Raw genomic sequence first — 72,089 nt, forward strand, 5'->3', positions numbered from 1 at the left:
CTTTTTATATCTCAGACGCTGTCTTCTGCCCATCATCCTGACCTCAGTTCTCTCTTTGAGCACCAAGTTCAGTGTGAGCCCGGTGGTTTAATTAGTATTACTTTGATAGCAGGTTGGGTAGTGATTTCTGTCAGGTTTGTTGGACATAAAGACGCAATCATCTTAGTATGCTAATAATTCTACTATGTTGGATTAGCAGTGATACTGTAACCACTTAGAACGTGCAGCCCAGGCAGCATGCTGTGCATCTGATCCAACTTCAAAAACTGCATATAAAACACAAACCCTAAAACAGCTCATAATGCTCCCTGCTCCCCTTACCTTCTTTGAAGTCAAGATGAAGTAAGTGCAAGAATAGCTTTTTGGGCGGTCACATGATTTATCATTATTGCTACTACAGCTCCCTCCTGAGTACCATGATTAGTTTATCGTGTGTCTTCGCTGTGCCCTGTGGGGGGAAATCCTCAAACACACAAGGGCAGGAGTAATCAAAGACAAACTGGAATAAAACTTTCTAAAGGGGAGCTTCTTTTCGTCTTCCTCTCCTTCTTGTCTAAGAAACAGCCAACTCCACCAAGGGGAGTGTAATGCAGAGTGCTCTCTGTCAAGACATCCTACATGAAGCGCTAAGGTGGGGTTCTGTCATCCAAATCACAGCTGGGGGTCCAGAGAAGTTTGGACGGATAAGAAAGAAAGGGAAGAAATTGTCAATAAAAAAAATACAGACTCAGTCCCAAAAGACATCTCTGAGTATTTCTGTCCTCAGTTATATTATAATTCTTAACACTTGGTATGAAAACACTCCAACTTTAAGTATTTGGGCTGTACGAATTTCTTTAGTATTAATGAATGGATTTTTTAAAATAGTAGTAACTACGTTCATCTGAAATACTTTACAAAAGATTAATAGTTTTCACACAGAATAGACCCTCAGGCAGGTTGACTTATATGGCCTGGAAGATCTGTTCCTCCGCCTGCAGTTTATTGGGCATGAGAGTTAAATCTTGGTCCAGTCAGTTCAGCTCAGTGTATTCCAATATAAACTCCTGCCCAGCACTAAATAACCTCATCCACCAAGTCAGCTTTAGACTGTATGTCAGTGAATAACCGTGCAGCTCAGTGCTGGATCCTCCCCACACTCGTAGCAGAGATGGAATACTTTGGCTCAGCCATTTTATCGCTGTGCATTCTTTCTGTGCAGATATCAAAAGCACATGTGGTGAGCTCAGCGTTAGGCCAGGTGCACTGATGTATTGTATGTGCGCTGATCGGTCTGCCAGAGACTCAGAACTCCCAGAAGCAAATCGGCACGTCTCATCGTCAGCGTAATCTGGTCACACACGGTAAATCTGTGTTTCTTTTTTGATAGTGTGGACTTTAAAAGAAAGCTGCACTGCACTGCACACAGAGAAATGTTATATCAATACAGTACACAAAGCAACACAAAGGAAGACCCAGTCATTAAAAGACTTTATTTTTATCCTTGTAGTTGACGTTGAATGCGACAACAACACACAGTAACAGCACATACATAAAGAGCAATCAACTAAAATCAATGTGAGTTTGTGTCAGTCAGGGTTGAGAAGGAAAAAAAAACACTTAAATTTGCTGGCTCATCTTTACTCCAGACAATATTTGGCTTACATTTCTACACAATCATCATTAGCCTAATTCATTTTATTTGGCTAGAGAGATGCACATACAGTATATGAAAGGTACCTTAAAGCCCATTTTTTGGCTTTTTATTGGTTCGAGAGATCAGCTCTCAACAGCGAAGATTCTAAGGAATAGTAGAAATGTATCTGGATCTTAGTGATGGAGGCTGATATACTGTTTGCTCTTAGGTTAGAATAAGACACAGACTTGCTACATTGTTCTTTACATGCTTTCAATGGTTCTGTGATAAATAATTCTCAAAAAAGAGCTAATCAGTATTTAACAGAAGCCTCATGCCAAGCAAGCAGTAGTGAAGATTCCCAGTCCAGAAAGAAATGATGCAATAGTTCTTCCTCTCCAGGGCATGTGTTTAAAATACGTAGTCCACAAACACAAGAACTTAGTTTTATTTCAACAGGTTAAACAATAAAAAAGAATAATTACATACGCTGCATCTATGGCATCACGCCATGTAGTGACAACCTGTAATCTTCTATTCCTATGACACAGAAGGGCTGACTAATGGAGCTGAATTACCCCATTTGACTAATGGAGACATTGACAGCAGCACTGTAGTAATGCGCGGATGCAAGCCACAGACTGACTCATACACTGGAAGGATGGATTTGCAATTAGAAAAGGCCTCTCCAAGCCAGGGAGACTGAGCAGAGGAAGTGGATGGCATCTCTGACTGGTTAAGTGGAGCACGCGCCTGTGACCATGTGTGCATGGGTGTGTGTGTCAATCAGGATTTAATTGACAGGAAGATTAAAGCTCACATCTGAGAGCCCCCCTCTTTGCAGGCGCAGCCAAGTTGAAGGAGTCTGGTCTCCAGCGCCTGCCTGAGGTTTGGGGTGCTGCGCTCAAGGTTAGCGCAGGCACCCTGCTGAGTGTGCGCTGTCTGAGATGGGTCCTACTTGTTGGACATTCATTATCAAACTCTGTTTGCTCCTTTCATCTGCAGCTCTCTGCAGTACTCAACGTAAACTACAGAGGCACCTTGCAGCTTGACATCTCTCCATTCAGTCTGTACCTTAAACAGCATGCTGCCACATCAAAGAGCTGCGGCTGCCTTTGATGTTGCAAAAAGAAAGAGCTCCAATGATCTGCTAAAAACCAATGCAACTTTCTGGAGCCTTGTTTTATTCATTTGCTATCTCTAGAAGTCTGGAGTCAGTCTCTAGAAGTCCAGACAGCAGATTTGGAATTTGGAAAAGTTGGACGGTGCTACTTCCAAAATGAAGTGAGAAGAGAATGCGCTACTACTTTTTATATCACTGTGATGGGATTTGTGATTTCAGAATGTCCCACGGTGTCATAGACTCATGCATCAATGGAAAATATGACTGACCGGCTCTATTGGGTCTGTTGTTAGCACACACACACAAAAAAAGCAGCTGTAGTCATTGCGAGCGGACATTTGTTGATATTGTTGTCTTTAAGTTAAGAGTTTAGCTGCATCTCAATAAAATGAAATACACATTTAGTACATAATAATTAACAATATACTCAGTCTGTGCATTTTGATCCAGAAATCCGATGTTAAGTGTCTCAGCTTAAAGTTTGTACACTGAATCATCCAACAATGTACAGTAACACAACATCCTTGACAATGAGAGTATTTGACTTTAATTTTGACAATTGAATACAGGTTATTGATACAAATGTCTTTCTCTTACTTGAATTCCTAAAGGATGAAGTCATTCTTCTTCTTTTACTGTCAGTAAGTTTCATAAAGAGATCAATAATGTATTAGTCTGTCTGAATACTGTCTGTAGCACTTTTCAGCATCAAGCTCATTTCTTCTGCCTGAAGTAAATCTTTCAAATTTCAATGTGTAATTTTGTTTAAGTCTTGTTAAATTTTCTGGACACTGTCGTATTCAACTAACTGAGTAAAAGAATATAGAATGAATTTGTTGGGGACTGTTTTTGATACACATTTGCGGCTCCCGTTAGCAGAATTCTGTATGTGGGATTAACTCAAGATAAACTACAATTGAAATAAGTCATCCTCTGCAATGGTTGGCTCTCAGGTGTATTTTTTGTCGTGTTTAGCCATCAGTGAAGCTTGGTGGCACAGAGAATTACAGTGTTAGACAAGAATATTTATTGGATCATTTCAGCCTGGGTTAGATTTGATGACAATGAGAAAAATAAAGATAGGTAGAAAACTGGTGAAAGTGAAGCCTAGTTGTTAAAATTGTGACAGCTGTAATCTACAAGGACTCTCAGGAACTAGCTCACACTCTTATTGACACATGAACACACAAACACACATATAGACATGTCCAGTGTAAGTGTTTGTCTTTTTATATCCGGTGGTGAAGGATTTTTATAGACTATGCTGATGACAAATGTGCTTCTCCTTCAAATTTCTAGCCAGACAGACAGAAAAGGCTGATGAAGACACAGCAAGACTAAAATTTGCTCCTGGTCACGAATGACTTTTGTAGTTTGGCTGTCTGTCATTAATCCGACAGATCATGAAAATTTTGCAAGTCAAAAACTGCTTTTGTTATCAGTTACTCACAGTACATCGTGAGTCACATTAATATTTATTATTACTGATTTTTATTAGATTTGCTTAGGAATGATTGTGCAAGCACTGTGTATAATTGTCAAAATATTCGACCACTGAAAGGAATAACATCCAGCCCCCCAGGCCTGAGCCGCCACCAGCATCCGAGCTGAACAAAGTAGCCTCCCGCTCCAGCACCAGCTTGGTGATTATAGAGTGAATTTAATCCTGCTAATTATAATTTCATCAGATAGAAGAAAGCAAATGACAGTGAAAAGTGACATTTATTTCAAAAGGCTACTGGGTCAGACACACTGAACTTTAGTACTTTGTCAGCTTGTTTCCTAATTGAATGAACTTGACAATAATTGAAGTGTTTTATTTTTGCCCTTCTTTTCACACATAAAAGACTGCCATGGCAATTAGCTTTAATTCTCTCTTTTCCCTCTTTCTTTTCATGCTCTTGAGTAGGCAGGAAACGGCATATTCCGATCATTTGCATTATCCAAAGTGAATCTCCTTTGAAGTTCTGAGATTCTGTAAGAAAAAGGATCCACTTATCCCAAATGAAAAAAAATGTTCAAAGCTCATAAATTCGCTGGAACAGATGTACATTATCATTGGATTTGCCTTTTTTTCCCCCTCTTTGCTCCTGTATTGGTAATAGACTACCTCATGTCCTTCTCATCCTTTAGCGTTTAGCATCTTGCCTTTACAGAAGCTCACTCCCTGCTGTGCCAATCCACACTTCAAAGCTCTCTGCATATCTGCTGGAAACAAAGCACACAGGACATATTATGGCAGCCTCTTATTTCCCCATATTTAAGTCAATATCATTGCGTTTTTTGCCAGTGGCAGCACAGAGGCAAGGTTTATTTCTACCCAGAAAGACCATCCCCTGTAACCCATGTCTCCCAACAACACAAATACAACACAGTACACATGCACAGCAAAGGTTTATCCTATTATAGTCCCGACTAATGCAGAATTTTTCGGTGACAGTCGCTGAGCTCGTCATAGCTCTAAAAATAGAAAGCAAGAAAAAAGAGATGTGCTCATTATTCTTTAAAGAATTACATTCAACAAGATGTGAAAAAAAAAATCAATGTTTAAAATAGCAATTTTGTCCTGATTTACTCAAAGGAAGCAAAATATTGTGTTGAGCTCATCATCTATAATTACACTCGACAGTCTTTACTTTCCATAGCACAAATGAAGATCCTCTTGGGCACTGGCAGCAGCCTTATTAGAGTGTAAATGAATGAAAATGTTTGTGGCCATAAATACCTCTGTGATGTGCAATACAGAGAGAGGGGTATTCCCCTATCGCCACTCTTTATTCTCCTTAGCTGCTTCTCACAATAATTGCTCACTGAAATTCCTGTTGGTAGAAGTCAACTATAAATGACCATTTGCCCTGCACCAAAGTCCTGTGTTGATTTTTGTTCTCGTTTCAAGTGAGAATTAAGAAATGTACCTTTAGATCTTTTATGCTCTTTATATTCAGAGCTTTAGGCTGTGGAGTAATGTTGATATTCTAGCTAAATACTTGGAAAGAACAATCAAACCTTTAGGATGTACAACTTTTGGAAAAGACTAGAAAGGCTTTGAATTTAACATTTACTAAGAGATTAAGTGGATGATAACATTGTAACGGTGTTACAGTTTTATCAAATACACCTAATGGAAAAACACGCCATAATAAAACAGGTTGGGAACACCTCATGATTGTAGTAATATACCCTTTTTTACCAAACAGCCAGAGCATTAAAACACTTGTATGGGTGTGCAGAGCCTTTAAACAGCAAAGAGCCTTTTACCTTCAGCTATCAAATACTGTAGTGTAGCATAGTACACCTACACCTAGTTTGCCCGCAGCTTTGTGTGTGTTCCAATAGCAGAAACTGCTCCTGTGGGACCTCTTTCACGGCTGAAAAAAGCATTTTCTTGAGTAGGTTGGACTGAGCTGTAACGTAAAATGAATTATATATGCTAACAAAACAAACAGTAATGTAGCCACCACTTTGGCTCACCTCGCAAAATCGCAGTCGTGGTCGAGGGTGTTGCACCGGTGAATTCCACATTTTCGTATCACCTCACGTCTGCTCCAAGTTCCTGCATTGGAAAGGAACATTATAAATACCAATATTTAATGGATACAGTTGAATCTGAGGCTGATGTCTGCCTTTCTTACAGCAAAAATTGATGTACACGAATTTCTCTTTTTCAGTTAATGTAAGTGTCTCATGTCGCCAGAATGTGAATTTCAAGTTTCAGCTCAAAATGCCACACAGACAGTTAATTCTACCGTGCCTATAATACCCCTGGTTTTCGCTCTAGTCCCTTTTTAAATAATGACCAACAAATTGAAGCATGAGTGGAGCTGAGGCGGGCCATTGATTGCCCAGTGAATGCGACCTGTTACTCAAAGTGGTCACACCCTTTTTTTATACAAACATTTAAAGCCTAATAAATTTTAAACAGGTGAGTTTTATAACAATTCACGCCATGTACAGTCGTCATGAATGGGGAAAGAGTCTGCAGAGATAAGAAACCGCTTTTTGTACCAGGCTTTAAACATGTTTCTTTCTGTTGTAAAGCTAGACATTTTAACATGGAGTTTTATGGAGACTCACTGTTTTGGAGCTTGCCTCAAGTGGCCATTCAAGTAACTTCCACAGCCTAAGAGACTGCTCTTTACTGCATGGTTTGTTCAGAGACACTTTCTGATAAATAGTGAAAGGACAGAAATTAGGAGATGGTCTTTTCTCATATTTTGTGGGCCTTAGACACGCTGGAGACACGTAATTGTCTTTTAAAAACAATAAAAAACTGAATTTTGCAAACCATGGCCCCTTTAAGAACTCCAAAGCAAACTTTGGTTTGAACTTGTAAAACATGTTTTGCACCCTTAACTCTTTTACCTGACACACTTTCAGAGAGTTCTGAACCACAGAGATTGAGCAGCAGAGACAGGCTTACAGATGAGAGGAAGGACACTGTCTCCACTGCTGTCATTTCAAAAGGCGTGAATGCATTATCCAGCCGTTACTCTGCACTGGAGAAGAAAATCTCCATGAACACCAAGGCTATTACCAACATATGTGAGGAGTTGAAAGGAGCGCAGATCAAAGTCAAAGTATAAAAAAAAAAATAAAATAAAAAATGAAGAGAATGTCAAAAAGAAGAAGAAGAAGAAGAAGTAGTCTCATGCCAGGCTACAGAGAAGAGATGATGCAGGAGGATACAGGAGGAAATGGCCCCTTTGGCTATAAGGCATCTGAGACTGGCAATGAAGATGAATGGAATAAAGTTTTTGAACATTTTTCAGAGCAGACGACTAAAGAAAATCTTGGGTTTCACACTACAGCAAAACAATGTGTCAGCACTTTACTGAAAAGACTGTCAGAAATTCATAAGTTTAAGGGTAATCAATGTTGGCTAGTGGTTTGAGAACTTTGATTTCCCAAAGAGCCTGAAATATTCATCCTACCAAAGGGTCAGTGCTGTGGTTCTAACCTTTGTTTTCTTTTCGCTGCAATACTCCGTCGTCATGGTTTTCATTAGTTATGGCAAATGTAGCAAGGCATCTTCACAGAGAGCAAGTATGGAATTTATATGGCTTGCCAAGATCTTAAGAAACACTGCTTTTTGTACTGACCGATGCTCACTTGTGAAGTCCTTTTTCTTTATCTGTCTGCAAATGCAGCACAATCAAAAGCTGTTTGCTGTTAGATGAAAGAGAGAAAACTTTCTTCAACTCAATGTGGGTTCAGTTTAGGCTTATTTTTCCAATAGACAGCACCCTTCTGCAGGAGTTACAAAACGACAGAATTGCTTTCAAAGAATAATCGCAGTAAGTTGGAGAGTTTCTTTATTGTATGCTAATCTGTATGCAGGCCACCTCAGACCAGGGCTGCACCTGCTCTCCTACCTTTGAAATTTAAAAAATCGCCAGGATAAGCACAAGTAAGCCTGTCTTATCGTAGGAGGTGACTTTAAAAGTGCATCTGATAAAAATGGAAATCTCTCAAAATCATATAGTTTGAATGTTAAAGCAGTTCTGTGTGATCTGTTGCTTCCTACAGACATCCAAGTTTATTCTCTAAAAGATCAAATCATGGTTTATCAATTGATTAAAAAAACAGAGACCATAAAGTTTCCAAATCTTGGTTACTCTTTTCACTTTGATATCTCAAATTCGTATTCCTTTTTTACAGTAAACCTGTAAAACATTACCAGAAAATAAGAGATTAATAAGAGACAATAGTAAATCAATATTCCTATGTGTGCATAACAGTTGTGTGTGTCATTTTTTACATTGTAAAGATAGACATACTTGATATTTTACTTTAACCCTTCAGGAAATCCTGCTTGTATAAATGTAACCACTTACTTTACACCTCTAATATGGATGCCTGATGCTTTTAATAGCTGAGATGTGTAAAGCAGCGATAATAATAACCTGGTAAGCTGTGTTAGGATAGAAACCATTTGTAACGATGATACAAGTTCTGCGGGTTACACTGGCTCTCTCACACAAATAGCCGTGTTCGTGAGAGGAAACCGTATCACGTTGCCGAGAGGCAGACTCTCTGCGGTTGCCACGACCAGAGATAAGCTGCTAAGCTGCAGATGAAAGTGTGTGTTCATGTCGAGAGCGTGGCATGGTGAGCAGCTGGCTGTGGTCAGCCAGATTTGGGAGCTCCGTGTGAAACCACCGGTTCCGAAATAGGGGAGAAGAGATTTACGTCACGGCAGACACACGTTTCCCCTTCACCCTTCTCACCAGTCCAGCTCACTTCTTGGAAAAAAAAATTAAGGAGATGCACCACAAAAAGGTGCAAGCTGTGTGAGGAATTTAATCATCATCAGGGGGAAATTCTTTTCAAAGACAAGAGAAATTAACTGTATATGTCTGTTTTTTCACTTTATTTTGATTCATTTTATTTGATTGAACACAACTTATTTTAAAATTTCTCCTGTCTGTGTTATGTGTATCTGTGGATGTAGGTGGGACGCTGCTGCACACAGCTGCCTTTAAAGGTATGAATAAAAATATACTGAATTGATGATCGACCAGTTGATCTGTTAATTAGGGTCCGAGCACCGAGGGTGCGAAGGACAGGCGGTGCCAGGGCACCGACTGTCCAAGGCACCAGCGGTGCCAAGGACCCTATTGAAACCCTAGGGTTTATTAGGGTCCGAGCACCGAGGGTGCGAAGGACAGGCGGTGCCAGGGCACCGACTGTCCAAGGCACCAGCGGTGCCAAGGACCCTATTGAAACCCTAGGGTTTATTATTATTATTATTATTTTTTTTTTTTTTTTTTTTTTTCTCCCGTAAAGTAAATTGGCTTTTTGGCGGCCTTATCATACTCCAAAACGCGTGAAATTTGGCATGCACATCAGGACTGGCGAAAAATTTGATATTTTATGGGAGTTGCGCATGTGCGTGGCAAAATGGCTCTATAGCGCCACCTGCAAACTTGAAAAAGTAGTCATTAGGCCAACTGCCACAATGTTTCATGTACAGCTACAATATTTGGTGGGCATATGCAGAACATCTGGACACACCAAAAAGTCAATTACAGCCACGCCCTAAACCCAACAGGAAGTCAGCCACCTTCAATTTGCTGTAAATTTTTCAAACTTAATCGCTCCTCGGGAAATGACTTGCCTTTTTGGCGGCCTTATCATGAACCAAAACGCGTGAAATTTGGCGTGCACATCAGGACTGGCGAAAAATTTGATATTTTATGGGAGTTGCGCATATGTGTGAAAAAATGGCTCTATAGCGCCACCTGCAAAATTGAAACAGTGGTCATTAGGCCAACTTCCACAATGTTTTATTTACAGCTACAATATTTGGTGGGCATATGCACCACATCAGGACACACCAAAAAGTCAATCACAGCCACACCCTAAACCCAACAGGAAGTCGGCCATCTTGAATTTGCTGTACATTTGTCAAAATTTATAGCTCCTAGTGGATAAGTCTGAGAGAACTGAAATTTGGCCAGTACATGCACCAGACCTTTCTGATGAAAAGTTATCAAAAACTCAACCAGAAGCCAAAAGGTGTGGCCATGGCGGAGCCTCAAACAACTGATCCTTCGCCATGAAACAGGAAGTGGTGTCTAATTCTTCTCAACATGCTCCAATCTGCCTGAAACTTTACATGTATGATGACAGTCCTGTCCTGATGTCATCCACATAGGGATATTCATTGACAGTCATAGCGCCACCTTGTGGTTTCAGGAAATAGACATCTTTTACACTTTCATGCCCTATTGTTACCCGGTTGATCATATTCACTTCAAATGCAGTGACAACAGCCTAAACACATTGATGATGCATCCCAGTGAAAATGGTGACTTGTCATCAAAGGGCGTGTCTGTGGCGGCCAAACCAATTTCGATGTTTCGCCATGAAAATTTAACGATTCATATCTCAGCTGAACAACATCCTATCTGCCTCAGACTTCACATGCTGGATACCAGGTCCAGTCTGAACACATCCACACTCATAAATTTTGAAAAAGTCATAGCGCCACCTGTTGGTAATAGTAAGTTTAAGGCCTTATATTTTCAGGTACAATGGCCCCAAACTTGGTGATATCATGCTGGAAATTGGTCAGTCGAGTCTTCACCTCTTGACAATCCCACACTGTGAAGGGTGTGACATTTCATGTAACGCTGTTGCCGTAGCAACCAAATATCGCCATGAAAAACAAAGCCCTTTCTGACAGGTTAGGAATACTCCAATGCTCACAAAAATTACCACACACATCACCATTGACCCAAGGAACAACACTGTATGCATCTCGGCACTGCACATGCTATAGCGCCCCCTACAGTATTTTTAACAAACAGCCCCCCCAGCACGTTTCACCTACATCCATGAAATTTGGGAGGCTTATAGAGCACATCAGGACGCACAAAAAAGCCTCTTGGAGCCATGTCCTAAACCCAACAGGAAGTCGGCCATCTTGGATTAATTGTGAGATTTTTGATGATTTTTCTCATTTTTGAGAGTTAATACCTCCTAGGGGATAATTCCAGGAGACCTGAAATTTTGTCAGTCCACACAGCAGGACTTGGTTTGGAAAAGTTATCAAAAGTTTAACCAGAAGCCAAATGGCGTGGCCATGGCGACCATCAGCGTTTTGATGCTTCGCCATGAAACATCAACTGCTGTATAACTCTCCTCTGCATGCTCCAATCTGCCTCAAACTTTCCATGTGTGATCACAATCCAATCCTGATCACATCTACAGGCCAACAGACACTCTCAGTCGCAGCGCCACCTGATGGAGGGACAGTAAATGCTGTATAACTGGCCTCTACATGATCAAATCAGCCTGAAACTTTTCATGAGTGATCAGAGTCCAACCCTCATCACATCCACTGTGTGAAATACACTCTGAGTTACAGCGCCACCTGGTGGATAGACAGGAAATGCTCTATAACTGCTCTGAACATGCTACAGTCTGGCTGAAATTTTAAATGTATGATTGGACTCTGGTCCAGATGCGATTCAGAGGCCGACATACACTCTCAGTCACAGCGCCACCTGGTGGACGTGCGTGGATTCACGACCAGCGTGGATGCGAGGACCCGTCCATCGCTGCTTGCAGCTTTAATCTGGTTTTGTTATTTAGTTTACATTTTGTACTTGTGTTTTTTTAATTTCATTTATTTTTATTTTTTTGGACATTATTCCATGGCATCCACTTCATATACTTCACACAAACACTAAGACAATTTGCGTATTGTACTTCGTATTCTTTTTCATTTCTATTTTACTACCAACCTCTGTGTAATTGTGTATGTTTCACTAACCTTTGTTTATTGTATTGTGTTCTAGTGAAATAATTTCCTCCAGGATGAATAAAGTTAGTCTTACCTTATCTTTATCATTTGCAATCAGTCAATGCCGTGGCTGAGGATTTCCATCTAGAAGATGTGGTGTATTGATTATAGTCTCAAAAACACAGATACACACAGAGCTTTATGTGAAACAAACCTAAACATTCAGTCCTGTCAGATTGCAGGATCTGACTTTCAGTGTCAAATCTGTTTCCGGTTCAAACATGTGGCTGAATTACTCCAAATATTTCAACTTGTCATTGCACAGCTCAGAGCAGTTTTACAATGTCTGAGCAGAATTCTGTGGGAATAATTTATCAGAAGAAAAAACAAGCAGGAAGGAATTATTTTCATGTTAAAAAAACCATCTAATTATGTAACTTTGATACACAGAGATGAGTTTTTAGGGGTTTCATCAGTGTGAGCCAGAGTGGTGCTTTTAAAAGTATGTTAAGCATATAGGTATTAAAACATGGTGTTTAATTTCAACTATGAATATGAAAATGACAGTAAGAAGGATGATTTGGTTGACATGTATTTGCAGCGTGAGATTCATTTCTACTATATTGATGACAATGAAGCTCAAAAAACAGGCATGTAGAGTGAGAGACTAGCCATGGTGGAGCTTTTCAATATGCACACAAGATGAAATGTAATGTGATTTTAGTGAGTGAATGCATTAATATAATAATTTAACATGAATATCTAAAATGCACATTTTAATGAGACATTGTGCAAAACGTGTATGGTAATTTGACTCACGTTTCTTCTCGGCGTCCTGCAAATACCATCATCTGTACTGTGTGTAATGTGTACACTGATATTAACAACGTCTTGTATTGAAGTGAATCCAGAAGCCAGCCAGTTTACAAGGAACAGGTTCATACTTTAATAAAAGGGTACTTTCCCTTGGCACAGATCTGCTATCAAATAAATAAAGCAATTAATCAAATACAATCTAATATAAACTAAACAAAGGCATGAAAAAAACATTAGGAGGGAAGGGGAAGGGGGCAACTAGGGCTAAAGAAGTTTACAACAAACACCAAGTGAAAGTGTGTCTGTGTGTGTGAAGAGAAGACAGATTATTACTCCTCCCTGCTAAGTGGGATTGGCGTGGCGGATACTAGCTGATAGTAGGCAAGTGAGATAGCTTGACAGTTATTTCATTATAAATAAGCCTTATATTCTTTCTACATGACACTGGTTTAACCTTTCTGCAGTCCACTATATACATCAGATTTAAACAAAAATGTTGATACATGATCTTACAGAGCAGATTAGTGGTGCATTAGATACTGTGTTAACATGGAGAAGTGACTCCGACTACTGAGAGTCTTCAAGAACAGGACAGAGGATGGTTCATTTAAAACAGTGACATGATTTTAAAATGTTAGTTCTGGACAGAGGCGTTCATAATTTAAAATAAAAATGTTGCACCCACGCTCAAACAATAGCCTGCCAAACAAAATAATATTAAAAAAATTCATTCTGGTGGATTTAGTGGGGTAGTTGTGGAGTTGAACAACACCTGAAGATGACCTGACTTGCTCATATAGATGTACTGCCATGGTAGGATAAATGACAGAAGAGGGACAGCGACAGTGCTCGGTTAAAGAATGAGGTTTTGAGAACACAGGGTTTGTAAATGAGGTTTTCTCCTTCTAAGAAAGTCTATGCCACAAAACAGAAAAATAACAGCTTTCCCAACCCGTAACAAATGCTGTCCTCGCTCAAGAACCTTCGAGATTTCTGGTGTGAGTTCAGGTAAGTCTATGAATGTGAAGTAGGGCGCTCAAAGAATTAAATAAAATAGGGAGTTCAGCGTGTGTTTAGAAAAACTCTCTCTGGGTAAAAAGAAGTTTAAAAATTGCAACCTGGCTGTGGGTCTGACTCACCCAAATTCCTTCTGAAGCCGTGTCAAATCAGACCACCCTGCAGGACGAACAGTCGCCTGCTTGCTGTCCGTTAGTACAACAAGACGGCCATTTTCACACTGCTTACATTCGGAGACTAGTATTGACGCTGTTTTGGGTGAGGTGAAAGCGCTGACAAAGAAGGTACAGTGTTAGGTGAGGAAGCTGAGGTATGGAGCGCAGCTGTGACCCTCGTCTGGGAATGAGGCCGTTTTCACCAGCGGGTCCTACAAGATCACCATCTGACTGGTGCCTCTGGTTAAGGATGGCCTGCAACTGTGAGAGGAGGACAAGACTGACATACACTGCATTCCTGCTCATCATAAACACACACACACACCCTCATGGGAGACCAACACAATCAAACAAAGTGGATGTAGTTTGAGCAATTGTTGGCCGTGGGGTCTGGGTCTCACAAACCATGTGTTGACAGCTCACTTCCTCTGCATGTACTGCCCTTGAGCAGGACATTTAAACCCTCATAGAACACTGTTTAGTTACACAAGGGCAGGTTGCTTATCAAGGAATTTACCAAGAACAAAGGTTATTAATGCTGTCACACGGCAGCTCTGAGCTCACTGCTCTCATTGGCTCGGGGGTCAATAGGTAAAGGTAAGTGTACTGAAGCCATCGGCATCTGTAGGCAACACCTACAGAACATCATGGGACAGGATGGACACACAGTCCCTGGTGCTGGCAGGACAGCAGAAGTGATCGATGAGTTATGGGTGCAGTGGAGACTGTGGGCCGGGCCCAGTGTTATCCAGCACCAGAGGAATGAGACAGCTGAAAGCCCTCACCCCGCCACACCACAAACAGAGCCTTGTTGGCTGAGCGCTCAGGCCACATGGCGGCACAGTGAAAGACCTGCTGACAGCTGGGGGACAGGAAGATGCCATGGAAACAGAGGGAGCAGACGTGTGACCCCAGGGCAGGACGACAAAGCTGCTACTAGTTAGAAGGGAACACTATTCTGAAAGTTCAAAAACTAAAAACCATAAAGAAAACCATGGCACAGGACAACGACTAGGTGTGAATACAAGTAACTGTTGAAAGCTGAAAAATGTTCGAAGCTCAATAATTACATGCATGGCCAGCATAACATTTCCCTGCATGAACAAAAGCCACCTGAAAGGTCAAACTCCACACTGATGAATGAATGCACCAACCTCTAATTGGCCAAATACGAAAACATTTCTACTGATATGCCAAAAGACTTGAGCCAGAACTGGTGAACTCTACTGCTCTGATGTCAAGATCACACCATCACAGCTTTGTTTTTAATGGTATCATGGGACTGACACCATGTGATTCAACTGCTAAAATTTTGGACATTTAAAAGGGGGAAAAACACAGCTCTTGGTACAAACACTGCCGGGATTCAGGAGCATAACAAGAGCTTTATACGGGAATCCGAAAACAAAATAATTAACTGGTGAACCAATGTTCCATTAATGTTTGCTTGTAAAGTGAAGATGAGCTACTGAACAGCACTGTTGAGAGTTGAGATTTTAGTTATTCAGCCATAATTACTAGGTCACAGTTCAGTGATAAACAGAGGATGAAGGAGTGCGATACGGGGTTACTGATAGAGTCGTACATATTGTGGTAAAAATGAGGCTCCTAGTGGTCTTAATAAAAATGCAGTTGTGAAGGAAAACAAACATAACAGCTTCTTCAGAGAGTGAATACAAAGATATCACATTATCAATAAAGCTTATAAAATTGATAACAATATATACCTTATGTACAGCAAATGTTAGTTCATAAATGTAAGGAGCTTTTCGACATTTCAGTACTGCAGATTGTGACACGATTTCTCATCTTTCAAAAAAGTTTTGAAGTAATTTGAAAATAACCTCTGAATGCTTATTCAAAATCACCATTACAACAATTAGGATAAAATTAGAGGTAGCAGCGGATTTGGGATCTCTCTTCTTCTTTTGTTACTTTACAACATTTCAACATTTTCCTTCCCACTTTTGCTCAGGGGGTATTGCGTGCTTAAATCAGAATCTTCGTTTTCATCTTCAAAAACCCGCTTGACAGCCTGCTTTAAATACTCACGCACCCATGAGCGCACTTCGAGTGGTTTTCTACAGACACCAGTGTCGTGACACTCAGACACACATACTCACTCACACTTTTGCTATACTCACACATTCACACAATGTTTGACACACACATACACACTACGCCCTGCTCTCCTATCACCAAGTTCCTTCATATATGTTTATCTTTACATCACAGTCTTTCTCCCTCTTGTCCTTCCTTCTCCATATAAACCTTTTGGCTTAGTGGTCTGGAAGGGTTGTGGTGCTGGTTTGGAGACATATAGTTCATCAGGTGGAGGATCACTGTGCTGGGGGGAAAGGAACATCTGATTTATTTATTAAAACGGTCCCTCTGTGCCTCCTCTCGAGCCCCAATGTGATCCTCAGTCCTGTACCGCTGTACTGTGGCTCTGAATCACTGTCCTGCTGCATACCCAAGCTTTTGTATGTCTGACCAACCTCTTTATAACACTGTTTAATAACATCTCAGCACTGGGACACCCTTCCCATTATCCTCCTCTCTTTCCCATGTCCTGTATCCACTACAATGCCACTGCAGGGCTAACTGCACAGTTTTTAAGGAGCTGGCTCCCTGCAGTCAGTGTCTGCTGGCCTGACTGGGGTTTGCGGGGCTGCAGGAGTGTTGAGCTGTCCCAGGCAGGGTGGAAATTCAGGACTGGTAAAAGTGGTGGTAGTGGTGATGATGTTCATGGTGATGGTGATGCTCATGCCGTTGCACCACTTGGGCCAGCCCCCCCTCATAGAGCAGCACGCTGGGCAGGTCTCTCACTTGCTCTTTCTCCACCACTGGTCCTGGAGCTGCCAGAGAGCCTAAAGCCCGATAGGCCTGGCTCTCCTTGGACCGCTGCTTGTGTTTGCGGTAGGGGGCTGCGGACTGATGAGGAGGGGTCTGGCTAACTAGGACAGGAGGAGGGGGGACCCCTCGGCTCCTCATCACCCTGCCACTGATCTGTGCAGGAGGTGTGCGGCTGTGGGTCTTAGGAGAACGGAGGGCATGCTTCCCTGAGTCTTGGCCTCTCGGCCGGGCGGGGTGGAGGCTGTCTGGAGCAACAGTGTCCACAACAGTCTGCAGGCGGCGATGGTGGGAATGGGAGTGTCCATTTTCTGGTTCATGGGAGCGAGAACGAGTCTGGTTGGACGACCGGGTCTGAGGCTCTGCTTTTGTTGGCTCTGCAGTGGGAGCTGTGAGAGAGGGAGACATTTGTTTACTTTAAACAACTGCAAACAAACAAGGCTGTCACAGAGCTGGTGTCCACTGTCAAGATCTATTACATAGGTACTCAAAATCCAAACCAAGAAAAAACTGGGGCAACCTGATGACAGAGTGGATACACCACACACCACATGGATTAAAATGCTCTTAGCAGCTGAGCCTCAGGCTTGCTGTAAGGAACTCCACTGCTCACTTTCCTCAGATTTCCTGTCTATCTTTACGGTGCTATCTAAATAAAGGCAAAATGCCAAGAAAATCATTTAAAGAGCAGAGAAAAATAGACCATGATGTGCAAATTACTGTGTGAACAGCTCTCTAATAAAGTTCTACTCAAAAGCTACATGATCCGATTCTGGCAGCCTCATTTCAGGATCTTTCTCTGAGCAGATAACCCTGACAGAGCAGATCTCTGTTAGCACTTCCCTGACAAAACCAACATTAAAATAATAGCATGTCATCACTGACCATCAGATCAAGGCGGCTGCTCATTAGACCTAATATTTCACTTCACAGTAGCCCGTTCTGTTGATGGGCTTTAGCCTTGAACACTTGATGTATTGTGCTTGCCTGAGCCCAGATGTTTGTACTGGCGAGGAGCGCAGTGGGCTGGTAGTTCCACCTAATGGCTCCAAGCAGGTGCCGCAGTAATGAGGGCCCCTGGATACAGCTTCAAAGGGCCACGGTCTGTATTTCTCCCTCCCCTCTCCCCCTCTCTGGCCTCGGTCCACTCACCGGCTCCGAAGCGGGATGTGTAGTTTTCAATGCCTGCCAGGTCCAAGTAGTGGTTCCTGCGTTCCAGGTTCTCATCCACACAGTGGCGCTGGCAGCCAGGCTGGGTGTGGTGGTCACTGTGGTGGCGCCTGCGGACACAAGCGGCACTTCTCATTAGGTAGCAGTTTGGGCCAGTGAGGTTCACTATGGTAGTGTTTGGAGAAAGTAAAACAAGTGTTCCTTATGATCAGGCAGTGGCAGAGTAATTGTTAGAGGAGTGAGATTGTGATTGGAAAATCACAGGCTTGAAGCACAACTTGGGAGTACTTCAAGAGCACAGTGAGAGAGCTGAATCTCTGCTGACTCTCTCCCCTGTTTGCTCCTCGTTAGTGCAGTGGAGGTAAATTTGAGCAAAATTAATTAAAGGGTAAAAGACTATTGCACAACCCAAGTGTGAATTCATCCTTTAACAACCACTGCCACCGACACATTTTATGGGAAAGTTAGCTTTTCTGTTTCAAGAAGTGGATGGAAGCAATAGAGACTGAAATGTGCAGGGGAGGTGGGCTTACCTTAGGAGTGCTCGAGACTTCTTGTCTGCACTCTTGGGGTCTTCGATGCACTTGTCATTTTTCTCTCTGGGGTGGGGCATGTCTGTGTATGTGTGAAAGACAGGAGGCTATTATCAAAGAGAGCAACACAGAGCAACCACACACACACACACACACACACACACACACACACACACACACACACACACACACACACACACACACACAAAGACACACGACAACAGTCACACAAGCCTCAGAAGAAAGCAACCTTTGTTTTGGCGTTTTACTTTGAAGATCTATAGAAAAGGAAAAACAACAATGCTTCATTTATTCTATTTTCAACTCTCAGCCTCTTATAAGTCGTGGAATGAAATAAAAAACATGCAGACTTCAGAAATAGTTTATTAAGGACGTGAGATCTGATGCAGTTTGAAATTAGCATGAAGGCAACCGGCAATATTTTCAAAGCTTGCTCTGTCTGAATCTCTTGACAGATATTTATAGCCGAAACAATAGGACGCAAGCACACAGGAATATATACTTTTTGAGATATTTTTTCCTGACTACTTGTTTACCAAGTCGTCAGTGAGAAAAGTTAAGTTGAACGCAGCTATATTTTCCCGGCAGCTCTGAGAAGGGGGGACGAAGAGAGTAGAGGGGAAAAAAGGGAACTTTGGAGAAAAGAAAAATGGCTCTGGTTATCAAAAGGACTCGGCACATCTCTTAAGGTTTCTTTCAGAGTATTTGAAGGCACTGAGGGAGGGGGCCCTCTCTTGGCTCTGTCACTCCCCCCATCATTAAAAATGAACCCCATTGAGTGGGAGAGATGGAGCGACGCCGAGACTGCGAGGAACAAAGCTCTGACAGGCCTGAAGGAGCCGCCTTTCTGCATGACAACAAACACATCTCTGGGTGAGCTGACAGCAGGCAACACAAGGGGGACCTCAAAATGCCCTTTCTTCTCCTTCACTCCCACCCACCGTGTTAACGCAAGCTTTACCTGCCGCACCCTGTGTACAGCTCCTCCACCGCTGGCTGGAGTCAGGAGCCACAGAGAGTTTGACCCGCAATGTCTTGCTGCTGCCAGGAGAATGGTTGACAGAAGCGTCTACAACCTCATAGATGGTGTGGAGCAGGCTGGTGATGTCCTGCAAGAAAGAGTAGGAGAGGATGTGTTACATCTGATCTGTAAGAACTGATTGCATATATATATATATATATATATATATATATATTTTAAATCTTGCGGATTCTTATTGAAACTGATGCAGAGAGATTTTCAGTGCACATATCTGACAGGAAAAAAATCAAGAGAAAAGTAGCATGGGAGACTATTGAGACTACGACTGCGCTACGAATCCAAGAATCTGTGGCTTTATGCATTAAAACCATGCATGATAAATCTCATGCTAGCTAGGAATTTTCGAGAAGTGACTTAGACAACAGCGAACAGAGAAAAACTCTGACATCAGTTGTTTCAGCTTTCCAAGTGTAGCGATCAGGCAGGGTGTAAAGACAAGTTATAAATTCATAAAAACAAACGTCTTGGCAGTAGCAGAGGAGGCTGACTTAGCTGTCAGGCTTGATATGTGTCATGATACAGCTAGGAGCGCCACACTTTCCCCATCTAATTCCCAAAAGTCTTTTAAATGGCTGAAATTACATCTGCATAGGGACCAACATCTGCACACACTTTCAAATAAATGGGACATGAGCATGTGTACATGACCTCAAACTCAAAGTGTGTATTGTACAGTACATTGTGTCATTCAGCTTAAGGTTATTATAAGACCTCGACCTGATATAACAATTGATTACCAACAAACAGCAATAAACACAGAGAAATATAAAACAATTGTACCAACAGCTCCAAATTAAAAATTTTCACTTTAGAAATGAGGTAAGTGACCACATTTGAACTCCCAAAATTTCCATAAAAAAGCACAGTCTCTTGTGGCTGTTAAGAAGCTATATTTTGCACTGATGAGTGTTTTTATGCAGCGTAATGAGCTAATGACTCCCTCTTGGGTGTTAGCAACTGTGTCGGATCTTTTCACAGCAATCCAAATTTTAATTGTCCATAAAAAGTTCATCTGGTATGGATGTGAAATGAACTGACTCATGACGTACAATGCATCTCAAATGTCTTCAGTGTTTTAATTTAGGAAGTAAAACAGCTTTACCATAAGAGCTGCTTTGACAGAACTGCTCAGAATTAAGTTTGTGCTGCATAAAGAATGCAACAGCATGATTTTTGCTCAGTATGACTCATAAAAAGGACTATTATGAATTCTTAAGGGACCGGCTCCACATACTAGTTTCAAACATAGACGAACAGTCACAAAAATAAAATAAAAATAAAGTAAAATAAAAGCTTCCTGTGTCATTTTTGGTTTCCTTCTCTTTTTTATTTGTGTGAAGGGATTAAAAAAAAGAGCTGGAGAAGAAAGCTTTTCTTTCCCCCTCCAAGCCGCTGCCTGCCGTCTCATGAGCCATGGAGCCACAGGCAATGCCAAAAAAACTGCACAGCCAACCACACAGAGGACAGCTCCAGTCTCTTTGCGCTGTTTCAAGTTGTTCTCAAAAAACACGGGCCTTTCTGGATGTTCTCTCAGATCTGTACCAGGCAGACGCAAGCCACAAGGTGCCTCACAGGAGCGGAAACACACAGATTTGGTTCTTAGGAGTAAGACTGGATGTGGAGGCTTCTTCTTTCCTCACTTTCCTTTTGGGTGTGGTGACACCAGAAGAAGTGAACAGGGAAGTTACTGATTCTACTCCAGGCTAAGGTGGGATGCAGTTTTGGATGAGTAAATCTCCTGGCCAGTCATTTTCTGTGGTAATCACTTAAAATCCAAGTTTCTTTCATATTGCATCATTTGTGTTCATGCAATGAAAATGTAAAGAAAAATGCCAAAATGAGTAAGTGAGCTACACTTTTTTTGGCATGTTCATCATATACATTTATTCAGTAATTACACACATTTCTGCTCAGAACAGAATATCTTTACCTCTCTGGTAACTTTGCCGTTGTTGTCAAAGTCGTAGAGGGTGAAGGTCCACTCCTGCCTGTTATCCTCCTCCACAGACACAGCACACTCCAACTCCTGAAACGGCACAGCATTGAACTGAATACAGTGTGTATGTGAGTGTGCATTTGTGTGTGTCCTGCCACTGCCCTAGTTTCATCCAGAGGGGGAAGTAATAAACGTCCCGTTCTGTGTTGACACTCACTTCAAACTGGAGCTGTTTCTGTGGCCCTGCGGGAGATTGGCTGCCCCTCTCCTGCATCTTCTCCTCTACACAGCAGCTGTCTGTCTTCTCCGGGGGTAAAGCCACTGCAATGACACACACACACGAGCACAAAGATAAAAGAGAGAGCCTGAGGATGAGACGTTGGGTGCAGTCATAACCTGAGGATATGTCGTCGCCTTAAAGTGTTCCTTGTAAGCTCCTACTTCCTTGTTTGGCAGCCGCAATTAAGATGTGTCACACATTCAAGTGCTCCTGGTTGCAAATAAAGTTACACTGCCAAAGTCCTCACAGTTTTGGTCTCACTGCTTGTATTCTGAAATTGTATTCTTATATTTATGCTATCCTGTTTAATAGCAGTGGTATATTACACAGGCAGCTTTGATGGGCTTAGCATGAGTAATACATACACAGTATCTCCAACTCACAAATCAGAGGTCGTTATCTAGATTTTGTTAGGCTGCTCGCTTGCACTGAATTTGTAGGCTGCATCTACTGTATTTGTGATCACTCTCAAAGGCAAAAATCAAAGCACAGTTTGGTTCTCACAGTTCAAAAATGTTCTTTGGAACATTTCATGTTAGCAATCAGAGAAAACCGATCCATGACAGTGTGAGGTCAAGTCACAAGAGAGTTAAAAAACCAAGAAACTGATTCTTTTCTTCTTTGTAGACATTTTGAGGAGCTTCCACCAGTACTGAAATACACATGCGGTACCAGAATTGAGAAATGGTTCTCTAATTACACTTTCGAATCTGCATCTTGGTTTTGCAATGTTTCATGTTAGGTAACAAGTTCATTGTTTCATCATTTCGGAAACCAGAAATCCTGTAGAATCAGAACAGTAATATCAAGGCTGCAGCTGGAATCCATAATGTCAACCCAACACAAAAAGAAGAGATGTGGAAACTGACAGCCCTAAATCTCCAGTGGCAAAAGCTCTTCCATCACCCACACACATGGTAATGGTGTTTCAGTTCTTAGTTGGAGTATATATATCCCAATGGGCTTACACTGAAAGGGAATGTCAAACATGAAACCGAATGGCATAACATGCCTAAAACATGATAGAATATGGCAATTGGCATTCAAATATAAATGGTGGAACTAAAACAGCGTGTGAACATCAAAAGGTCTATAGGAGGCCCTTGAGTCCCTGGCTCACTGCCGCAGAGCTCATCATTTTATTGGAATGACATTCACCGTATATTACTATCCAGATTTACAGTACAGCCAGGCAGTCCGCAGGGAATACTTAACTGTCACATGCACTTTACCAGTTAAACTGACAGCCAGACCCACCTGTGTAGGTTTCCCTTATCACAGAAGTCAGTGATGGTTTCACTGTACTACGCCGTACGAAACACAGATTTTTGTAAGCAGGATTTAAAGGGAGAACATCTTGGTGATATAAGCTGTCAGACCTTAATAATTCTCCAACCCCAAATCAGCGAGCCGAGGAAAGACCTCTGTGTGCTGATGTGAATGTATCAGACTCCACGACATAAGCATAGTTACTCTATTGAGCGATGCAAAAGGGTCACAAAGGCTAGACAAAATAACCAAACTTCACTAATACAATCACAGTAATGCAAGTAAGAAATTTGTGTGTCACCTGTATTTTAATGTCTAAAGCAGCTGTTGATTCAAGATGTCTGAGATCACAGTCAAAGGTGGTGGATTTTTTGGACTACACTACAAGGGTGCCCACCCTGGTAGCGCAAAAATAGTGCGACTGTCGCTGTCTTGTTCAATGTTTTAGTTTCACTGTTGGATGTTTGCCCAGATGTAATGCTACCGGATATCCTTCTCTGCTTTGAAATCCAGCATTTGTTTGACACATGAGACCACAGAGACACACAACATGTAACTGAGATTTGGGAGGCGTACGTGTCGGCTCCTTTACAAGTCTCTATGAGTTACAGTTACCCAGACACATCCTTGCTTCATCCTCATAGATGTCTGTGTGTATTTTTGGCGGCAGCTTGTTGTGGCCTTTAGTTAGAAACAGACACTGTGTGGCTTCACCTCTGGTCATTTAGTCCCCCTCCTCGACCAATCACAGTTCGCTCATAAAGCAGCACAGACCACACCCTTCTCTCCACCCCCCACCCCATCTCCGTTTCTCTCTCCTCCCGCCACACTTTGAAGTTCCATTCTCAAACCTTTTGGAAGAGGATCAGACCGGCTGTAAAACAGAATCACTAATTAATTAAGCCAAGTCAAATCTGAAACACTGTTTGTTTGCTCGCCAACGGAGCAGACACAACAGCCCAATTTCTTTCCTCCTGATCCAAAGCAGATCAAAGCAGACCTGTCTCATCCCTGGGTAGGGGAAAATGCCAGAAATGAAAGGCATCATCCCAGGGAGCTTTTACCAACTTTTTGGAGAGGAGCAGCATTTGGGGTCCTGCTGTTTGATCATCTGAGGTGCTCAAAGGGAACATTGTGTGCGAGGGCAAATCTGTTCCGTAGCAGGCTCAATATGGTGGTGAGATGCTTATCTTGGAGCTAATGAAATGCCGGGAGGAGTAACAGTAATCTGCTATCACCCTCCTCCCCCCTCTGACCCCCTCCCCATCACAGACATAAGCCGGCTCTTTATGAGTGAAGCTGCCGCCAGGGGATTGGCTGCACATCAGATCTGAGGGGCAAGACGAGGGCAGCCGAGGCTGGCACTCTCCATGCCAAGCCTGTTCCAGCAGCTCTGCTAAGCACGTGCATGCATACACTTTATATACACACACACACAAAAATACAGGCAGGTTGGGAAAGCTGCCACACACCGCGAGCAATCACACCCGGCTTAGCTAGGATACTGTATTACACATAACTGGGCCTGTCCCCCCTCGTATAGGCAGGCAACAGAGTGCTGAGTCCTGGGGCGATTCTGGGTTGACTAGGATGAGATGGTCATTTTGAGAAAGATAGTTTGTTCACAATTAAAAAGCATGCGCTAATCCAGCAGTTTAGTTTAGTTACTTATGACCAACATTACCTGCCGGGCAGCCCACATATGAATAAGCAATACACTTGTAGTCTGAAAGAAGGTGCTATTAAACGGGACCCTCATCCCTAGTGAACAAAAGGTTTAAAGAGTCTAATAAAAAGCCTGTGTAGGCTACTCTTCTTGCATGCCAGCTGTACTGATGGAAAGCATCCTTAAGATACTTTCATCATTGAACCCTTCTTCCCTCCTTTGCAAATTTTGCAAAAGTTCTTTTTTAATCCCCTCAAAACTTTCTTTGGACGTGCTTACTTATCCTCAGACGAAAGAAGTCTTTCATGTGCATTGGTTGTCATATTGTGTCTGCTCTTTCTGTTTTCTCTCTGATTTTTACTTTACTCTGGTTTGTGAGATCTATGGACAACAGATTTGATCCTTGAACTAAATGTAGTCCATGCTGCTGACGTCATAAATCCTCCACAGCTGTCTTTGTTTGGGATTTAATGTGGCTGAGGAGGTAAAAAACATGTCTTGCTATGTGAACATGAAGACAGTTTATTCCAAACTGAAACAAAGAACAGCTTAAATATCAAATTATATTCATTGGAGGATGCAAAAATATTAAACACGTTAAACAATTTCAGCAATCCATGCTACAATCAACTTAATCGAACTGAGACTTAAATTTACCTTTTAAAAATTCTGACACTGATATTCTCAAGCAAAACACCTCCCTTTCCTCGATGAAATATGAACATGAAAAGTAATATTTTTTGATGTCACTATTATGGAAATATTCACACATAAACTGGAGTCTTCTATTACAGCAAGTTATTTAGCTCTTTGCCTGTTAATCATAGTGAATGAACGGAGCAGCTTACTCTAATTAGCAACATCTGTCTTGAAGGGAGGACAAGTCTGGCCCAGACTCAGGTCCAGCCCAAGGACTAAAAATCATTTTAAACTCTGTTAATCAGTCACATTATCTTTTGTCTCTCTGTTGTCGTCCAGCGAGGTTGAACTGAAATAAAAGTGAATTTTCTGCTTCCGAATTCTGGGCTGGTCTTGCTCAACTCCGTATTTTTGCCTGCACCTCACGTTCAATCCTGTCTTTAAATGGGAGGGAGAGACTTTCTCCTCCCAGAGCTCTTAATCCAGGATCACATCACATCAGGGAAAAAACATGGAGGAATGGAGGCACTTTGCAAAGCACCACTGGGGAGGGGCGGGCAAGAGATGAAGGAGGTGGAGAGGCTGGAGGGAACGTAAAGGGGACCTCATCAGCACATTGCTGGGGCTTAGACAATGGGTGTGGAGCACAGGGGAAAGGATGAACCACTGATTCAGAGAGCCACAAAAGTACTTGAAGGGCAATTCCAACTCGTGTTTTGGCAGATTTTGATTCAAATCAAACACTAGACCAGCCAATTCCACCAGACAAAAGGGAACAAAATCTGAGAAATGAGCTGGAGTAGGATATGACAATGAAGAGTACACGACCTACCTTCTAAACGATAGTGTTCGTCACCAATCCCCTCGGCACATGCTTCATCAATGGAGTTCTGAAAAGGGAAAAAGAGAGAGAAGACGTAAATCACTGTCACATAAAGGAGAAGTCATCATATTTTTGTCACATAAAAACAAACATCTTTAACGGTGCAAATCCACACCACAGCTTTCCAGCATAGAGTGACATGCCCGAATCGAAATTACAGCGTTTATATATCTATATATGAACAAAGTTTGACAACTGTGTGCTGAGCTTAAACAGTAGCGGAAAGTTTAAGAGGATGGTAATTGCAGGACTGAAACAAACTCAGCACAAGACTGGCAGTCAGATTTGAGACTATGAAAGAAGTATCTAAATCACTGCTGTCGGCCCTGCAGTGGATTCTGAGAAAGAGCGGTGGCACTAGGGCTATTTCAGTGGCGGACTATCGTTGGCTTGTTTTTATCCAAAGCCGTTTTCACTCAGGACCCCTCTCCTGGCAGCTCTGTCTGTTAGTGCATACCACAGAGACTGGAGGGACATGTGATCCCCAGGCATCGCTATGGAAAAAGCCTGGCTCAGGTGTCTAATTGGCATTACATTCATCTGGCTAAAAAAACCTTTGCTCACAAGTTGACAAATACATGCACATGCACAAATCTGTGTTTAAAAATGCTAACAAACACGCTTACATTCAAAGACCCACAAATTTTGCACAAAATGTTGTATTGAAATGACGCCAACAGACTTATCACTGGTGAACCCTGATAAATGTCTTCTCGGCTGTCCGTGTAAAAAATGCATGCATGTTTATAGTATATATGCTGTTGTGTTCATAAATGTGTACGCGTCAGAAGCAAGACTGTGACAGCGTGAGAAGGGATTTCTGTGTAATCCAGAGAGGTAGAAGGTCAGATAGTGTGATCCTGCCCCCTTCAGTCTAGTGCTGGTCAGCCTGCAGCGCTGTGGGTGGCCTTAGGAAGAGAATACAGCAAACCACAGGACTCAGACTGATACACTGATACCCGAAGCAGGAACCCGAGATAAACCTATGTTTGTTGTTGGTATGAGTAAGTCAACACACATTTCAATATGGCTTTATGTATTAAACACCCTTTTCCTGCTCAGCTCTGGTGGTGAAATAGGTCATCTTTTTTTAAGGTTAGATAGAAAGATGTTTAGAAAAAAATACATAAAAAAGCTAACAAAACTGTAAAATTGCAAACAAAAGTACATTTTCCAGGCATGAACTTACATGCTTCAAACAACCTTTGAAGATAGTTGTTGAAATTGAACCTTATGTATAATTTATAAGATTGCATCAATTTTCCAAGAAGAACCTCTTTAGCACATTTGCCAGCTAAACTGACCATTCAATTTGTCAATGAATTCACATTAAACTGAGGCCAGCTGCTCCCACAAGTCTGGCATTTGTAGCATTTGTTGTCACGTTTCTGTGTAGCAGCGATATCCTGATCTGAGTTCTGCCTTTCACCTTATATTTTTCAACGTAAACAAACATACACTGATTGGAATATAGGCTAAAGACAATATTGTTTTATTGGGATTTTGCTGTAAAGGTTTTGGCAAGCGACATCTAGAATTAATAAACCATTATGGGTTTGCTTATATTTAATTGTACAGTAATAGTTTCCTATTTGTTATTGGATGTTTTAGTTTCTTTAGTCACGCTACGACTTTAGAAAGCTTTAAACCTTTCACAGGTTAAGAAGTGGCTGTCATTGTTAGCAGAAACTCCAGTTTGTAGTGCAGTTACACATACTTCACTGCTAAACCATAACATTCAACAGAATAACAATACATAATTACTGGGTATAGTTACTCTGAAAGTAATTTTGATGTCTCTTTTGCCAACACACACACACACACACACACACACACACACACACACACACACACACACACACACAACTTTTCCAGCTCATGTTCAACAAAGATCAGAAGGATGGTCATGTAGGAGAGTTGGCTGATTTGTGTTGACCCATTCAGAGAGATAGCGGACGTCACTCAGTCACTGTAAATCAGTGGTAACACTGACCTCTGTCTCCACTGATCCCCACAAAAATAAAATCACTCCACAATAAACATTCCTTTGATTCCTTGCACACTAAAAACATGCACACACACACGCACACACACACATACGGCATCTTGAATGTGTTTCAGTTTTTTGATGAATGATCCAAAATTATTCAGGGGTTAGCCAAGAACATGAGCAAAAGGAGGGAGAGGAATGTACTAATTGGTTGTTGTCTGTTGTGATGGATGAGATTCGTATTATTAGTATGGCGGGTTTTAACTAGGATTTGTTCTGGCCAGTGTGAAGAAAAAAATCTTTTTTTTTAACCTTACACTCATGTACAAACAAACACACATGCAGTTCTTCCTCTTCTGAAGGAAAGTCTCCTACCACCAAAAAGAAATGGATATACAAGAGAGAAGAAACAATAATTTTCCAAAGGGAACACAAAACCCTTTACATTATTTATCATTCTTCATTATAACATTTCTGCCTTTCTTTGCCATGTGACGGGTCAATCATTATTTCTGACAGTTCTCTTCACAGACAGATTAAAAAAACAAAAACTTAAACTTCTGTAATGACGACGTTTAAATTCTAAACCTTTTGTCGAAAACCGCTTCCCTTTCAAGCACAGCCCCCTTGTTCCTGGCTTTGGCAGTGATTGATCAAACCATCAAACACCATGCAAATGTTCTAAAAATAAACTGTGTTTGCTTCTAGGTTTCCTGCTTTCACACCAACCAGTTGGTCACGAGAACAATGAAATGAATTTTTGTCAACTTCAGAAAATGGGAGGTTTTAAAAACAGAAGTAACAGTATTGTTAGACTGACTGGTCACACCTAAGAGAAAAAGATTAATGTCCTTAAGCTCGCCTACAAACAAGCTTTATGTCAGTCCTAAGGAACAACTAGCAGAACTCCCACTCCCCTTTCTGAGAGGGCCTGGCTCTTCTCATCAGCTAAACCCAAGAACCTCTATTCCTTCTTGTTTAGTTAGTAACTGCACTACCTTTTTTGTTACTCTATGGTCCAGTTCTATATTTGTGTAGGACATGAGTCACAAACTCCAGCAAAGTAAATTTCAGCTCTTAACACAGAATCTTTTACATATATGTATTTTACACAATAAATAATGTGTTAAAAAGCTGTCATATTATTTTCATTATACCAAACTAAAGGTGGCATAAAAAGTCAAATTGGACAGACTAAACAGACATCAAAAAACTGAATATCTTTTGGACAGGACAGAAATATAAATAAATTATAAATTATATTATTATATACATTGCAAGATGTAACAAGAATAACAGAGCAAGAAAGTAAGTCTGTTAAACCATGGACAAAAAACACTTTAAAAATTCCCTTTAGTTTCACAAGAAATGAAAAAGCTCAACATGGATCTGGCCAAACTGTGATCCCCCTCTAAAGTTATGTCTCAACTAATGAGATAAAGCTCAACTGATGCAATATTTACAAACACTTTGCGAGTCTGAATGGTCAGAGCTATCAATACAAAAATTATGTCTCATTAAATTCTCATACACATGGCACACATCAGCAATAATTCCAATAACAACATGTATGTATAAATGGTAACCAGAAAGAGTCACCGATCTTTTCTGGTCAAGCACGAGCCAGGGATGGACTTCTAAGGGACACTTTCTGATTCAAAGGTCACAGGTGAGTGCAGAGTGCGCTTCAATCAGGAGACGCCTTCACACACTGCCACCTTAAACAGTCAAAATGTCTTTAGTAAACATCCACAAAGCCAATACTGGCAGCGGTACTATGAATTCAACACTTGTAACTCTGCTGCACTCTGGGCGTTGCAGTGTTTGGTCATTTTGTTCCTGCTTGTTCTGACAACTTGGACCCAAACTGTTTGATGAAACCTGCAGCAGGAAATCATTTCCTTGTGCCTATGCAAGATTCAGTCAGAGGTGCAAGCTTCAGGGGACAAACAAGCATCTTTCTACTCCATTTGGGACTAGCTAAAACAATTTTCCAGACATGATGTTAAATGTTCTGTGGAATACAAAGCATTAAGCATATTGCTTTCAATAGCAGCCAGGTCCTTTGGAGCTTCTTCGGGGCCTTTAGGATAAGGAATTGTGTGGCCCCTGTGTGTTTTAAAGTTGTTCAGTCCCCTTCAGAGAAAGTGATTTATTACTGGACTGTAACACAGAACACAGTGTGCCGGCCCTATTACAACATTTCATGTACGTTGCTCGCTGGCCTCAAGGCTTGTTTGGTTTGGCCACTGGAAGTATTTGGCAAATCTCATCAATAGCACACTTTATAAATATGGATATGGATGGGCCAAAGACAGATGAGCATATTAAAAATAATAATATTTACTGAGCTAACATCATACACAGTGTTGTTTCTTTGGGACCACTCAACTCCCCTTACCATGGTGTACAAGGGATGTAGTAAATATTATAGTTAGGGATGTGAATTCAACATCAATCCTTTGATTTAAGGATGCTAACTAGTTCACTAATAATCACTACTGCTCCATTATAGTGTACCAGTTGTCTTCAAGTAGTTCAAAAGGAGGCACTGGAATTGCTGTACACTAGGCTTTAAAACAGGTTTTCACCTGTATGATTGGTAATTAAGATCAATTTTATTCCAAAAACAAAAAAATACAGATGAGCTATAAAGAGCTGACTTTATGTCCGGACAAGCACAGTATGAGGCCACAGTCTTGAGGAAATCAAATTAAAATGCCACAGTTCTATTAACATATTTTTCATTTTCATTTTGGCTCACTCTGAAAGGGTAGATTATACAAAGTCAAGATCCTCATTCTCGTCCACTGTGAAAATGGTATTTTCCCTTCATAACAGTAAGACATCTTAAGTGACCAAATTGATCTTTTGTTTGCTCACCTTGAATATAAATCAAGCTACATCAGCTGAGAGCATTCTGAACTAATGCAGTCTAGCATGTGGCTGAAAAGAGCACTTTGCTGGATAAAACATATTTAAAAAGGTCTAGAAAGCGCTTAAGCCATGTAACTTTGCATACATTGCAATGTTTTCATCTTACTCCCTTGGATAGAGTGAGAGTGACAGAGAAAGTGAGAAAGAGAGTGAGCGCATTCTGGCAAAGAACCAACTTGGTGAGTTAAGAGAGAAAGTCGCCTCTAGCGTCATCCTTACTCTGGCACTGGAGACACAGACCCACTGAGCCAATTTTTTTCAGTGAGTCTGTGTTTGAAGCAAAGGGGTACATTAAAGTGCAAGTAATATGTACTTGTATGTGATTGTGGGAAAGTCCCACAAGGCCTCCTGGTCTCTACGCTGTCTGCCTCCATGACCCACCACGCCGGCTGACAATTTATGCGGCCGACGACAGCTCTCCCTGATCGCGCGCCAGGGCTCAGTGGAGGCAGGCCTCTAGAGCAATGGCAGCACTACTGGCACTCCATCAAAACCCAGGAAAAATCTCATTAGGACTGCGGCTGGGTGCCTCCTGCTCCGTCCTCCACCCGGTGCAAGAAAACACCTTGAGGATTGCATCGTTCACAGCAGCAATGCCGACACGAAGTGGGAAGCGAGACACATGAACAGCCATTTAGGCAAATGGGTAAGGCAGACAGAGTGCCGCGGCAAGGCAGAACGTGGGAATAGCAGCGATGCTTCTCCAAGTACATGCTGCTTCCCCTGGGCCTTTCAAACAGACGATGGATGAAGTCGCTGACACTCACATAAAGGCAACCAAGCACTAAAGAGGGTGAAACAGAGCTTTACAGAAAATGAGAAGTGTTTGCTCTCACTTGTACCATATTCTCCACAGCATGTCCAGTGTCTGCACATACACATAAACCAACAACACGGTCTCACGGGGATTCGTGAAACTGTTACGTAAATTTTTTGTTTCTTTTTCGTGCGCACCAACACGATTTCATCATGTTTTTCGTGCCGCTCACCACGAAATGTTTTTCGTGTTGCTCACAACGAAACCCGCTGTGGTAATCACAGCTGAAAGTGGTTTATACCAGCGGATTCATGACGATCTAAGCTGTCCATCGGCGTATACTGCTTGTGTGATCGCGTTTGCGGCCGCCGGCCGCCGGACATTCTTTAAATTCCTATGCAAATTGGTAAGTGTACCACCGGGTTATGGTTAGGTTATGGTTAGGTTACGGTTAGGGTTATGGTTAGGGTTATGGTTAGGGACGATGTCATGCAAAATATAGCGTTGGATTCGCCATGGTTTTACATTAAAAATATAATACACACATTCGTTTGAAATACGTTCTGGGTGGCACGAAAAGTCCGCCGTTTAAAATACATTGGTGCGCATTTCGTGGTGAGCGGCACGAAAAACATGACGAAATCGTGTTGGTGCGCACGAAACCGAAACAAAAATTTACGTAACAGTTTCACGAATCCTCGTGAGATCGGGCTGAAACCAAAGACCTCAGGCAGTACTATAAAATACAAGGGCAACGCCAAACATTTGATGCCCCACTGTCATTGTACCAGGTGGGTAAAGATACACGGAATTTGTCATCATGTATTTGAGCTTTGTCTCATAAAAAAACATTTGGCAAATTAAATTATTTTGACTGTTTCCATCTAACTTGGAGAAAAGCCATTTGCTAAAGTTTGTAAATTACTAATGGAGAAAACAGCTGTACAGCATGGGAATTTTCAAAAGCTCCACTGCACACACACAGGCCCAATGTTGAAAACCAAGAAGTAAAACCACAAAAAAAAAAGACTCTTATTAGTTTTAGAGCTGCAAATTAGCTTATAGGTGTAGTGTTACTCACAGAAGATCTCAAGAGAGGAAATACCCATCCCCCTCACCGTCCTAAAAAGTAAACTGAGATACACTGGAGGCAATTTCAAAGGACTGAGCAGCACAACTCTTGGAATCTGGAGCAGTGCCTATCCTGCAATGAGTGGTAAGTGTGGTGGTGCCGCTAGAGGAGAAAAATGGACCACCAGTCATCATCAAACAGCAGTTTAGACCTTGGTCCAAGGTTCTCTTCCAGTTCTTTATGCCGTAGTACCCCTCACCTTCCAGCAACACTGAACCGCCTCATTCAAAGCACCACGTAGCGGTAAAACATGACGCCCCGAGATGGAGCCAAGACAGAGGGTGTTGATGTGAAGTAGTGAAGCGCTGCACTGCCTGTGAGTGAGGCTTCAAAGGGGATCGGTTTTCACACATGAAATAAAGATCTCAGATAATCATATAGCATAGCAAAGCTGACGTGAGACGGTCGCATTTATTGAGGGTGTGGAGATGGGGCAAATTTTCAGACAGCACCTACAGATGTAGAACCATGATAAATTAATGTCTCTGCATTTCTCTCAAGCGAAACAAGATAAATTAGTTTTTTCTTTCTTTTTTGTCGCTTTTTCTTTTTAAAAGAGATTATCACATTCATCAATGACATGATACACTGAGGAGAGCAGATGCTTGGTTCATCTTAAATGCCGGAGCTTTACAACAAACTGAGCAAATGTATAAAACTCACATCATGAGTAGTCTGTAAAGCCAAGAGGCAGTCATAGCGTCGCTGTTTTACAATGCAATTTTATGCCTTTGATAAGAAATTCAAAGCCTTTCCATAGGTCACAGATTTGAAGTCTTTTGATGCTATGCCTTTAACATGCACTCTTAACTAAACATAAGCTATCTGCTGGATGATTTTTTTTTATCTCAAACACCTTACAGTACTTGAAGTGTACATATGGGGGGGGGGGGGGGGGGTTCAGTTCAGTTACTACACAGTTACACAACATTACTGGCAGTTCAGAGTGCAACAAAAAATACAACAAGAGGTTTAATCAGATGGGAAAACTGTGAAAAGGGGGTTACAACACCAAAATTTAAACCACATGTAGGCCCCAAATCACTTCCAAGTTTTCTCTCCAGCATTTCAACCACTTTGTCCACCTTCAGTTTTTACTCACTTTAAAGAAAGAGCAACACTTTAATTGAGTGGATAGCAAACTGCATAAATGATTGTACAATTTTAAATCCTTAAACTGTATCAGTGAAAGAGAGCTAACGTGTAATTTGACGTCTCATAGTGAGCTTCAAAGACAGACACCTCTGCAGACTTGGTGGCCCCATGCCTGACACCACTCAGTCACAGCACACCCACCTCTCTTCCTGCACCCCAGGAAGGAAATTATAGCCACGGAGTTGGGATCCATCACCAGGCAGGTTGGAGGAAGGAGCTCTATGATTAAAGTGTGCATGGTCAGCAACACACAAAGCTGGAAGGGTTTGACGAGGCTGCACATGCCCAAAAGGCTTACCGTGTTAACTGTAGTTCATGACACAGGTCATGCAGAGATTCTCCACACACACACACACACACACACACACACACACACACACACACACACACACACACACACACACACACACTTCAGTGAGGCAGGAAAATCCCTGCGTATGGAGGTGGAGTGATTTACAAAGGTTTGTCCCAGTGTATATCGCACATTAAGTAAAATTATATGTATGTGTAAATTGACCCTATGACATTGCTTGATAAGAGGTTGCACAGACACGTGTCTAAGTGGTGAATGAGTGATTTCTTTGTACACGTGTTGTTTCCTCTCAGAGTACAATTGTTTTTTGTTTTTTACAAGACTAACAAATGCAGTGATTGGATGCCTTCCCTTTGTAGAGAGATAGTGCACAGCCACCAGTCATTTCTCCACGTCAGATTAACATTGCAAACACTGCTGGTCACATTACCTCACCCACATCAAAGGCTGCCTCCTGAAAGGCTCAGTAGAATATTAGCAGAGATTTACAGCCCTCATCTCTATGCTTCAGAAACATGCTGATCTGAAGTAATCTCCCTCCCCCTCTCGCTTTTTTGTGTTCTATGTGTGAAGTTGGCCAACACTTTAATGACCCATTTACTAAACTTTTACACCTACAAAGATAAGCTTTTACAACTCAGCCAGCCCCTCAGGCACTAAACCCTACCTGTTACTCAAGGTAACAGCCTTTATTAGCTTTTGAAAAATATGTAACCACAGCAATTAACATTTATCACACTGTTTATCAAAGTGATATCTCACCAGAGAGGAGGAGAGGAAGGACACAAGGTGTCAAGATCAGGAGTGTAACAGCATGATCAACCCTCTAGCAATTACAGAAACCCATCACTGAGAGTGCTTCCATTTCATTTTCTACAAAGAGAAAAATATTGAGAAAATTTTCCTTACATTCTCTAAAATCTATCTCTAAAAACTGACTACGAAATACGAAAACATTACCTCTGGCTTGCAAAATAGATAGCAATAGGTGCTGCAGCCCTGTAGTTGCAAATGTTGGGGTTTTTTTTTTCAGAATAAGTTAGAGCAGTGCTGTTACTACATAGTAATTATTGTCATTCTGAGTCTTCTTTTGCCGAATTGACTGCAGCTGAACTTCTAGGGATCAGTGCCCATAAACCACCAGTCACACACAGACATTAAGGTAACATGTGAACAGACAGCATGAGCAAAGCCTCTTCTGTTTTTGTGCGAAAGTTTCCCTGGGAGTGAGAAGTTTTAACAAGCAATCTGAGCTAGAGGTGAATCCTTAAAACATGTTCTCCACTAGCCAATGAACCCCACCTTGGGAACTTGCATTCCCAAATGGAAGCTATGGTTTGGAAAGGAATGGAGACGGCCTGTCGCTTGGCCTTGATTTACAGGTGGTCCCTGCCTGCCAAGAGCAACAAATCACAATATTATGGCCCTCTGAATTCAGACTAAAGCCTAGTTCCAAAGAATAAGGGAAAGAGAAAATGACACACCTCATCTCCAAAAGCTTGTGTGGTTAGTTTGGCAATTGGATATCTCTTGCTCGCTGAAGGAAATTAGTTCACTCTGGACCCTTTAAATCCTTTGACTAAAAGTGCAGAGTGGTCCTGCTAGAGTGACATGAGCTTACACAGTGCATGCACGTGTGTCAATCATTACTGCAAAATAGGATGGATTATACATTCAAGACAAATGGTTGGCAACATGCCTGCCCCCATGCTTAAGTGTCTGAGTGTAACAGTCAGTGTGCTACACTGTGTCTAGAGGGTCTCGGTAATTAGTCAAAGCTCTCTTTCAGGAAAGACAGTCCTCCAGTTGTCTGGGTGGCTTGAGACGCCAGTCTCAAGTGCTGCAAAGTGTGGGAGGAACAGGGTTTTAGTCAGGAAGTCTACCTCGAGGGCAGCAAGAAAGTGACAGTCACTGCAGCCTTTAACCAAAGCCAAATGAGAAGATACACCTCTACAACCCATGTCAGTGGCTACAGCTTGAGGATCGTGCAGAGTCTAAAATAGCAGAGATTCACACTAGAATTACTCATCCTTGATGCTTCCACACTGCACAGCAGTGTTTTGAAATTTTAAATTATTACACTTTCTAAACATTTCATCAATTTACAAGCAAATTTGTGATGTTTTTGAAGAAGACATCTCAGTTTAGAACCAGAGTTTTCTCTTTAATGTGGTATGCATTATCTGATCTACTACAAGTTAGAAATAAAAGTTGTAATGCACAAAATAGATGCTGTTTTTTGCTCAAATTATGATCTGATGTACCCAACCACTTTTGTACATTGTAAGGTTTGGGAATGAGTGCAGTCTGGGCTTAATCTAGCCACAATAAACATGAAAGCAAAGCTGTTGATGAAATGATAAAAAAATCTGATCTTTTTGATCAGATATCTACAATTTTTCCAAATGACAGTTGTCTGCAACATTTAGTCAAAGCCAGTTACTAAACTTTGTCGCTGCAATGTGGTAGGTGGCAGTCATGAAAACCTCTGACGTGTGCATGTTAGCCAGATGGGACTGACCTCAACACCAAGGTGGCCGAATTCTTCCTTTCTGTCTGTGCACGCACGTCTAAATGCTCACACACACAAGCACACATGCACGCACAGCATGTTTGGAGCAGACATCCTGCCAGCCACAAGCCACTACCTCAAAACATCCCTCATATCTGACCTTTTAACTGTGGACTTAAAATCTCTGTAATTACAGAGAGTGTTTCAACTTAGCAAGTAAACACAGCAGCAGAAATAGACACTTCAACTACTATATACAAGTGTGCTGGTGCCAGAGGCACATTTCTATTCATAGCTGACTGGAATTAGTGGCTTGTGTCACTGCTCACCATAATGAACTTGCAGTGGAGTAGGTTACACAGTTGCAGACAGCTAGCAAATTCTACTGCCAATTCTCATACATATATTCACACAGAGACACATAAGAACACATACAGAAGCAGAAAATAAACCAAAACTATATTTATGATAAAAGTCTTGGTACACGTTTTGTATCCACTCAGCCTCAGCCTCCAATGCTACATAATTACCTGGTTCCACAGCACAACTGTATTGTTTCTGGACAAAAATGAAATACTCTCACCATCAACAGAAAGAAAGGGCCAACAGCATTTATGACAGAAAAAAATTCTAAGTCATATTCACAACAGGAAAAAATCAGTGAAGGGAGAGGGATATAATGCTATGTGATGTGGCGTGTATGCTTCTGAAAAAGACACAAGGTTACAAAATGGACAGTGGGAGAGGAGAGATTTTATGATCAAATGCAGGAAACTATAGACTTATAAAACTTGTGTCCAAGGCTTTTTTCAAACTAAAGTAACATGAAGTAATTGGGTGAGGGAGTGGTGGGTTTGACAGACAAGGCAAATGGCCCTTTGGGGAGCACAGGGTTAGTCTGTGCCACTGACAATCTACAGGGTGAGGTCCTCTTTGGGTTGTGGCACCTGTGGAGCATAAACACACCAGGGGAGGACAGCTTTCCTTTCAGCACGGCAGATCTTCTGTTTAGCTTTCCTTCCACTAAAAACATCCCCTAACAGACAATCCAGACCTCCTCCAGCCCTGGCGCCACAGGAAGAGCCAAAGAACCCTGGAACCTCTGTCGGTGAGAGGCACAATGCTCTCCCACCTCTGTTTACCTAAATCCACTTCCTCCATTCCTTCCACCTAAGGTGGCCGTAGAGCCTTGGTCACCAAAGCGCACAAACACAAGGAGGATAAATAGACCAGCAGGGCTCATGGAAGCTATGGATTCCATCACTGGAGTTTCCCTAGATCCAGTTTGTAAGACAAACAAGTGGAAGGGAATCACGCAGGGACTCCGTTAGCAGTGATAAATGGATTCACACATTAGAGTAAACACATGGGTAATGTGTGTATGTATATTTGTGTTTCATGGCACACCAGTGTGCATGCATGCTCATGTGCATGCGCACGTTCTCATGAGAGCTTGACAGCAGTTTTATGCAGATGTTGATATTGTCCTATCTGAGAGTCACTTTGAGTGCTCCGTCAAATTATTCAGCACTTACTGCATGGGCCAGAGCGCAACCCGCAGGGGAACCGATAAACAAACAACAGAGAATTATTCAGGGTTTAAACACTTAAACACCCACTTCAGCTGAGCCTTTTAAGTGGGTGATTAAAATGGGCACTGAGCTCCCACAGAAAGCCCAGAAACACCACAGGGGCCCCAGTCACCTAGGGTTTCTCCTAGACTCACACACACATTGTGCACTTCATAGCACTTATCAAATGTTGAACTAGGGCAGAGTACTGCTACACTCAGGTTTTGGAGATTTTTTTAAGTACATATTTCAGCACTATTACATCAATAATATTTTAAAAGTAGAAATAATGCAAAGTTCAGACTAACTGAATGGTACATTCAAGAAATCTACTATATGAAAAGTCAAACTCATCAAGTATGACCACTGCTTTCTGTTCCACTGACTCCTCAAAATTTTGCAGACCTTGTTACATCAAGTCTTTGATCTGCCATATTGACTGCATGAAACTTGCACATATTTGTGAATTAAAATATTTTATATTTAACTGCTCTCCTTTCGAATTCAATTTTCCTGTAAAAAGTGAGGAGGAAAATGGGTTTTGATGACTTTAAAATTCATTAGTGCATCTGAGGCATATACACACATCAAACGTTATGTCAAAAAACATATGAGCATTACAGCAATGATAGTTATGTCAGTTAGATATATCCTATATTTAGATAGATTTACTGCTCACTGTATCACACTATTTATACAATTTCTGCTAATCAATTGCAAGCAATTTCACTCCAGTCCAGGTTTAAAACAAAGAAAAACTACAGAGCAGACCATCCTCAAAAACTATCTATTCTTCAGAGTTGTGAAATAAATGCCACCCTCAAGTGTTGAACAAAACCCACCAGCCAGAGAGACACTTTGATCAACAGCTATCCGTTGCTCCAAACAGAGCATATATTTGGGGAAACAAAGCACAATCTCAGCTGCTAATCCCCTGAGATTCAGAGCACATTCCCGCAGAAGCCTTTGATCTCTGGAGTGCATCCGGACAGCTGACTCCAGACATACTGCACACTTACATGCACACGCATGAATATGCACATAAATGAGCCCTTGGACTATTAGTATACCAAATACACAGTTTTATTTTAGATGACACCTACAGTGGCATTACTTTAGCAAACCTTAAACAAAACATTGTACCTGTAAAGTATTAAAAGACTTGCACAATACGACTAAACTTAAATCTGCATTTCTTAAAAAAACTGCTATGTGATGTATCATAGCAGGTGAGCAATATTTAGAGAAGGATGAGATGTTTTAGTTAAAGAAAAAACAAATAGTTGGATAAACCTGATCAAATGCCTGCATGCCACTAGACCTTTATCTTAGGGTGCTTTCACACCTATGCCTTTTGGTCCGCTTAAAGCGGACTGGAGTCCGCAACACCTGCAAGTATGGTTCGTTTGGGCTGGTGTGAAAGCACACCAGATTTTTTTGGTTCGGACTAAAGAACCGGACAGAGACCACCTTCGGGAGGTGGTCTCGGTCCGCTTCTATGTGAATTCCAGTTCGGTTCGCTCCTGGTGAGAACACAAACCTGTCTCCATTCAGACCGGCTTGATGGCGCAGCAGACTTTTTGGTCTACGGGAGCTTCCGTAGCAACCTGCACAGGGAATTTTGGGATAACGATAACATCTTGCAATGCATCTTCTCCGTGCCAAAAACGACTGTGTAATGTTCTCGTACCGAATGCGAGCTTCATGCTGGAATAACAGCAGTATTTGTGCTTGCTGCATAAAGCAATGATATGAATATATGGCAACAAGAACGAACAGGAGAGCATAGTTCATTGTTTACGAATAAACCTCAATCCATGGAATAAACACAGCCTGTTGTTTTCTTCCGGGATTTTTCCCTCTTCACATGCTGCGCCAATCAGCGTTCACCTACGTCATCTAAAACACCTTATTTTGTGAACAGCGCCGCCAAACGACTGGGGGGAGATATAACATTCATCGTAGTTGGTTCAACTGCGAAAACACTGGTGTGAATGCGAACTGAACCAGTTGAAAATAGCAACACTGTAACAACTTTTGAGTCCAAACGAACCATTCTAACGGACTAACAGGTGTGAAAGCACCCTTACTCTAAACCACTATCATTCTTTCACAGAAATCTGTTCCAAGACCACCATTCACAACAACTCAGAGTTATCCGCTCTGCTTTGTCGCACAGGAGAAACTCCTCCAGCTTTTAGTAATCTATGTGACATACGATGCCTGATGTGACACTAAAGCCACCTCCACATCCTCAAACCTCCCAGTCCCGGAGCTACGTTGATGTCAGCCCGAGATTTCCACTGCATCTTCTCATGGGAAAATAAAAAAAAATTCACAGAGCCCCTCTATGGCCAGGTGCTACCCCTCCTCCCAAAGGCTAGGGCTTTTCTTCTCTTTAGAGTGTGGCTCCAAACTTTTCTCCCAGCCTCTTCAAAGAGCAACAACAGGCCCTTGGTCCCTTGGGAGCACAGAGGGGGTAGAGCCCGGTGGGAGAGGGGCATACGTCACACAGCACGCACAAGAGGCCAGCCGGTGGGAAAAGAAAATGCACAAGCAGAAGACAGAAAGAAGGAGAGAAAGAAGATGAGGAGTCTGTATTTGAAAGGTGCTTTCAGCCTCTAGACAAGGGCCCTCGCTTTGTGAAAACGACAAGGAAAGAAAAAGCACAACAGCAGAAGCGAAAAACGAAGGGGGTCACAAGACCTGCCATGTCTTTTATCAGACTCGGAGGCTGAGGGAATGCGTTTAAAAGCTTTAGGCCTATTTCCAAAAAGAAAAAAAAAACAAAACGTTTTCTACTTCAAAAAAATCAAAGACCTCGCAACCAACTGTGAGACAAGGGGGTTGGGGGCAGAAGCTCCACTGTGATTCACTTTTGAGTTGCATTCTGTCGTCAGATGTACCTTTGCTTTTTGTCTGCATTCCATACAAACTGACGGAAGTTCAGTCGAAGAAGAAAGAATCCAGGCTTTGGATTTGTAAAAGCAGCAGCTTGGGAAGACTGGACGTGCAGGGGGTCTTTTCTGACTACACAGAGGGTAGGGCTTCACAGAGGAGGAGGAGCCATCAGTGTCACTACAAACACCTCCCTGCGTGGCTCACTTCAAATGCAGTCTCATTTCATCACCCACAACCAACACAGGGCCACAGGGTAAACGCAACAAACAGATGGAGGTTAGGAGGAAGGGAGGCAGGAGAGGGTAGAACCAAAAGAGGGGGAGGGGGATTTTAAGAATAGAAAGCAGTAAGTTGTCAGGAAAGCAATTAATACAGATCAGTATGGTGGTTCTTGAAATGCGACAATGAGAGCCAAAGGAAGCAACTTAATAATCCAGTCACCAGAAACTTGAACTTCCAAGTCCTAAGTTGTGAAAATCTTCTGCCCTATCAATGTCTTTGTCAGCAAGTGAATTCTACAGGCTGCACATAACATATCAAATTTATGGGCGGGTGTAGACAACATGCAGTACACTAGGGGAAAGCGTGCCGAGGTTCACATGACCTGGATCTCATGTGTTGAGAGCTACAGATCCACCTGCCCACACCACTCACTCACCGTCCACTGAGCCCGACCAGCACTGCACCTGACTGTCAAACTCATGAATGAGCGTAGAGCCTGCATGGAAACATCATTAAGTCTTCAAGTGGATCTTTATGCTTCAGGCTAGCTGTGAATTTTTAAACAACAATTTAATCCAAACAGATTAATGAGGACAAAGTGCTAATGTGAGCCACTCAACGACGACTCCTTTAAAATCTGCATTGTCCCTACAGAGAATATGTTTTGGAAAATATTGGATCAAAAGAATTCCAAGCGTGGACTCCCTGCTGTTGACACCCGACCCACATTTTCCTGGACCGCGGTTCAGCTGGGAGGGGGGCTTAAAGAACAGAGGCTATAAATAACTATCTCACCAGGTATTCCATACAATATAGACAACTTTTAAAGCTAAGAGCATAGACTTGCATTTTCTCCTCTAAGAGGTTAGCTTCGGTTTTCATCTGAAAGCTCCATGAGGTCAATCTTTTGAACTCCTTTTCAGACAATGTTAAGACTTCTAATACAGTTAAAGAAAAGTATAAGCGGAACACTTTCTGTACCAGAGACTAACAGATTCTATTTGAGGATTAATTCATACTTCTAGATTTAAGATCATTTTGATCATTTAGAATTTCTAGTGAGACACTGAATTATTCAGTAAACGCTGTAGAAAGGTTGGGACCTTTTACCCACTGTATGACTCCTCTTAGCATCACAGAAAGAAACATTAACACATAAAACATCAGCTTATTTAACAAAGTGCTTACACAACAAAAGACAAATGTAGAAAGCAGCACTATAAAGTGATGTTTTTAAGGCTTTGAGAAAACTACTGAAAGAGACACCTCATCTGAACACGGCGCGTAAACTCCTCTGCCTGTGACTGATGGGGAAAAGAAACATAAAACCTTGACTTTATAGATGTGTACAAAACTGTTCTCTGGCATGACACTGAACAGCAGGAAACATACAAATGCATTAAACCTTAAATGCTTTCAACTTTAAAATGAATCCTTACATTCCACTTTTAGAATCCACTTTATAATCACAAAACAAGAGAGAAAAGCACCCAAATAAATATTGATGTAGAAACACCTTTCTTCTTTTCTTCATTTTCCCCCTGAGCTTTAAAAGCCATTAGGCACCCAGACTTGAATTATTTATACAAGCTGAACTCCGCTAACTCTAAATTGTTCAAAAACATCCAACCCTTTCGGCAGGGGCCCCTTCCATCCTGGGCCAGAACTTCACACACACCAGTTGGTAAAAGGAGCACACGAATATGTGGAGGAACAAAGTAATGAATGTTTGTTTTTGTGGTAATAATTTATGGTAATTGCATGGTAATAATGTGGTTTTAAATGCTTAAATTGCCCAAAGCGTAAGCAATGGTGTGAGCGGAGTGGATATTCTGCTGCAGCAGTGTCTACGTGTTCAAGAAAAGAAACACAGATTCAGGTGTTTCTCATAGAGCCACTCCCAAAAAACATCCTGTTGACACAGCATGCAATGAGTGCAATCCTGCTGGTATACTAACGTTTACTACACCTTTGGACACGACAGGATTAACACCTTTGACACCATGTATGTGCCAAACTCCTGACACTTTAACCACAGTTTTACTCTGTAATGAATAATCCACTGTGGAATGCAAAGCTATCAAAAACTAATTGGGGCAGAAGACGAAACTATGATGGACTTCAGACCTGACGTAAGTGAGACTTTGACTACTAAGAACTTCCTTAACTTTTATGCTGACCTGCTGCTCACCATCATGCTGATAATTCCTCATACCAAAGGCTCATTTCTCCAAGAATCCTACCCAGTGACTGTATTTGTGTCTTGCCTGCATAATAATCAGTTTAAATGCATGGAATAAGATGACCTTCAGATAAGAACGCCTGCACGCCAATGGAGCATGAGCAGCAAAGTGGAAAACATAAGATTGACTGTTTACTTCACCAATCACATGCATGTCACTGATGTGTGTTTAAATGAACTGTCAGATATTTTGAAAGGAAAATCAAGCTCCACAACATCACAACAGAATATAGCAGCAGATCCTCTAGTGTGTTCAAAATGCAGCTGATCCTGCATCTGGGCTGTGCTCAACAGATAGATGCATTTCTGCTCATAGTGTCTGGATCGTGGGTGGAGGAGCTGGTTTTCCTTTTTATTTTTTTGTTGCCTTGATGGGCTCCAATTCCTCAACCATGCTGCCTTTGAGGAAGGCATCGCTAACCAAAGAGGCTTAAGGCTCCTCTGAAGCAATTCCAAAGGATTTCCCCACTTGACAACAACAGCACAGTGTTTACGGCACTGCCAAAATACAAAACAAGCATGACCTCCAACATTTCTCCCCAGCTTTTACAATCCATACTTGTCACCAGACTGTCACACACTGCAATGCTTTCAACTCAGGCTTGATCTATTGTTACCTACTAAAAGAGAGAGCGAGCCTAAGATCAATGCAAAGGCAGATACCAACATTTGTTCCCTACAGAGAGCTCCAGCAAAGCAATTCCTTGTTACATTTTTGTCACAGCGAAACAAAAGCAACACTAAACGAATGTGGCTCACTTCAAGGAATGTGTCAGTCACTATGAGCACCTCTGGTAAAAGTTTGTCCACTTACAAGGCTTCGGGGAAGTTTGTTTAGACTTAGTTTAGACTGAAATTGGCCTCACATTAAAGCGGTGATGAGGCGAAGCGCACTAAAAACAAAATAAAAAATAAAATGCGCATAAGTGAAGACACAGAAAACAGTTAAATAAGAATTTAGCAGGCATCTCCACAAGGCTGCCTGGCTATAAATAGCCGGTGGACGGAGCGGTACTCACCCGTGTGGTCAGACCGCAGTTATTCTTGTGGTGACAGTCCTGTTGCTCCAGACGGGAGCTCGTGCAGTAGTATTTCTGCTTAACGAGCCAGTCGTCGATGCCCTTCCTGGCCAAGCAGGCGTTCACCACGAAGCTGTCTCCTGAAACACACCAGCCCGTCAGCCTGCACACCACAGCTCACGTTTTCCACCTTCAAAGACTCCGTAACGAAGCTGCAAACTGCTCACTAACTATGTCCAGAAACACACACGAAGAAGGAGAGGGGGCAAATAAAGTGCGCTTACCTTCGGGACTCTCCCTCGGTTTACAAATAGCCGCTTCAGAGACAGAAAGAAAGACAATGAATGTGTTACTCGAAAGTACCGCAGCAACTACGAGCTGTGATTTTTTCTCTCTCTCTCTCGCAGGAATAAGAAGCCTTACCATGTTTCGAGTGCAGTTTACCCATTTCTATGCATCGAGTTGGAGTTGAAAACCATCAGATGAATATAATCCAGAGATTTTGTTTGTTTGTTTTTTGTTTGTTTTTAAACAAATAAGAAGCAGGCTGCGATATCCAGACAGAGGCGCGTCCGTGGAGACGTAGGGCAGACTGCGCTCAGTGCAGGACCGTGCGACTGGGAGCCGGAGCAGCCTTTGATCCGGAGCGCAGCGATGTCAAGACGCAGATAGACGACAGAGTGTGCGGTTCCGGCCAACGCCTTCAGAGTAAAGCACACAGAACAGAGACAGGCAAAACAATCAGAATCAGAAAGACTATTTCTATTGTACTATTGCCAAGTGAGCTCGCACACTCAAGGAATTTGGTACACACTAACACCACCAACAACAAGACAGCAAGAGAATAAACATAAAAATCTAAATCTGACAAATTCCAAATAAAGGTGTAAATAAAAGACATACATTTGCCTAAACCAGAGTAATAAATTCTAATAGAATTTTAAATACAATATTGCACATGTTTTTTTAAAGTATTGCACATGAGATTGAAATATTTTACATGTATTGGATATTGGATTTTTGAGAAATAACTCTATTTTTATAGCATTTAAAATATTATATGTAAGCATACATTTTAAGGAAGAATATGTCAACAGAGAATTACCTTAAAATCTGAACTCGCCTTAAATCTGGACTACAATTAAACTACCGAATGAAGCAATTAAGTCAGCTGGTCAGAAACGACCCTCCAGCCACCCCATATCCATGCATCTTTCATTGTGAAAAATGAATGTCATAACTTCCGGGTTTAAGTTGCTTTATCTTTCTGACTTGACGCAGATCCTCCAGCTTTCCCCGCTCTTCACTGTAAATCAATTTATGTTCACTCAGCGCTGAAATCTAAGTTCCCCTGCTGCCTGGAAAAACCTGAATTAAGTGAGCTTCAGGTGATTCATTGGTTAAAAGTCGTCTAATGAGTTGTGAAAGTGTGAAACTAGTTGAGCTAAATTCACTAAACCAGACAAAAGAAATTTAACAAACTTAAGTTGAATCAAGTAGTGACACAGACAGTGGTTAAAGACAGATTTGCTCTGCTTTTACATTTCAAAAGAGGTTTTTTTTCTTGTTTTAACAGTAACTTTTAAGCCGTTGTCAGTACAAAGACAAGCTGTGAGGCTGCTTCTACTTAAAATATGGTAAATTACACATCCACAGGTGCAGGGACTGAATGGAACGCTAATGTCTGTTATGATTAGAATTTGGTCATTCAGAAAAGAAACGCAATAGACAAGTTTCTATCTATATGTAAGTTTTATTTCTTATGAACTTAAATGATTTGAGTGACTCTCTGCCGCTCATCCATTTAGCTCATTATGTTGCCTCAAGTTTTAAGAACTTGTGATTTTAGGTTCTAAAGTGATCTGCACATTTTTTCCAGCATTTTACATTTTAAATCCAATTAACTTTACACTAACAAAACTCATATATTTACATTATGTAAACTTGAACGGTTAAGTTAATGTGACTGAAAGCCCATAAAATATTTTTACAGTGTTGTCTCTCTTAGACGCAAAGAGGTGCCAACAAAACCATCAAATTTTAAACATTACCTTATAGTCCAAGCAAGTGTGTATAGACTATAAGTTTCTCTTCATTATTGTCATCGGTTCTCATAAATGGGGTCTTTGGACCTCCAAGGGTTTGTGTCTGGGTTAAGCAGGTTTAGGAACATCAACCTCAGCTTAAATGACTCCACATCACAATTTGTGAGGAAATAACATGAGCACACCACAAAGGAAAGTCACAAGAAAGTTGTGAAAATGTTTCTCTCAGGTCAGCAGGGCTGATGACCCCCTCTGTAGATAATTAAATGACCTACATCGGACATCACCATCCATTAGATACAAGATCTTTTTCATGAGTGAACTTACGCCAGCACAAAATAAAATGACTGTTTGGATTTCCTCTTGATCTATCACTACTTGTTCGCTTTAGTAATAAACCGTATCAGCAATTATCCTCTCACACAGGCTCCCTGGGGACAGAATCATATCATATGGGGCTCTGTGGTCAATGCGCGTCTGTCTGTTTGGGGTTTCTGTCATGAGAATAAGGGATTTATTGGACTGAGGCAGCAGATGAAGGCAGTCTAAGATTCTTTTGATGTCTTCAGATTTATAAGACAGAAGCCACTTCATGCCAGGCTGCCAGTATCTCAGTGTGACAGTAATATAGCACGCAGTAGGCATCATCTTCTGAGAAAGCGCTGGTAAAGGTTCAAAAATTCTCTTAAAAGGTGCAGCGTCAATGCTCTGATCATTATCAATGTAGGACAAAACCTCAGCAATAATCACCTTTAAGAATTTTTTTAAATTAAATCTGTAACCAGTGAATGATCCCTGATTAGCAGCTTTGTTCTTTTTACCTAAAATGCACAAAAACCCCACCTAACTCATCATGTGATTTTTAAAAAATTGTGTTTTTTTGTATTAAAATATACCAAAAAAAATAAAACACATAAGAATTTACTTCCTCAGATCAGTTTGCTCTCTGGATGACCAAGTCGACAATACATGATGTATTTCTTTGATTATTTAAGTCCAAGAAACCTCATAATATACAAAAATACACAAGAACATCAATAAAATTCTGCTATAACTGAAAGACTGATTGTGATTTGCATATAACAAGGTTTGCTCTTTGCAAACTACTGTGTAGTTTTAAATCTGAAATAATCTGATAAGCTCCTTAAAAAGAACTACTGAAAAGAGGAGCCTCTATGATCTGCTGAGATATAGTTTCATAAGTAAATGTCCCATGATGTAATGCGTTTCAATACATACATATAACACAAATTCTAATCAAAAGGTTTTCTAAAAACTGTCACTGGGTGCAGGTTAGTATCACTGCATAAAAGGTACAGTTTCATGTGTTTTCAATCGAACTGTTGGATGTCTAAATTTAGTCTTTGCTTGTCATTTCTGTGTCATAGTGTATTTTCCCTTTAAAGTCTAAAAACAGGAGAAGCTTTGTTCAATTTTAGGACATAATATGATAACTAGATTTACTTATAAGCAAAGGCATGCTGAAATGCTGCTAATGGCCCCAAAATCATTTTTGGTTCCTACTGTTAGGAAGTCAAATTACAGGCCACGCTGTCTGCAGCCATGTGCCTCCAGCATACTAGCATGTCACACACTGGTAGACTGGAATATGTGGTGTATTAATTTAAATGAAGAAAGCATAGAAGGCAAGCTGTTTTTTGCTTTGTGTTATTTCACATCTCTACCTTTAATCTTGTTATTTTCACCTCATTAACTTTATTTCCTGCAGGTCTTCCTCTATATGGTAGTAGAAACAAAGGCACCAGTACTCTAACATTAAAACACCTGAAACCCTTCACAAATGACTAAAGGCGGAATTTTTTTGTGTGCACAGTCTTTGTCTAGTCCCTCCTTTGGTACAGGTCAGTTCCTGTGCATGTAGATACCACTAGAATAACTCCACTGGGGAGTACAGGCTGGCGTTTGCATTAGATTTCGCTCACATCCTGGCATTTGTGTTATTATTTGTGTAGTTCATGTATTGTGCTTCTGATAACTGATGTTACATCAAAGTAGCTTCTGCTTTGCCTTGTCACATTTGGAGCAGTGCAATCACTGTGAGAGAATGAGCAGTAATGAACGTGAGGTTTGTGAGGAGATGCCTTTGTTAGATGTTGCTAAAAAACTTCACCTTCCTTACTGTTGTCTATAAAACATTAATCTCCATTCAAACATAAGCAGTCAGCCCTGACTCTTCCTTTAGCCTCCACATGTTGCATGAAATGTAGTTACATTGAGGGGGCACACGCCAGCTGCAGAGCCTAAATGCATACAGCAGGTTTAAGCATCCAAAGAGGACACAGCAACATGGCAGATTAATACACAAACTACTTGCAGAAGCGCTCTTATAAATTCTGTAGCTAAGCATTTAAAATCTGCACATGACAAATATATATATATCTGAGTTGGAGGATTTCTGGCAAAGTTAAGATCAAAAATGTATTGTGACCCCAATTTTGATGAGAGGACTTTCACATCTCTAGGGAGGATTCTATGCACTGGACACATGTCCCCGATGCAGTCCTCCAGTTGCGTTTCTACGACACGGTGGTTTCCGCATCCGGACTCTATCATCACATGTTGTACCAAGAGGAATCAGGCTCCCCTTTGAACTAGTCTGCCACAGACACACAGATGAGCTTGTTATTATAGCAACTTGCCTGAATTTGCTGGGAAAGAAGGCCTGTCCCTCTGACACACTTCCTGTCCTTTGAAGAGGCCAACGGAGAGATGGCTTTGCGGCCCTATTTCCAAGCTCTGCCTTTGATGCCTGTGAGAGAGGAGGTGGCGGGGGTTTAAAGCCATCTCATGGACGTGAACCCCCAAACCTCCAATCAATCCCCATTATCATGGGACGCAGTTATTTTAGTCTGACACATCATCAAATCAGAAAATAAATTAGATGAGTATGTGGCTGTTATTGAGGAAATCTGCCTCTTGATTTCTGTTGTGTCTCTTCCTTTATGAGAAAAACCTTCATAAAACAAAGCTAAATTCTTTAGACACCTGCCTGATTGATGTCGGTATTTACTGGCCTGGGGGAGCGCCTACCTTGGTGGCCAGTTCTGGCTCATTCCACCATAAAACTGGGCATTCTCCTTGGAAACAGGCATAATGGGCGGCATTCAGACCGCCAGATTCAGGGGGATCTAATGGTTTGTCTGTGTTTATGTCCTTGTAACAATGTTAGGGGCCTGATGCCTGCAGAGCCCACCGGAGGGAATGCTGCCTGGTGGTGAAGAGGGGGATGTGAAGCATATAGAGGGAGAGAAGAGCAGCTGCTGGCCGCTTAAAGCTCAAACATGTGACTGTTGCCTTTATCTTGAGGAACAAAAGGGGCGTGGATGTTGTAAAGGGCAGAAGACAATCGTGACTGAAGTACAGTGTTGATTCCTGCAGCGGTGGTGACTCAGCCCATTGTGGTGGCCCAGCATGTGACGTGTCAGGCGAAGGGTCTGCGGGGAGGGTAAGACACCCTGGCATGCGTTTGCCTCTCTGCATGCTGAAAATGATGGAAATAGCCAGGATTCAGAATGCTCCTGGACACACAGGTTTATTTTGAGCTTTTATAGCAAGTGGAGGAAAATTCAGTGTCAAATTGGATGTAACCATATACTGCTAATAACACCTTTGATGTATTTATACGGACTAAGTGGCAGGTGGCAGCTCCTTCCTTTTACAGCATTTGATGCACCCCAAGAGCACAAACCCTGTCATTTCATATGGCAGCGCAAGTGAGGAAAAGAGTAAAACCAGAACAGGGATGTTGTTAAAAACTTTACGTTTTAAATTAATAAAATACTGAGCAGTTGTGCAATAAATATGGTGAGTTTTTAAAATTATGGCCTGCGCGTAGTTGGAATAAATTTCAAAAAATCCTATTTGCACTTAAAAGAGTTACAGTAACCCCTTTCAGCTTCTTTTGGTCCAAATTTGTTTTGTCATAGCAGCAAAAATAAAAAAAATTAAACTGCACAAAATTTGTGAAAGCAGTAAAACAATAATATATGCAAACATGAGTTTTTAAAAACTCCTCCAGATGGGACTTTGTTAGACTTATCTTTCCGAAATTGCTGATCCAGTGTTTTGCATTATTGGTTTGTAGTGTAAAACAGGGTAATCTTTTTAGGTTCCACTTAAAAATTCCTTTTTATCTTAACAGCTGCATATAAAACACCCCTAACAGGGCCTGAAGCCCACTGACATGTATTTTTTGCAAAAAGTGTCTGCTATAAAGCGAGCGATGAAAAGAGAAAGCGCTGTGCAAATAAACAGACACGTGCAGACTCTCAGGCGCACCGCTAAACGACTGGTAATTTTTCCAATGTCAAAATCTCTCCAAATTTAGGCCTATATAATCAATACTTTCTGCTTCTATACTTCTCTTTACTATCTGCACTCCACACTGGCTGCTTTTTTTTGAAGCGGTGGGGGTGTAGCCCCATCCAGAACGAGGACACAATTAGTGTATTCAGCCGAAAACAGTGGGGTTCCCCCTTTGATGTGGGGATCAAATGAAGGAGCTGTGTGTTTTTGTCCAAAATGACAGGCTTGCCAGGTTTACTAATGGGTAGCTAATAGAAAGAGAGGTTTATGATGCTCATTAATTACACAGTCTGTCATGTGTTGGAAGGGTAGAATAGAGGAGATAGGGAGAAAGAGAAAGAGAGTGGGGTGCAACAGAGGGAGCAAAAGGAAGAGAGTTGGGGGAGGTGGCGTAAAGAAGGCTGGGTGTACTCTGAAAGGGGGGAAATTGGAAATGAGTGGAGTGAAAGAGCAAGGGCAAGGAGAAGAGATCCTAAGAGATCCGTACAAAACCTGCGTTGATGGAAAGCAAGGAAGAGAAGAAGAAGGAGGAAAAAAGAAAGGAACAGGAGGAGATAAAATAATCCTTTCCCAAAGATAAGAGCAGCCACCAAGACAGGAGCTTCAAAGAGCAGGAGACACTCTCATGGGAGCGTGCCATAAACCTTTTCCTCATCTTCAGAGGAAAATTCAGTCCCTGATCCAAACACGCCCAAGCTCTCAGCACCCACCACTCTGCAGGCGTCCAAGGCCCGGCGACTCCTGGGGTGGCGTGCACACTTCCAAGCAACTCTGCCTTTGAACTGCTTGGACTCATGTCGAGTGGCGATGGTGATCTGCACATAAGGTGCAAATGTGAATAGTTAATGAAGAGAGAAGGAAAAAAATCAGAGCCTGTCACTCCCACCACAGGGAAGACGAGTGATCTCTGCTATCAGCTTCAACCAGCACAACTCCTATGAACCCTCCGTAGACGCAGTTTGTCATTTCAAGCTGAGCCAGTAACAATGCCCTTGCCAACAGTAGCCTATCCTTTGTGACAGAATAGAGGTGTGACTTGTGGGATGTTGCTAGTGGATGTCACGGTGAGTTTAGGGTAAATGAGGCTGTCATTAACACTGAGCCCGTCCAGTGACCTGTGAGAGACCAGGCTGCTCTCGTCCCCATAGCGCCGGGCACCAGTGGGGTCACTCAGCCAGACAAGGTTTATTTAGCTAAGCTCCAAGTCTCCCACACATAGAGGCCCACGGTGCCATGGAATTCATTATCTTGGGCCGTTAACGGACTGTTGGTGTTTTGAATAGTTTCAGCAGGCTTTGAAATTGCACTGTTTGCTTGGGTGCAATCGCAAAGACCGTGATCGAATTGCACCGAGTGTTATATCATCTTCTGGGCATTCAGCTCGAGAAGCGAGACCAAGGTCCACACAGGAAAACAATGACAGGCTAATACCCAAATATTTAGCAGCACTTTCCCCTGTGAAGAGGCCATGGTTTGGCCCAGTGAGGCTCTTGTTGCAGACATGTGACCTTTCACCCAAAGATCCCCTGTTCCGTCAATGCAGCGCAAAGTTGTGAATGCTGCAAAAAATTAGATGAAAAATATTAAAAACACGATGCAGGGCGATTTTTCTGTCTTGGCAAAACATAATATAGACCACTGAAGATGTCACAATTCATCAAATTTGCTTGCTTGTGCTGTGTTGAGAAACATTGGTCCTTGCTATAAAAACTGGCAATTCATGAGGCTGCAGTAACCATTCAAGTCCACTGTGTCCTCCACCCCAACAGCCACTGCAGCCCAGCTTTGTCCAAACTTATAAAAGTTGCAGAAATGTGCAGAACTGCTGTTTCTTTGCCTTGTTTCTGTGCTGATTTACTATTGAAGAACACAAGAAGAATTCTCAAACAACTTGATGGCAATATTTGCACAAACTGTCTTAAGAAAACTGTGGAGTACAACTTTGAAATAATACAAGAAAGAGACTTCCAGGCAATGAGCCAAACAACCTGGATGGAAAAGAGACCTCAGAGGTTCATGCAGCTCTAACTGTCATAGATCTGTTTGTCAGTGATTTGTGAAACTTACTCTGTTCCACTGTAACTGAGAAGAATCAGATTGTGTGGTTTTCATACATGCATGAACGTAACGTATCCCTGAACACAGCACTTGCTAAGAAATGACCAGGTGCGCTGAAAGATTCATATACCTACTGATCCTGCAGAAAACTACAGCATTATATGGGGAACCATTCCAAAGAGCATTTCACTACACAGTGTTTTGTCAGTATGCTTTTTTTATGTGTTTACTTAAAAAGACTTGTAAAACATATCATTTAGGCAGAGTGCTGTCAGCAGAAACAGGCATGCCTCAAGCAGCATTGTGAAGCAAGTACTTAAAATAATTTTTCCACAACAATAAAACATTTCTGAGCTGGCTCACAGCCAACCCTACACTATTCTGCCTGTAGATGCTTAACGAGAGAGCAGCAACGGCATTTCTGAAGAAAAGCAATAAAAGCAACGCTAATTCTTTACTGGCTGGTTTCTGCCTCCATAAAATGTTTCAACCACTGTACGACACAATGAACAAATAACTAATAAAGCATACTGATTCCTTTTATAGCACTATTTCTGTCATAAGCCAAGCCAGCCTGAGTGCCTGCCTCAAAACCTGAATATGGTCAGACTGTGATGATAGAACAAAGTTAGATTTCATGCTTTTTGATTTGTTTCAAAACAGCTTTCATGATTTTGATCATTTATATGACAAGCTTTTCCCCCAACATATAATGATCTATTTAATGGATATGTGACGGCACTGGACAGCTTCATGAACATTTACAGCTCTATGGATATGATGCTGGGCTGTGCCAAAGAAATCACAGGTAAACTCACGGAGCTGCTTCTCTGATAAAACAAGCGCACCCATATTTTGAGCGTATAACCACACAAGCGGTTCTGTAAAACAGTGCAGCAGATTGTTAAGCAGTTCTGGAGAAACACTGTTGATATTGAGCTGGAAGCATATTTAGATTTTTAGCATGTACCATATTACTGTCCCTCTCTCTCTCACTGCTCCTTTACCTCCATCCACAGCATGAACATGCACAAGAACAAACTGTGTGGATTGGTCTGAGCAGCTTTGCAGTTTTCTATTTACAGAGGCACTGCTGTGAATGAACACTGGATTTTATTTTATTGTGCAAACAGAAAGAACTGGATAACATGAAGTAAGTCCCTGAATTTGATAAAGAGAATACTGAATTAGAACTGTGTACTCCACCTTGAAGCCAAATGCTAGCATCAGCCTTGCAACACATTAACCCTGACCCCACAGTGTTTCCATAAAGATATTTTGCAGATCTGTTTTCTTTGGTTGTCAATTTAGTTATGTGTTCAGCATGCCAGCATCCACTTTTACTTCTTTGAGTTTTTCATAAATAGTAGGTCAGCGCTAACTTGTAAAGGCCTTTTATTGCCTCTCTCCTGTTGAAAGTTTTACATCCACATGACTTCGTCTGTAGCTAGGGTTGCAGGGTTGGATTGAAACCAGCAGGGTTCAGCAAAAATTATATTTTCAGGCCCTGCTTGGTTTGCTTAACATTATTAAAGTAAGTATGTTTAGTTTGTTTCCATTAACTGCTTTGGAGCAAATAAACTTGGCTGGAGTTTTCAGAAGGTGGTGCTATAGGCTACATTACACGTTGCTTTACTGAAAAGAGAGGACAGACACAAAACCAGTTGTTGGCCTAAAGCTAAACGCAAAAACAACAAACTTTTGGGCATCTTTGAAAGAAATGAAGAGAAATATTTATGAATTTTGTTTAATCAGACTTGTTGAAAGCATTCTTTCATGCTGGCTAGTATCAGTCAAGTTTCATGCTCTCCAGACATGAAGACAACAGAAAAAACAGCTAATCAGCTCAACCTCAAGCAAAATTAAAAACTCTGTGCAAAATTAAAAATTTTGCGTTTTTCATTTACTTGCTAAGGTAGTGTTTCAGAATGTTAAAAATTAACGCTATGGAGACACAGCTCCTGTGTTACACTGCTTGGACAGTTTACAGTGGTGTACATGAACTGTGTCCTTCACAGGAGGAAACTGCTGCTTCCTCCAGGAGCTGATAAAAGGCTCTCCAACTAGCCTGACTCTTCATATTCACCCCACAGATGTCTGCCTCCAAAGGCTTGCATGTCTACTGACTACGTTATAAAAACCAATGATTTTCCATACACAGCTGTTAAAGCTGGCTGGACTTGACGTTGCAGAACTGTGCTCTTTCCTTCACAAAGACAACCAACATCTGCTGTTAGCCCGGAAAAAAAAAAAACCATCATCAAAGATGTCAAATCCTGCCTGTGCCGGGAAATGACCATCCACAAACTCCTTTGATCGTGTGAGAAATTTGTACCTTCACAATCATGTTAAAGAGCAAAATCACAATCAATTTCATTTGTCAGAAGAGATTAGGCTTGCCAAATATTTCAGAATCTCTGCTAAGTAAACAAACTGGTCACACTGTTTGTGTACATACATGTCCCCTCATTAAGTATTGTAAAGGATGTACAATGCTGTTCAGGGCTCTGGTCCTCGGTGAGGCTGTGAGAGGAGAGGGCCCTGGGCTGAGAAGAGGGGGCCGTCACCCAGTGATGCGTTACGTGAGATGCTTTCCAAACAGCGAGCGAGTGAACAGTGAGTGAACTGACCCCTGAAGCCGGGTCACCCCATGATGCTCCAATGTCCAGCAAAGCTCCACCCTCTCCTGGGAGAGGGGGCAGTTGGGTCTTCACAATAAGACAATTCTTCTCCTTAATGAAGTCTTGTTCCCAGAGAGAGAAAGGCTGGCCGGTGGGGAAGGCTGGCGGTCCACCGAACGGCTCTGAAGCTGGGGGTGGGGGTGAAGGTAAAGGGAGGAGGGGGTGGAGGGTCCATAGAGGCCGGTCATGTCATTCTGCTGGAGGTTGTGCCTTTTGTTGCCAAATGGTACAAAGAGAACATTCGGAGTGGAGCAGGAACTGGAGTCGTCACATTGATTACGGACCTAAAATGCATTTTTAATGATGCATTTCATTTGGTGCTGACTTTTCTCTCACACATATGGAACAAACTAGTTTTGCGTGTTTATAATTATTGAGAGAGACATAGAAAAAGAGGAAGAGGACCATGTCCCAGAGCTAAACCTACATTCAGTCTCCCTGCCTGCTCTCTGTGATCATGTATACTGTTTTTATTGCATTCACATTCACAATACGGTTGTTCTCATTACCATATTTGTCTGTTTTGGGTGTGACATGTCGTCTTAATGTTCATCAGCTGCTGAACTGCAAATAATACGTTTTTTTCACAATAAATTCATTGTGAATCTTTGGCATGTGCCCTCTGAATGTTTTTTTCTTGTCAGATGGGCTGTACTGGTGGATGGAGCGAGGTCAGATCTGTCAGTGTTTGCATGTTGGGAAACATCTGGAGAGTGTACAGGCCACAACACAATCTCTGACTGTGAGATTCTTGAATCGCTTGTTAAAACTTTGTGTGCCAGCTACCTGATACGTGTTTATTACCTAGTGACTCTTAGTGTTGAAGCTTCATTCTTTCATTGGTTCTACTTTACATGGTGAAAACACTTTCATTAAAAGTCCCTGCAATGATGCACTTTCACTGTGTATGCAGAAGAGCATCCAACTAATCCATTTTTAGATTTGTTTTGAAGCCACATGTGAATATGTCTGCATGTTTTTTCTGGCTGTTGTGATAGTATTCATCACAGGTCTTCCATATTGACTGTATATGAGTGTAAGTAAGTCTTTAGAAGATGCTTTGAGGCTCTGGCAGCTTCAAAATAAAACTGACATGAATGTTAATAACTCTGACACAGGTATGCACATATAAATAATACATAGTTATACATACATTTAGAAAAGATTGGCTCGTCATTTGATTGTACCAATTTATCCCTAAAACAGCTTTTTTTGTTGTTATGTGTTTTGACAGTTATGTTGTATGTCAGCCGATTTAGTAAATCACTAGTTTAAAACTACTTACAAAGAAGTTAAGAAGAGCTTAGTGATTTACAAACAGCTGGTACAACCAGGTCATGGAAACCATCTAAGTGTCCTTGGTGTTTTCTCTTTATTTCAATCTGACTGAGGCCACAGCAGCTTCACAGAGGAGCTTCTATGGTGTCTGTGTTGTTTCTGCTCTATATCTGACTTTGATGTATGACGACTGCTAGTTAGACCCCTGACCTTAAAATAGTAGTGCAGCTAAATCCAAGATTAAGCCGTTTTCCCAGTACAAAGTACAAATCTCCCTCCATCTATCAAAGCTGAAATGCTTTTGAAAAATTAAAAAAATGGCTCAGGATAAATTTGCAAGGATAAAACGATATTGACATGGAACCAAAAACAGCAACAAATATGAAAAGGCCATTTGTGTCGTTTCATTTTTGACCTCCCTGGATTTTATGGGCTTTTAAACTTGGCACAGGAGTAACCCAGAGTTCAAGTAAAAGTCAGTTGGACTGCATGTTCTCAGACAAATTTGGTGGAAACTGGACAGTCAACATCATAGTCCTATACTCTCTTGTTTGCAGCTCATCCAAAGCTTGTTTACTGTGTTAGAACTTCTTGCATTTCCACATTGATATTTCTGCCTCTAATAATTTCCTCTCAGGCCTGCAGATGCCTTAATTTAAAGCAAAGTGTCAATGAATGATTGCACACACATCCACACCTTGCCAGACTTTCTGGTGGCGAGCCTCGTCACCGGTTTGTTTTCTCGAGGTCTCAGGTTGTTCCTCTCAGTTTCATAACAGTTTGAAGTCTTTTCCGCGGAGGAGTTTGCGAGGCTGTAATTGGGAGCAGATGAGGAGGCCCCTGCATGCCTCCATGGTGATGTCAGCCCTGGTTGGGGGAAAGGGATGGTGGATAGGGGAGGGAGGGTGAGGAGGGGGGAGTGGATACATACATGCGGTGAGCCTGAATAGCTGAAAGGCGGCCGATTCTCTGCAAGTCTACAGGTGGGAAGACTGGCAACAACACCACTGCAAAGCAGAGCCAAGGCACTCACACATGTAGAAACATTCTGCTAAAGTAATCTTAATTAAATGCAGCTTGAGAGAAAAGCTAATGGGATGGACATTATTCACACAGAACATTGAGGTGAAAATGAAAATTGGAGGCTTGTTATCTGTTCATTGTAATTCAGGACATATTAATATTCTGCACAGTGTTTTCACCGTCCATTATCCAATCAAAGAGAGACTTGTCAAGCTATTTTTTCATCTTAGGCATTAGTGTGGCTGCTTTTTGTTGCTCTCTGCTTGTTGAGATTCTGTGATCTAAAATGTAAATTCGTTAAGCACTTTGCTCTTATCCGAGCACACACAAACTGTGCCCACCTAGTGGTGCCCTGACCCATTTCGCTGCATGCAGGACATTTGCATGAAAGGAATGAAACTCGATGCCAAAATAAACATCAATTAAAGCTGTCAAACACCACCAAAAACAGCTGCAGCTTTGAACAGCTCGACCAGCAGGCTTCAAAAGCAAGCCGTCTTTAAAGGGCTGCCTCGCATGTACCAAAGGCCATGCTGGAATTTGCACGACCCAGGCTAAAACAGAAATTACCTCTGCTAATGAACCAAGGCGAAAGATGATTTCACTGAGTCGTCAGTTAAAGTCAGAGATTTTCTCCGTTTCGTTTTGCGTTCGTTTAAATGTATACATGCTAAAAGCCATGCTACACACTACATCTGTGAAGCAAATCCAGCAAAAACTACATGTGTATTTGTTGTCATTAGTTAGGAATGTATATGTGTTCTGATACAGAGAAATATTCTATGTGTGCTTAAGGTGCAGAACAATAACTGAAATGATTAGCTATCTTTCTCATGGACACAGTACACTTCTGCTTCAGTTTGTTTTTTGCAGTTGTACACATAAAATAAAGCACTGCAACTCCAGTGTAGCCAAACACATTTTAACCAGAGCAGACGGGTCCTCAGGAAGAGGGAGAGCAAACAGGTATTTGTTTCCTTCTTTGCTGAAAGCACAGGAAGAGCTGTAGTGATTTGTCAATACAGGTTTTTGTCTGATTTTAATCTATTATGGCTCCTCTACTCTTGTCCATTTGCTCATACAGAGCTCCCATTGAGTAACTGCCATGGCTCATTACTGCTTCAATATCAAACATTTTTTGCCTGGACAGACTGCATTAGGTTTTGCCGAGATCTCGCTTCTCTTCCGCACAGTTTAGGCTGTCAGTGGAGGCAAAGGCTGCTCTTGACCGTTAGAATAGAAATACAAAAATCTATTTAATAATCAAAACAGGGATGAGAGAATGAAAAGTGAATAAAGGCCATGCTAGCAGCACTTTGAGGCTGTACAGACACTTTGGTGCTTTGCGATAAATCTCAATGGCAGCACTCTAAAATTCACAAATCACTTTGCTAACATGCTGATATTTGTCAGGTATAAAGTTTTTACTAGGCTGGTTTAGCATGTAAACCATAAATTGTCCAAGTAAAGATGGATGAACCCTCTGTGGACTGCCATAGATTTTCTGAAGAGTAGTTTTGGAGCTCATCTTTTTGGCTTCAGCCATTTCCATCTTGACAGTATGTGACTCCACCAAACTCCTGGCTTAATCGAAAATGAGCAAAGGAATAACTCAGGAGCTGAGGCTCGCCATGCAAACATCTCTTGGTAATGTTCTGTCTTGTGACGGTACCGACTTGTCATGCAATGCAGCAATGCCTTTATTTATGTGTATATTCAAGACTTAATACAATTTGTTTTATTAAAAATCCCCTGTGCAGTTGCCACAAATGAGAAAAGTTGCTATAAAGACCCAAATTGTTTTTGTACCAGACTGGAAAAATCACTATTTCTGATGTTATGGGGAACCGCAATTTTTGACACTTCAACATTAGGCTTTGTGTTTCAGCACCAGAGGTTCCTGATTAATGTTATCATTTGTTGTCATTAAGTATTAAGATTTTCATCTGAAAATGCCACTAGATTAAAAGTCATTGGATGGCCACTTTTACTACAATTCATCCAATGGGGTACATACCTTAAAAAACACTCGAAATCATAAATGTCAAGCTTGTGATGGCATTACAGGAAAAGTCATGGTACCAACAAAGTTTTTAAGATTCATCCTCAGGGCACCACGAACGTTAAAAAATGTAAAGGCAATGTAATTATGTATATCTTCAAGACTAAGTACAATTTGTTATATAAGGCATGGTTAACCAGACATTAACCAGGCATGGTTGAGACACTTTGAGTTTGAGACACTTTAGTCTGATGACATCCATCAAGCCATGCAGTTAAAATGACTTGAACTTGTAACAGGGCAAAAATAAGACATACAAATATCTTTTCTTTACAGTCCCTGAGTGCATTGATTGCACCCATCTGTCTTTTCCTTTTAAATACCGTCCCTGCACTGCGTCTAATTTTGTTTATCAGTATCTCTTTCAAATGAAAGCAGACTGAGCTCCTTCTCCGGTAATTTCTCACTTATGTATATAGTATAAAGTTTATACCATCACATACTGGAGGTGGTATTGAACACATTCATATTCTTAAAGACCAAAATAGACATAGGATTCTTTGCTGGATTCCATATGAAAAGCGAAGCAAAGGAGACCCCGAGGCATTTCTCCAAACACTGAAAAGGTAAACACATTCTCGCCTTGCTACAATCAGAGTAAAGCAGCAGCCAAATTACCAAATTAACACAGAGTCAGTGGAACGTCGGAAGAGAAGAAATAAAAGCTTCGCTCCGCTTTGATCTGACGTCTTCAGGAGGAATCTTCTCGGCAAAATGTTAATCTACCCTCTACATTGCAGATTACCCCCGCCCCCCTTCAAAATGTGACTGTTCTCAGATGGTCAAGGTAATTTTGACCCACTTAGGCTCCTTTGATCCGAAACCCCTTTTAACAGATCCTCCGCACAAGAGTTCAAACTGATTTTGTCACTGCCGACCACAGGCCCTTTGCTGAGATTCCGAGTCAAAGCTAAAGCTCTTCAGAGCTGCCAGAGTTGCTGACAGCCAGCAGAGTTGAAAGTACTTTCTAATGCTGACGTTCAGTGCGAGTGACTTGCTGCTAATGGGTTGCACTCCCTTTTTGTGTGTGTTGGGGGGGTGGCAGAGGGTCTGTCTGATACTTAAGGACACCAACAGTTCTTTATTTCTTTTCAAGAAAATTATGGAGTTTGCAAATTACCTTGTTTGCTCTCGTATCCCGTTTTTCTGCTGAGACAGAATGACAGCCTGCTTTGTGTGATTCCCCTTTTAAAGTCTCTCTTACTGTGATTCCAGCTGCTCTGTTCTGAGGCGGTGAATCGACTTGGATTCGCAACGGTACCCCGGTAGCTGTGAGGTGACAGCGGCAAAGCACTGTCACAGCAGCGTCACAAAGAAACAGAGATGTGATTAAAGAATCAGATAACGAGACAGAAACACAAGAGAGTGTTGAGAGACATGTTCGTGGACTCTTCAGAAGTGATCTCAAAGCCTCTTTACTTGGAGACCTGTTCCCTGTCAGCACTACTCTCTTCTCCAACTTCTTTCAGGAATGTGTGAGCAGCACTCTGTCTGAGTTTACTTAACTCAGAAACCAGAAGAGCAAAAGCTTTACACTTCAGTTTCACACTGCAGTTGACTTATATTTTCATCCCTCCTTGTTGATGGATTGGTCACTTTTTCCCACTTAGCTGATATCGCTGAAGTGCCTGTTTCTGCTTATGAACATTGCACTTGGTGTGGAAACATGTCTGGCTGTAAAGTGCTGCTTTGGCGTTAGACCTTGCACTATGGCATAAACATCAAATTCTTCAGACAGCAGCTCCCAGTGCAAGGCCGTTGAGCTGGTCCAAACATATGCAAAGATTGCCGTAGTTTTGCATCATTGTCTTTGAACGAGCCCCCGAGCAAAAATCAATTCTTCAAGATGATTTTGAGGGCTGGTGTGATCAATACTTCATGATCAAACGTCAGTGTGGCAGCAGGTAGCACAACAGGCAAGGAAAGCAAAACACACTCGAGGTAGAGTTGAAAGACAGTTTAGTTTGTCAAGATCAGTTCTAGATGGTCAGTAACAGACAGACAACATGGAAGGCTGGGGAAACTGCTGGAAAAAAAACGTAGGTAGACATTTCCAACACGTGGTCAGAGCAGGCAGGGTTTCTCCACAGGCTGACTTCTTTTTCGTTGAGGCTGACCTCCGTACAGGACCACCAGCTGTCAACATGTTAGAGTCTTCTATCTAAACAGCACCACTCTCATGGGCTCATTCAGTATTTGGAAATTGAGAAATAATACAGAAGAGGATGTAGGTTGATGGAAATCTCTTTGGGGATAAATTCTATTGGAAAGAGACAAACCAACAGGAAGGTAAGGTAACTGGTGGCTTGAATGCAAGGTGACATTAGCTGTCAATCCAAATGTAGCACAAGTTTAAGCCATACTTCATAAAAATCTGCAAAATATCCATAGACTGTACTGAAGAGGTGGGTGTGGCATCAGGCTGAAGTAATTAAAACCTGCACTCTTTATAATGGTCAGCAGGGGGCAACTCCTTTTGTTTCAAAAATGTTTGATTGTATAGAGGTTAATGAAAAAAATAACGACTTCTCACCTGATTTGTCACCTCGGAAAAAAGTTATCCAAATGACTTTATGGTCTCAGTCACAAATTTCAAGATTCCTTCAATACAGAGTGATGTTGATTTTCTAAATTTTGAATCATTTAGAATAAAATAGACCATGAAGCAGGATATGTTCTGTACTACCTTATGAATGATGAGTCACTATTGTATAGGTGTGTGTGGTATCTCAGTCAGATCCACATCTCCCTCACAACCTCTGATTCAAAATGGCAGTCCACAAACAAATGGGTGACATTATTGACACTACATCCATCTTTTATATACAGTGTACGAAAACATCACGGAGACATGCAAATGTAAGGACTTGGTTCATTGAGCCAAGATTCCATTCAGGAGCCATTAAGTTTTGGCAGAAAAGAGCAACAAGATGATATAAATGTAGGAGTGCCAGTCAAACCTCACATAGAGAAAAGCAGACATGTTCTCAGTACAGGTCTTACATTTTCGCCACTATTTTTCTTCTGTTTCCTGGAGCAGAAGCTTCAATAGACATTTAGATCAGGTGCTTGTGTTGCAATTTCATGTATTTTGGAAAATGTGGCTTTTGAATTTATTGAATATTCTGTTTTTACGCTTATGTTCAGATTAAAAAACGGTGGATGGACACCTACGCATGAACAGTCCAGCACACTCACAACACTTCTGTCACATGTCAATGAATGGCACAAGAAAAGATACGAGGATTACAGCTTCAAGTTCCAGCCTACAAATTAAAGTCATTCGCACACATAGGACCCCATAAATTACTATAGCTATAACATTACGTGTAAAAGGATTTAAACCTGTGCCTAAAGTTTTTGATTAAAGTCAGTGAAATTAAAATAACCTGACTTCCATTTATATCCGAACTGGTCCCCACTAATTACATGGACACATTTTAGCAGGAGTACAGTAGCTTTTTGCCCAGTTTTACCTCTACCGCAATATACAGGTTAAATGTAAAATGACGGTTTTTAAAAAGAGACTGACATTAGTAAAAACTGTTTTATAAACAGTGTCAGATTGCTTCCCCAGTCTATAAACATACTCCAGTAAAAAGTGAGATCTTTGGAATAGAAGGAAAGTTACTGAGCAGGATATACATCTTATAATTTAACACAGTAGTTTATCTCAAAAGGCTTAAACTGATTGTTAGATGTCTTGCAATGCCAGAAACATTTTAAATTATAGGCAGACAGTAATGACCGGAAGTTTAAAAAACAACAACAACAACAACAACAACAAAAACCCGTATTCCTCACATCAGGCACTATCCTCTGGATCGGATATATTTGAATAAAAAACAACCTTTATTCATATAATTAACTACAAAACGTCAATTTAAAGAATGGTCTAAAATGCAACAATATTAAATAAAATTGATTTAGAAAATAGTCTTGTTTCCATTAACACCTTTGGAGCAAATAAACGGGGCAACATAGTGTCATTAGAAGGTGGCAGTACAGACTACACAAGGCTGAAATAAACAGAGTAGAAAAAGAGAAAAAGCAGCTGATTGAGAAAGCTTAAAAGACCTTGAAAGAGAAGAAACAAACTAAACTTTGGCCATCTATGAGAGAAAAAGGGACAGAAGTCCTCAAGAATTGGTTTCAACTGGGAACGTTGCAATTGTATGTCTTATACAAACATACTACCTACAGTACATCTCTACAAGACCAGCAGAGGCATGCAGTGAATTAATTAATAATTTAAAGCAGTGTAAATATCTCGCTGAATTACAGAATATTATGACTTCATTTGATTACTCTGGCCAAGGAATGTGGTTAGTATGTGACGGTCAACGTACGTTTGTCTGTTTGCAACATTACTCAAAAACAGAATAACGGATTTGGATAACATTTTCAGGGAAGGTTAGAAATGACACCATCTCATTAGATTTTGGCAATGATGCGGCTTATAGTCTGCATCCATAGATTTGTTAAAGATTTACGTATCAATGTGAGATTGCTGAACGTCACTGTAACTATGACAACAAGTGAACACTACGTCAGCTACCTGCTGAGCAGCCTTGACGGAGCACTGTGCTGACTAAGTGCTTTTCTTGTTAACATTCTGCTATAGGGAGCAAAAGTTTGTATTTCTTTTAACCAATCACAATTCTGCTGGGTGGAGTTAAAGGGAGGATGCAGTTTTCGTGTTCCCTCAAAATATTAAAACACTGTATTGTTTCAGTGGGACTTTTACACACAAGGATGTAAGAATTTTGATCAATATCAATCAATCAATCAGAGTTTATTTGTATAGCACTTTTCATACAAAAGTAGCACAAAGTGCTTAACAATTTAAAAACAAGCAATAAAAAACAATAAAAAGACAATGGCCCACATCCCTCCCAAACCCTGCCCCACAGCATACTTCCTAAGAACACACAGACATACACACGCAGACAGTCAGACACACACGCACACGCACACTACTGTAAAAGAAATAATAGTGTGTATTGGCTGAGAGCAGAAGCACCAGAAAGAGGAAACACCATCAATGAGAGTCGCCTGCACCCGGGGCAGCAGCAGGCCCCATCAGGGCCAACAGGCCACCTAGCTCCAGGGCCATTTGGGCCTGGCCCTGCCAAAGCCCCAGATGCAGACGGCTCCCCACTGAGGAAACACTGGAATCTAAAATAGGCGTGTTAAAAATAACACGTAAAAACTAAAAATTGAAGAATAAAATAGCTACTAAAAGATAAAGAATAGTAAAATAGTAAATAAATAGTAAAATAAATGGTAAAATAGATAGTAAAATAAATACTAAAATAGTGAAATAATAATATAGTATACAAAATAATAAAATAAATATAGAAATAAAAGCAAAACCAGGGAATAAACAGTATAAATCAAGGCATTAAGATAAAATAAAAGCATTATGTAAAAGCCAGTTTAAAAAGGTGAGTCTTGAGCCTGGCTAATTTAATGGGGAAAACAATGGCAGTGCTGCTCCACAGCACAATCAAAGTCCCTTGCAAAGTTTTTAGTATGATAAGTTACTGGCTGGAGGTTATTGCTGCTGTTTCCAGTAGTGAAGAAGGTTTTGAACATTTGTAATCTCAACAATTTCTAGGGGAAATGGTGTATTTTCTGGAAAAATTCCAGAGATGCCAATAATGTCGACCAGGACTGTAACAGTCATACAATGTAGCATGTCACAATAGTTAAAGGCTTTAAATGTTACTGCACTGCACTCTTTGTTATATCAGTGAATGAGGCAATCAATAACAAAATTGTGTGTGATCCTACCAAGTGAAACTAACGGACAGAGAAGCCAGAGTGTTCACCTCACACTCACTCCACCAAATGTTCTATTCCAGTTAATAAGCAGTCAAACTTCCAGTCAGACAAATAAATATACTCTCATCTCTCTGTCCCAGACAGACGTATGCAAAACACTTGTGTGCACTACATCTGTGTTCGAGGCATGCATGATGATTAAATATGTGGATCTGTAGGTAATTTTAACTGCAGACACTTGAGTTGTCAAAGCAGATGAGTAATTACTAACATCAACAAAGACTACATTCATTTAGGGACATGCCCATTTTGGTGTCAGTACTACACATCTTGAGTCCTTGGCAGAGCCTAAAGAGGGGATATCATCCCTAACTCTGTTTTATTTCCACATGAATAAGCACAATTTTTGCAAAATATCCATAATAGTGTGGACAAGGTCTGACATAAAAGGCTGTGAGTATCCTACAAGACAAATCAGAAATGTTTGCTACTGGTCCCTCACACCCAAAGTTCCTGAACTTTATGATGGTACAACCAGTGTCCCTCTACTTTCTATTAGAGGTTGTTTTACTCACCAAGCAGGGACTTTCTGGGGGAATAAACTGATTTTTCTTACTCTGGATGGTGGAGTTCCCCAAAGATTCCTGACATGGAAGCACAGCTTTGGTTCAGACTCTATCTGAAGCAGATTGTTGAAGTTCCTACCTCTTTAAGGCTAACCTCTTGATTAGCCCACTTTGTTGTAACTGATCAGTTCAGGAAGAAAAGAAAACAAACAACATTAATCAGATTTCACTTTTTTTTTCTGGTTCTTTTATCAAAATGTCTGCTGTTCCAATCTGATAGATGTGAGAAGAAGACACCAGCAACCCACCGAGCAAACTTTGCTGCCACCCAAGCAGCCAAGGCTATGAAATGTAACAAAATGAACAGCTGTTTGTGTACAAGAACATTGTGGCACTGCAGAAGACATTGCAAAGAATCCAGAACAGTGTATACAATAAAGACAGAAGTCACAAAAACAACATATGTCCCCTTTAATGAGAAGCCTAAAGGCAAATTAGATGGAAAGAGTGAGAATGAGGAATGAGAAGTGTATTCCCACCCACTGCATGACACTGTGGAGTCTCAAAGTAGCAATTTCAGCAGTAGACTGAGACACTTAACCTACAATATGGAACGCTATCGCAAGTCATTCATTCCATCTGCTATTAGACTTCATAACACCACCATCACTGGCTGATGTTTACACAAAAATAGACTGCTTCACACAATCCCTTACCACATAATCTGCATAGTTTTCTCTCGTACTTCACATCATTCCATAAGCCACCTTTCCCATCCTACACTCCTGGACATATGTGATTGTGATTATGATTATCATTATATTGTTGTTGTTTACTGTTGCTATTGTTGCTCTACTGTATGATGTATGCTGCTGTAACATAGGAAATTTCCCTGGACACTGTTATGGACAAATCATTGTGAGTTATAGGTTGACCAGAAAATATGCTCCAAATGTCTACTCCAAATACACTCAGGTATAACATATCCAGCAAACCAGTTTTTGTGGTCACTTGTAATTACCTCTTCTGTTTTTGAAGTTTATTAAGAAGATCAAATAAATGTGTAGCAAACTCACAACCATGTATGACCTATCAGCATCGTTTCTGACTATAAGTTATTAATTAGAACTGCTTCCTGTGGTTTATTTGTCCATCTCACTGCCTACTTTGGTGAAGTCGACTAAACAAACTATTTCACTTCAAAGGATTTGGTTAATGAAGCCATTCATCATCATTTAAATAATCCACATGAAGTAACTGAAGTGAGACTGCATATTTATTTGGTTCCACTGTTCTCAGCACTGAAAAACAAGATCCCAGCAAGACAACAGCTTGAGTTTCCCCACAGCGATCCCCTGAGTGGGACCTGCACTTTTTCCCTGGGAGTGGAATGCGTCCCAGCTCTCCATGTGGCGAAAGAACAAGCCTTTTAACTTCCACTCAAAAATGCAAGAAATCTGCTAAGAATTTATGTTTCTCCTCTGGGTCACATTTGCACATTTGTGGCTAATGAAAAACCGTTTGCCGTGTGTTTCGCTGTGCTCTGGAATGAAGCCCTAATGGTAATTAATTGATTCCTAGCACTCTGTGGCAATTATACAGTTCTTGAGAGAAATGAAAGAGACTGCCAACATGTTCTGCATTAATAGTATAACCTTCATTTGGACACAAAGCAGAATGTGTGATGTTGTACCTCAGGGATGGTTAATTTGCAAAGAAATGTGTTGAGTTGTTATCAAGAGAATTCTTGGCCTTTGTATTCCCATCTGTTAATATAAAGACAATGGAAACAAAGACCAGAGTCCTTTATTTTTACTGAGGTTGCTCAATGTTGAAACTCCAAAAAATAGGCGATTGGAGTGTAAATAAGTGTCCATTTAACATCAGTCTTTCATTCAAGAAGAAAAAAACTTTAAAAGCTGTTTTATGCTAATGTCAAGCTTAATTGGCATTAGAAAAATTGCTCTGGCATACTGAGGGGCTCCAAGATTAGCCAGAAGAGAAAGAACAAGATAAAGCCTTCAAAAGGCCTATTTCAGAGGAATTATAGCGTCCTTTGAACATCATCCAAGTTTTAAATACATTAAAAGCCTGTTGGCATACATGTAAATTAAGCGGTACCAAAGTGTTCCAAAGAATTCATGGTGAATCAGACCAAGGGTGCGAGAATAAAATACAGAGGAAACGCGTCCCAGAGAGAGACGGGGAGGAATCCTGCCATGTCCCACAAGCCTCTCTGCTTGTCTTTTCTTCTTCATGTCCATTTTGCTGCGGGCCAAGTGGCTTAACTTAGATGAAAAGAACAACAGCTAGGAGCTCCCTTGGCAGCAGAGCCCTCACGCTGTCCAAAGTGCCAGTGGTAGAGCATTGTGTATACCACATACAAAAGCCTGTTTAGCGGCACTAAGCACAGAGCACCAGGGATTCTTTTTATTCTTCTGGCCGCCTGGCCAAACACTGGCACAGTTTGGTCCAAATGGTCTGGGTTCAGGAATGTCTGTTTCTCACTGTCCTGTACATCATGCATAGTGAAAGGATAGAGGAGAGGCTTCTGTGGGCTCTTGTGGTTCCTCTTGAGGCTTCTCACCATCGTATGTGTTGATGCTTGTGCCACCTTTTGGTCCAAGCAAATCCGATCCGATCCTTGTGCATTAGACACACGGAGAAGGTAATGCAATGGACTCATTTGCCACACTCAACAAAACAAGAAAACTTTCTTTTTGCACGAAAGTTAAGTCTCTGCAATTGGTGTAATATGGCCAAAATACTGAGAAAGCACTGGTGACCCAGGCTGTGTTCATCTCAGTCTGTCTTGATCAAAGTGCATCATTGGATACTGTTGATTACAGAAATTTTGAACAGATACAGCTGTTCACAAGTTTGCATTCAAACCTACAGGCATACGTGTTTCTTTTACTATCAAGTCATAATTTCAGTATTTTTTTTGTGTGGTGTTCTCCCAAGGCTCAGTTCTGGGCCCGCTGCTTTTTTTTTCCTATTCACCTGTGCAGCTGTTACAGATTGTTCACTTATGGACAATTGTTGTTGTCGTGTTGACAAAAACCAGAAGCTTCTAACAGAGAGCTCATCTCAGTCTCACCTTCATGCTAACTGCAACAAGATAGCAGCAAATGTGCAAGTAGGTGTGAGTAAAGAAGGAAAACATTCCCTAAATGATTTCGCTGTGGTGGTTATGGCAGTATTGTTTGCAGTTGTCTGACTTAATACAACAAGGGATACGACAGTACAACCAGGACTTTTTAAGAACAAAGGTTTTAACCCCTTGACGTCTATTGTCGTGAATTCGCAAAATACCACTTTCATTTAGATTGCAGCCGAAATAGCGTATTCATTTCCCAGTGCCGGTTTGTGCATATTCAATACTTACCTCGGAACCTTTTGTAAGCATCGGTTTCTTGTAGGACCAGATTAACAATTAACAATCTCCACTTATTTTAGCATCAGCTACTAAGCAAAAACACACACAAAAAATGCTTTTTTATCGATTTGTAAATAAATTCAGGCATCAAGGGGTTAATTTGCTGTCATTTTAGTTTGTTTTAAACTTGCTGTTTGGAGATGGTTTTAATATTGAATATAATTTATGTTGTTGGGTAAAGTTTTGTGAGTGCTTATTTCTGTCTTTTGGTGATTAGTTTTGCTTGATTTGGGTGGAAGCCCTTTTCCTTCTGAGCTTTTATGGATAAGCACATTTAACCTCGAACCTAGATTGTTCAGTGGTTGTGCATTTATTATTAACTTTCCAGTTCATCCAAGTAAAGGGATTTATTTCACATTGCATTAAAATTAGGAATGTTTTGATGTTTTCCCATAAACCTTTTGCAACCCAAGAGAAATCAGACTCTACCATTATTACACAATGAGAAGCCTGGTATTAATTTACATTTTAATTTAGCTTATTAAAAAGGAATTGGCCTCGATCGCACAGAGGAATATAGGCTTCCAACATTAAAATTTCTTTACAGAGAATTATTCATTCAGTGTTGTTTTCTTTGTTTACTATGATCTATCTGTAAAGCAAAAGTATTACAGTATTAAAGCAAAAGTAATTGGATTAAGGTGTTAAATAAATCTACACCTTGGTCCTCGTAACATTTTTACCCTTGGTTCAGTAACTGTAGATCAAACAAAAACATCCAAATGTCAGATGTGGAAATTTGATCTCCAGTCCAAAAGTGAAGTTATGTTGTCTTTTTGTAAGACAGCTTATTTTTACTGAACAGAATAATGGCAACGAGGCCGAATGTCCATAGTTAAGTTTTAACTGCACTTGATCAACATGGTCAAGTCTCCACGTCTCCGGGAGGATTTACATCTCAAGACGAACAGTGACATGAAAGCTCTGAATCTTCAAGAGGGTGAAGCACTTCATTTAAAGTTAAGAAGATTTAGATCAAAAGGTTAGAGAGGGAAAAAAAATAAACTCAAAGGACGACCCTGTGAAAAAAACATCATGGCCCTCATAGCGCTAAGCTGTACAAGTTCACAGCCATGGCAGGACACAGTCCGTTCCTTCACAGCCTCAGAGAGATGAAAGGGAAGATTGTCCGCTCGCTTTGATTCAGACTTGGCCAAACGAAGTTTAAGAATGCCTGGCAAAGTTTGTGTTCTGAAACCTCAAAGTTCTTCAGTACCCCCACCCCTGCTCCTCTTTCCTCCTTCTCCTCCTCCCTGTCCTGTTAAAAGCAAGCGAGCAGAGAGAGTTTGTACAATGGTAATTCTTAATTACTTGGCTTGCTGTGATGTTTAGCCGTGCGCGGGGATCGTGTTGTGTTGCTGAGCTCTTTAAGGCTTCAGACCTTGTTTTGTTGGAACAAATGGTCAGAGAATTCTCTGAAAACTGTAAACACTTGTGTCTTGGAACAGCCAGGGCATGCTGCTTATGCGAACGGGATGGAGAATGAGAAATTTAAAGTCTTTTGATCTTTAGGGTCGAACAATATATGCACTCACAGGGTGACCTGGGGGTTAGAAAGCCCTTCACATTGACCCCGAACTACAGAAGCGTCTTGTTCAAGTGCGTCATGCCTAACCTTTCCATTCATTCCTATTTATTGTAAATGTGCGTGCAAGATTAATGCTTCAGTCTTCGTTTTACCAACTACTGATGATGTGGATATGTTGTTTTCAGCGGTGAATTTTGTAAATCTTGGACACACACACATCTGACAATATGGCACATGACAGGAGAGAGTGCAATATTTCCAAAACTGGACTGACATA

General features: G+C 41.2%; 1 protein-coding gene across 1 annotated transcript; it reads right to left on the bottom strand.

Annotated features, from left to right (window-relative positions):
* Nucleotides 1–12,910: 12,910 nt before the first annotated feature.
* nkd1 (NKD inhibitor of WNT signaling pathway 1) lies at nucleotides 12,911–45,669 on the bottom strand. Its single transcript, XM_022196795.2, has 10 exons — nucleotides 45,443–45,669; nucleotides 45,304–45,336; nucleotides 45,020–45,159; nucleotides 26,218–26,275; nucleotides 21,749–21,852; nucleotides 21,526–21,621; nucleotides 19,515–19,662; nucleotides 18,533–18,614; nucleotides 17,982–18,109; nucleotides 12,911–17,218 (listed from the first exon to the last, which is right to left on the bottom strand). The coding sequence occupies exons 1-10, from the start codon at nucleotides 45,465–45,467 to the stop codon at nucleotides 16,686–16,688; spliced, it is 1,347 nt and encodes a 448-aa protein (XP_022052487.2). The 5' UTR covers nucleotides 45,468–45,669; the 3' UTR covers nucleotides 12,911–16,685.
* Between the last annotated feature and the right edge of the window lie 26,420 nt (nucleotides 45,670–72,089).

This window comes from Acanthochromis polyacanthus, chromosome 2, assembly GCF_021347895.1.
Source record: "Acanthochromis polyacanthus isolate Apoly-LR-REF ecotype Palm Island chromosome 2, KAUST_Apoly_ChrSc, whole genome shotgun sequence".
Lineage (NCBI taxonomy): Eukaryota > Metazoa > Chordata > Actinopteri > Pomacentridae > Acanthochromis > Acanthochromis polyacanthus.

What these genes read in the sequence shown, in the direction of transcription:
- nkd1 (XM_022196795.2), bottom strand. Translation starts at nt 45,467, where the DNA reads ATGGGTAAACTGCACTCGAAACATG. An exon ending in CTGTACACAGGGTGCGGCAG is followed by an intron (nt 18,615 to 19,514) that starts GTAAAGCTTGCG and finishes ACACATACACAG; the next exon opens with ACATGCCCCACCCCAGAGAG. An exon ending in AAGTCTCGAGCACTCCTAAG is followed by an intron (nt 18,110 to 18,532) that starts GTAAGCCCACCT and finishes TTGTGTCCGCAG; the next exon opens with GCGCCACCACAGTGACCACC.